This window comes from Plecotus auritus, assembly GCF_963455305.1.
Source record: "Plecotus auritus genome assembly, chromosome: 6".
NCBI lineage: Eukaryota > Metazoa > Chordata > Mammalia > Chiroptera > Vespertilionidae > Plecotus > Plecotus auritus.
The window spans coordinates 94779779-94851341 of record NC_137773.1 but is presented as its reverse complement, the minus strand read 5'-3'; the positions used below and the strand labels follow the sequence as shown (position 1 = coordinate 94851341).

The 71563-nt window shown below is 42.8% G+C and overlaps 3 protein-coding genes and 1 pseudogene across 6 annotated transcripts in view; 2 read left to right on the top strand and 2 right to left on the bottom strand.

Moving 5' to 3' along the window:
* The window catches only part of TEKTL1 (tektin like 1), a gene marked incomplete at both ends in the record, with an annotated part of 8233 nt that extends 7924 nt beyond the window's left edge, over positions 1-309 (bottom strand). The window contains one exon of the mRNA XM_080673014.1: positions 1-309. This exon is cut by the window's left edge and continues 261 nt beyond it. Coding sequence (XP_080529140.1) covers positions 1-309 — 309 coding nt within the window.
* Positions 310-7050: 6741 nt separating this feature from the next.
* Positions 7051-7722, top strand: LOC308251768 (transmembrane protein 70, mitochondrial-like; annotated as a pseudogene). The gene has a single exon. The product of its transcript is annotated as a transmembrane protein 70, mitochondrial-like (transcript).
* Positions 7723-18123: 10401 nt separating this feature from the next.
* On the top strand, positions 18124-38776 carry SLC1A6 (solute carrier family 1 member 6). Of its 3 annotated transcripts, none has more exons than XM_080673013.1 (10): positions 18124-18568; positions 25419-25655; positions 26923-27060; positions 28542-28746; positions 29514-29556; positions 30039-30382; positions 33168-33401; positions 34936-35130; positions 37652-37786; positions 38478-38776. In XM_080673013.1, exons 2-10 carry the CDS (start codon positions 25451-25453, stop codon positions 38671-38673), a joined length of 1695 nt encoding a protein of 564 aa, XP_080529139.1. In that variant the 5' UTR covers positions 18124-18568; positions 25419-25450; the 3' UTR covers positions 38674-38776. The 3 variants fall into 3 exon arrangements, with proteins under 3 accessions (XP_080529139.1, XP_080529137.1, XP_080529138.1); XM_080673011.1 differs by lacking the exon at positions 18124-18568 and adding an exon at positions 18801-19278; XM_080673012.1 differs by lacking the exon at positions 18124-18568 and adding an exon at positions 23607-23742.
* Positions 38777-38902: 126 nt separating this feature from the next.
* On the bottom strand, positions 38903-70895 carry LOC308251767 (uncharacterized protein; the record flags this gene model as incomplete). The annotated part of the gene is made up of 2 exons (XM_080675470.1): positions 38903-43717; positions 69946-70895. 2 exons carry the CDS (start codon positions 70893-70895, stop codon positions 42703-42705), a joined length of 1965 nt encoding a protein of 654 aa, XP_080531596.1. The 3' UTR covers positions 38903-42702.
* Between the last annotated feature and the right edge of the window lie 668 nt (positions 70896-71563).

Here is a 71563-nt window from a genome sequence, read left to right as displayed (position 1 = left end):
CGGCGGCTTCATCTTGCTCCTCCACAGCGTGACGCCCTCGCCCGGCGGCGGCTTCTCCAAGGTGCTCCCATCATGGAGCATCTCCACGCGGAAGCGCCAGGGCAGGATGTAGGCAGCCCGGCAGAGGTGGCGCGCCACGTGCGGGTCCCACACGCTGTCCTTGGGTTGCCACATAGTCACGGCCTCCTGCCCGCAGCGGTCGGTCAGCTGCTGTGCCTCCAACATCTTGGCCTGGGCCTCCTCGCGCCATTCCGGGGCCCCGACGCGCGTGCTCTGGCTTTGCTCAACCTGGGGTATCAGCACGGGCATGGCCCCTGCTTGGTGCCCTGCCTGGGCCGCGTCCTCCACGGGGAGAGGCAGGGACACTCAACTACACGCACTTCTCTCATGTCCTGAAGCGTGAGTGAAGCGGAGTCCTCATCACAATGACCTCGGTGACAGGAGAGCGCGGAGTTCCAGAGGTGGGGGAGGGGGAAGGCGACAGGGAGGCGCTAGCGGCTAGATGGAGCCTTTGGAGCTCTGCAGAGGTGGCTTGGAATCCGAGCTCCTTGAGAAGGAGGACCTCACTTTACCCACCTCTCCCTGTTACTTCTTACCCACCAGCAACACGGGCCTTTGTCCTGCTCTGAGGACACGCTAAGCTCTTCCTCCCTGCAAAGCGCTGGATTTGCTGTTCCCTCTGCGTGGCATACTCCTTCCCCTGTTCTTCCCATGGCTGGCTCATGTTCAATCTTCAGAACCCAGCTCAAACATCATCATCTTCAAAGGATCTTTCCTTAGCACTATATCTAAGCCTCACTCTCTCCCATTACGCAGGATTTTTAGTGCAAGAAACGGAAAAGGTGACCTCACCATCAGAATCACAGTAAAACATTCAAAGAAATACAGAGTCCTGTCTGAACTTCCTGTTTCCATGGAGGCAGAAAAACTGTTTCCCACCGAGACTCATATGGGGAATTCCTCCAACATGGGAAGCAGGCCAGAGTCTGGGGAAGAAAAAAGGGACAACTACTCTCTATTACTCCCCCCGATTCTCCACCTCCTTTCCTCTCAGCAGTAGCATCTTTACTTGGGCATTTGGTAGGCGCCTCAAATCATGGTCAGGATCCTAGAGCCAGACAACTCTGGTTCATATTATAATTCTGACATTTCCATCTGTGTGACCTTGGCAAAGTCACTTGACTTCTCTGTGTCCTTTGTTTCCTTACCCATTAACTAGGATAACAGGATCGTGGCATGGGTTAAATGAGTTAATAAGAGTGAAGTGCTTAAACAGTGGCTGACATTAGAGTAAGCACTCCGTAAGTGCTTCCTTTTCATTTTTATTCACTGAATGAATAGATGAATGAGCTTTTCTAATACCAGGAGATGCAGAGAGGGTTTCACAAAGAACCAGGGAGATAGCTTACTTGGGACAACATTAAGCACTCAGCCATCCATCTTTGCTTTATTCATTTAGTGCTTCCATTTTCCCAACTGGAGGATTTCACTGTCTTGGTCTGCGGCCTGGTGTATGGAGTATTTCTGTTGGGTAGTGTTGTGCCAAACGACCTTGTGTTCTTGTGTCAGATCTACATAAAGATGATTTTGGCTTCCACATAGGTCTGTGATGAAATTCATTATGTCTATGGGTGGAGGTGTAGTCTGTCCTAGTCTGGCTTTTAATTGGTTCAATGTATTCATGCCAACAAGCCCTAGTATATACCACCATTGTCTGAGCATTGAAATCAGTATATACCACTGCCCATTGCTCAGCCCACCAACTTCTCGCTTTCATCTTCCAACCCCAGTTTATATCAACTTCTAAAACTCTCCTCTGATTCCTAGTTTTGATGGTCCATTTTGGACATTTTTCTCTAGTTTGACACTAAGCCTGTGTTTGAGGACGAGGCAAACCACCTTCTGCTTTCAAAGCCTGCTGATCACAGCTTGGGTTGGCAGGATCTATAGACTGACGTTTGTGCCCCATCCCCCCAATTCATATGTTAAATTCTAATGCCCAATGTGAGGGTTTCAGGAGGTGGGGCCTTTGAGAGGTGATTAGGTCATGAGAGTGGAGACCTCATGAATGGGATTAGCACTCTTATAAAAGAGTCCTCAGAGAGCTCCCCTGCCCCTTCAGCCCTATGAAGACAGTGAGAAGACAGCTGTTTACACACCAGGAAGTGAGTGGGCCCTCACCAGACACTAAGTCTGCTGGCACCTTGATCTTGGACTTACCAGCTTCCAGATCTTTGAGAATTAAGTTTCTGTTGTTTCTAAGCTACCAGTCTGGGGCATTCTTTATAGCAGCCCAAACAGACTAAAACAGCAGGTACCTGGAAGGAACCATAGTAGGGCTGGGACTAACAGTCTCCAAGAGATTTAACTGCATGTGGCTGAAGAGAAATGATGCTTAAAAAATGCTACAGAAACATTTAGCTGGGAAAATTTTTCACTATTACAAAACTCAAATACCTCTCTTAAGCTAACAAATAAACCTGTTTTCACAGGTTTATGAAAGTAATGTATGCACTGAATCTATGCTGCCTAGCCTAGTTCCTGGCATAAACCCAGAAGAATATAATGAAGAAAAGAAAAATCACCTATAATTTCATCACCCAGAGATATCTATTCTGAACATGTTTTGATTTCACTCTAGCCATTTCCTGAAACTCCCCTTCCATATACAGGGGTGGGCAAAAGTAGGCTTACAGTTGTTTGTATAGAAAATAATACAACAATTAATAAATAATACAAGAACAAACTCTGTGTTTCACGTACTCACAACCATAAACCTACTTTTGCCCACCCCTGTGTGTGTGTGTGCACGTGTGTGTAGGTATTTATACACATCTCCCTCCTCCCAGTACACTAATGCTCAAATATGTCCAACTCAGACCAATGGGGAATAATATTTGTGAAATTAGCTCTCTGATTTTTATAATGAAGGTTGTTTTATAGAAATTCCTTTGTGTGGCCATCTTTGCTGGGACCACTTATTCTATGTTATGAGTATTACAAAATGGGGAGCGGAATTCTGTCCTTGGATTAAATAGAATGAAATTGCAGGATGTATGAGGAAGAAAAACCTTCTAAAACTTCTAGCTTTTCTTTCCTTTTTTTCCTTTGTTATTGCACGTTGATGCCCTTCATTCTGAAATCTTGGCAGGTAATTATCAGAGACCCCTTTTCCGGTTCCCTGATGTCTTCCCTTCTGGGGCACCAGCTCCTACTTTTAGTAGGTGCCCCCTTTCTCTTGAAGATAATCACATCAGTTAGTCTCTCATTCCAGGGGGATATGACCTAGAATCAGTTTTGTCTTTGAGAAATGAGGTCGCTTTCCTGGGGGAGGTGTCAGGAGAGAGTGGGAAGCCCCAGGCTGGGAGGGGAGATTCTTCCTGGCTTTTACCAGTCCCTCTTGCAAAGGTGGTGACCCTGCTAGTTGGTGAGGAATGAGGACCGGTCTGTATGGCTTTAGTCCCCATCAGTCCCCTAAAATGGTTCAGGCAAAAGTTAGTCATGTCCTCCTGCAATTCACAAATTCCATAGTTTCTTTTCTATTCCATTCAACTTGACCTGTAAGTAGAATTTGAAATTGTTTACTACCTGAAACGTGAATCTCCTCCCCTGTACTCTTTTTTAAAAAAAATATATTTTATTGATATTTTACAGAGAAGAAGGGAGAGGGATAGAGAGCTAGAAACATTGATCAGCTGCCTCCTGCACACCCCACACTGGGGATGTGCCCACATCCAAGGTACATGCCCTGGACCGGAATCGAACCCGGGACCCTTCAGTCCGCAGGCTGGCGCTCTATCCACTGAGCCAAACCAGTTTCAGCTCCTCACCTGTACTCTTTCACACTTTTCCCTTTTGCATCTGATCTTGATCCTTCACTGGCTGGTTGTCTGCCACCCACCCCCTCAAATATAGTGTTCTTCAGTCTTAAAGATGACTCCCAGGGGCCCCCATCTTCTGGTCTTCGTGCCCCGTGTCATCCCCTCCCTTTGCATGTAGGTTGGATCTAGTTCTAACCAATAGAATGTGACAAACATTAAAGGATATTCCTTCTAAGATTAGGTTATAAGAGATCATGGTTTCTACCTCACTCTTTCAGAAATGGAAAGACCACGTGGCAAAGAATTGAGGGAGCCTCTGGCCATCAGCCAGCAAGGACCTGAAGTCCTCAGTCCAATACCCTGTGAGAAATTGGAGCCTGCCAAAAACCACATGAGTGAGCTTTGAAGTATACCTTTTCCCAGTCCAGCCTTCAGATGAGATAACAGCCCCAGCTGATGCCTTGTCTGCAACTTGGTGAGAGATTCTGAGCCAGAGGACCCAGGTAGGCCATGACCAGATTCCTGACTCACAGGAACCCATAAAATAAATATTTGTTGTTTTACGCTGTTAAGTTTTGTGATAGTTTGTTATGCACCAATAGCTAACTAATGTATTAGGTTCCCATGTTCTAGTCACTTCTCATTCCTCACCCTTCCCCTGGAAAAGCTCATCCATATTGGTGGATTTAGATGTTACTTATTAGATTAGGGCAACTGTGGCTTTAAGACCAATGGGTAGGCAAGTGCCAAGTTTAGAACAGCATCCAAGTTCCTACCATAATCTGCAGAATATCGGTTCCTTACCACCTGGCTCCTGCCCACCTTTCCTTCCCCATATCCAAACACTCTGTCCTTAGATCATTAAGGATCAGCCATGCTGGTGCTCAGACTCACCAAGTTTATTTAATCTTATGGGCTTTGTGCTTGCTTTCCCCCTCTTCATATGTTCTGAATTTTCATATGGATCACCCCCTTTCATCCTTTAGGTTTTTGCTCAAATTTTATCTCCTAAAAAGCCCTTTTTTGAAATCTGATCTGAAGTATCACACACCATACCTTACTGTATCACTCCTTCTCCTCATAATACTCATCAGTTTGTGATTCTCTCACCTCCTTCTCTATATATTAGCCCTTTAATGGGACTCTTTTTTTATTGGCCTGCCACAGTGTTTTTTTTCTTTATTGATTAAGGTGTTACATATGTGTCTTTATCCCCTCATTGCCCCCCCCCCCACCCCCCGCTCATGCCTTCACCCTCCTGGTGTCAGTGTCCATTGGTTATGCTTATATGCATGCATACAAGTCCTTTGGTTGATCTCTCCCCCTTACCCCCACCCTCCTCTGCCTTCCCTCTGAGGTTTGACGGTCTGATTGATGCTTCTCTGCCTCTGGATCTGTTTTTGTTCATCAGTTTATGTTGTTCATTATATTCCACAAATGAGTGAGATCACGTGATATTTATCTTTCTCCAACTGACTTATTTCACTTAGCATAATGCTCTCCAGGTCCATCTATGCTATTGCAAATGGTAGGAGTTCCTTCCTTTTTACAGCAGTGTAGTATTCCATTGTGTAGACATATCACAGTTTTTTATTAATGGGACTCTTATCTCTCTTAGTCCTCACTGAATCTATGCTGCCAAGCCTAGTTCCTGGCATAAAGCAGGCCCTTCATACTTACTTTTTGAATGACTGAATGAGGTGGCTCTGTCATACTTGGACATAGTCCATGAGTGGACTAAGATTCTCTGCTGCTTCTGTCATGGACATTTGTGTTCTGGCTGCTCCATTTCCACGCACCCTTCTAATTTATGGGGGAACACAAATTAGGTGAAAGTCAGGATTGATGGAGGGCCTCACCCATTGTCATGAGTTGAATTGTGTCCTCTCAAAAAGATGCTGAAGTCCTGACTCCAGGTACCTGTGAATGTGTCCTTGTTTGGAAATAGGGTCTTTGCAGATGTAATTGGTTATTACACAAGGTTATACTGTAGTAGAGTGGAATCTTAATCCAGTGATTCTTGTTCTCATAAGAAGGCTACATGAAGACACAGAGACATACAGGGAAGATGGCCACATGAAGAAAGAGGCAGAGACTGGAGTGATGCAGGTGTAAGCTGAGGAACACCAAGGATTGCTGGCAACCACTAGGAACTGGGAGGGGCAAAGAAGGATCCTCCCCTAGAGCCTTTGGAGGGAGCACGACTCTGCCAACACCTTCACTTCAGACTTCTGGACTCCAGGTTTGTGAGAGAATAAATTCCTATTGTTTTAAGCCACCCAGTTTGTGGTAATTTGTTATGGAAGTCCTAGGAAACTAATATAATGACATCTGTCTCTTTAGTCGGAGGTCCCTTGCCTACCCCTGGCCTGTCTCTCTATGGGGCATTCCCAATCACCTGTGCACACTGAAAGCATCTCTTCAGTGAGCAAGGAGCAGAACCAGAGAGAGGCAGCTGTGTTCTCTCCTGGTGTTCTGAGCTCATCATCATTTTCTTCTTTTTTAAAATATACTAGTATATTTTTATTGATTTCAGAGAGATAAGGAGAGGGAGAGAGAGAGATAGAAACATTCATGGTGAGAGAGAATCATTGATTTGCTGCCTTCTGCATGTTCCCCCCATTACCCACTGGGGATTGAGTCTGCAATCCGTGCCTGTGCCCTGACTGGTAATTGAACCGGGTCCTCCTGGTTCATAGGTCAATGTTCAACCACTGAGCCACACTGACCTGGCTGAACTCATCTTCTGTTAGTTTTCCACCTTAATCTTAATGCTCCTGTCATCTCCTGCTGGACCCTCCTTTAAGTCAAACCCATCTGCCAGATTCCTGGAAACAGGGAGCCCATTGATATGGTCCACACAGATCCATCCATTACCTGGGGTGCAGAGCAGGTTGGAGATGGGTGAGGGGTGGACTTGGGGATCCACCAGAAAATCTCTTTCCTGCTGGCTGATTGAGTTATTGGACAAATGTTACTGAGCTCCTGCTCTGTGTCATCACTGGGCTTAGAACCAGGAGCCAAGAGTGATGAGAGACAAAGACCCTTCCCTTATGGAGCTTCTCGTCCCGTGGGGGAGATGGAAAATGAGAAACTAAACTAAGCCACCAAGTAGTCGGGTGAAGAGTAGGCCTTTATGGTTCCCAGCTGCCACTGCAGCCTGTCCATGGCCACTTGTCAGGTGCAGAATGCTGCTTCCGGGGTTGGCTGGCCCATCGGTAGCCCAATCATGGCTGAGTGGGAAGAGGGCAGCGCTGTGAAGGCCACCCTGCTCCGCAGCAGCTCCTTAGGGTGGACATTGGTGGGAGCACAGGGCTGCAGGGAGCCATACCACTTTTCTGGCATCCTGTGCCAACATATCTGTTGGGAAAGATGTGTTTGATGCTTACATACAGAGGCTGAAAAATCAGAATCTGGAAGGCTGATTTATACTGGGATTCTGGCCCAAACAACATCTGGTGTGAAATGTTTCTCTTATTCTGCAAGTGTGATCAGCCTTGCCTTTCTATCACACATTCTTTCACAGAATAATATCATCTGTGGAAGCCTGCCTTTGCAAATCTTATTTTATGGCATCATAGGACGCTTTCTAGTGACCACCCCAGCACTGCTTCTCTTTGTTACAGAAGGCTAGGTCACTGGTTGTGCCACAAGGCCAGAACAGACACTGATAAAGCCATTTCTTATAATGTTGTGCTTTCAGAGATGAGTACAGTGTTTCACCAGAATGACATGAAGATTACAAACACCACATTTTATGCTAAAGCAAAACCACTGTTAGCTAATCCAGGTCTCTTTCCAAACCCTGAAGACTATGACCATCTAATGGGCTATGACAAACCATTCACTTTTGATTATGGAAGAAACCAGTGAAAACAAACAGGTTAAAGATGAGAAATGAGTCTACTGTTTTGATGTTTGTGCTTGACTGTGATTTATGTTCCAATGTATAATAGTAATATTACTATTACCTTTGTTTCCTGTTAAAAAATAAAATAAAATAAACCACTGAGATCATGTCTGATAGAAGTAATTGCTTAAGGTGCAATAAATCGTCATCATTATCATCATCATCATCATCATCATCATCATCATCATCATCATCATCAAATAAATACCATCATAAGCAAGACAATAAACTGCCAAAATGACATGATTCTATTTTTTAAAAAATCATGGTAAAATATACATAGCATCAAACTTACCACCTTAACCATGTTAAGTGTACAGTTCAGTGGCATTAAGTACATTCACATTGTTGTGCAGCCTTCACCATCCATCTCCAGAACTTTTTCATCTTCCCAAACTGAAACTCTGCCCCATTAAACACTAACTCCCTATATTCCTTCCCCCTCCTCCAGTCCCTGGCCATTCCACTTTTTCTCTCTGAATCTGATTGCTCTAAGTGCCTCATATAAGTGGAATCACACAGTATTTGTCCTTTGGTATCTGGCTTATTTCCTTCACCCAGCATAATTGCCTCATGGTTTATCCATGCTGTAGCATATAGGCATGATTCTAATTTTGACAGGAAAAATATCCTTACCTAAAAGTAATACAACATGTTAGTGAACGTTATGAATGAGATTTGTTTGAATTTTTCAATTTCAGTTTACATTCAATATTATTCTGTATTAGTTTCAGATGTACAGTATAGTGATTAGGTGACAATCATGTACTTTATGGAGTGGTCCCCAACCCTCCCCCCCCATATTTCAAGTACCCATCCGGCCCCATACATAGTTATTACATTATTATTGACTAGATTTCCTATGCTGTAATTTACATCTCTGTAGCTGTTCTGTAAATACCAATTTCCACTTAATCCCTTCACCTGTTTCACCCAGCCCCCCAGCTCCCCTCCCCAACTGTCAGTCTGTTCTCTGTAATTATGAATCTGTTCCTATTATTTGTTTATTTATTTTGTTCTTTAGGTTTCACACATAAGTGAAATCATATGATATTTATCTTTCTCTGTCTGACATTTCATTTAGCATAATATCCTCTAGGTCTATCCATGCTGTCACAAAAGGTAAGATTTCATTCTTTTTTATGGCCAACTAATATTCCATTGCGTATATGTATCACAAATCTTTTATCCACTTGTCTGTTGATGGACACTTGGGTTGCTCCCATATCTTGGCTATTGTAAATAATGCTTGAATGAACATAGGGGTGCATATATTCTTTTGAATTAGTGTTTTAGGTTTCTTTATAAACACCCAGAAGTGGAATTGCTGGGTCATAAGGCAGTTCCATTTAAAAAATTTTGAGACACCCATGCACTGTTTTCCATAGTGGTTACACCAATCTGCATTGTCACCAACAGTGCATAAGGGTTCCCTTTTCTCCACATTCTTGCCAACACTTGTTGTTTGTTGATTTATTGATGATAGCCATTCTGACAGGTGTGAGGTAGAATCTCATTGTGCTTTTCATTTGCATTTCTCTGATAATTAGTAATGTTGAGCAACTTTTCATGTGTTTATTGGCCATCTGTATGTCCTCTTTGGAGAAGTGTCTATTCAGGTCTTCTGCCCACATTAAAAAAATATTTTTTATTGCTTTTTAGAGAGAGAAAGAGAAAGAGAGAGGGAGAGGGAGAGGGAGAGGGAGAGGAAGAGAGAGAAAGAGAAACATTCATGTGAGAAGATCAATTGGCTGCCTCCTATAGGCCCTCCCACTGGGAATCAAGCTGGCAACCCAGGCATGTACCCTGACCTGGAATTGAACCAGCAACCTTTGGTGCACAGGACGATGCCCAACCAACTGAGCCACACTGGCCAGGGCTCGTCTGTCCACTTTTTAACTGTGCTGTTTCTTTTTATTTTTCTTTTTAAAAATTCTTTATTGTTTAAAGTATTACAGATGTCTCTTACTGGGTTCTTTATCTGGTATTTAGTTGTATGAGTTCTTTATAAATTTTGGATGTTAACCCTTTATTAGCTATATCACTGGCTAATATGTTCTCCCATTCAGTAGGTTGTCTTTTTATTTTCTTGATGGTTTCCTTTGCTGTGCAAAAACTTTATAGTTCGATGTAGTCTCATTTGTTTATTTTTTCTTTTGTTTCCCTTGTCTGAGGAGATCCATCAGAAAAAATATTGCTATGAGAAATGTCCCAGATTTTACTGCCTATGTTTTCTTCTAGGATTTTTGTGGTTTTAAGTCGTACAAGTTTTTAATCCATTTTGAATTTATTCTTGTATATGGTGTAAGAAGGTGGCCTACTTTCTTTTTTTTTTGCATGTATCTCTCCAATTGACCCAACACCATTTTATTGAATAGACTATCTTTACCCCATTGTATATTCTTGACCATATACATGTGGGTTTATTTCTGGGCTCTCTATTCCATTCCATTGATCTATATGTGTTCTTATGCCAGTACCATGCTGTTTTGATTACCATATCCTTGTAGTATGTAGCTTGATATCATGTAGTGTGATACCTCCCATTTGTTCTTCTTTCTCAAGATTGCTGTTGCTATTCCGCGTCTTTTATGTTTCCATACAAATTTTTGGATTATTTGGTTCTAGTTCTGTGAAAAACACCATTGGTATTTTGATGGAAATTGTGTTGAATTATGGATTGTTTTGGGTAGTATGGACATTTTAATGATGTTAATTCTTCCTATCTATGAGCATTGTATATGTTTCATTAATTAGTGTCTCCTTCAATGTCTTATAATTTTCTGAGTAGAGGTGTTTTACCTCTTTGGTTAAATTTATTTCTAGATATTTTATTTTATATTTGATGAAGTTATCAATGGGGTTGTTTTCTTAGTTTCACTTTCTGATAGTTCATTATTGCTGTATAAAAATGATTTGTGTGACTTTTTTGTTTCCTTCTACACTTTATGCATTTTCCAAATTTTCTACAATAAGCAGGTGTTACCGTGATCATAAAAAAGTCTTTAAAATGTCTGTCCCCCGTTCCTTCTCGCTCTCTTCCTGCCGTGCTGCTGCTTTCTAGTGTTTCTCGCTCAGGCTCCCCAGCTCCTGCAGCTGCCACCAAGGACACACTGAGATCCTACACTGTGTTTCTCATCGCCTGTTTATTGGATTTTATTTCTTCTTAAGTTGTGATGGCTAATTTTCTTTGCAGTAGTCCCACTTTATCCATGGTTTTGTTTTCTGCAGTTTCAGTTACCCATGGCCAACTGTGGTCTGAAAATAGTAAATGGAAAATTCCAGAAATAAACAATTCACACGTTTTACATTGTGCACCATGCTGAGTAGCATGATGAAACCGAGCCACCCCACTGTGCCCCAGTGTGAATCATCCCTCTGTCTACCCTGTGTGCTGTATATACTCCCTGCCCATTAGTCACTTAGCAGCCATCTGGGTTATCAGATTGACTGTCATGGTATCGCACTGCTTGTGTTCAAGTACATTCATTTTATTTTTATTTTTTTAAGTACATTCACTTTACTTAATAATGGCCCCCAAACCACTCATATAGCTTTTATTACAGTACATTGTTATAATTGTTCTATTTTATTATTATTGTTAATCTCTTATTATGTCTAATTTATAAGTTAAACTTTATCACAGGTGTGTATGTATAGAAAAATAGTATACAAAGGACATCACTAGCAATCTGGGAATGTAACCTCCATAGGTAAGGGCGTGACTACTGTGTTTATTTTTCAAATTTATTTTTATCCTATATAATAAAAAGCTAATATGCAAATTGACCGAACAGTGGAACGACCAGTCGCAATGATGTGCACTGACCACCAGGGGGCAGATGCTCAATGCAGGAGCTACCCCTGGTGGTCAGTGCGCTCCCACAGGAGGAGTGCTGCTCAGCCAGAGGCCCTGAGCCTGGCTCACGGCTGCGAGCGCAGCGGCAGCGGTGGGAGCCTCTCCTGCCTCCGCCGCAGTGCTAAGGATGTCCCACTGCTGGCGTAGGAATGAGCTGGCAGTCAGACATTCTCCAAGGGCTCCCAGATTGCGAGAGGGCGCAGACCAGGCTGAGGCCCCCCCTCCCCAAGTGCACGAATTTTGTGCACCAGGCCTCTAGTTGAAATATAATTGACATACAACACTGTGTAAGTTTAAAGTGTACAATGTGTTAATTTGTTACATTTATACATTGCAATATGATTAAATGGTAATGTTAGTTAACACCTCTATCATATCACATAATTATCATCTTTTTTTTTTGTGATGGGGTCAGTTAAGATCTAGTCTTTTAGCAACTTTGAAGTGTATAACACAGTGTGTGGTTGTCTGTAATCACTATGCTGTGCATTAGACCTCCCTTTATCCGTGTCTGTTCATTTTTCTGCTGCTGCTTCTAAGTGCCCGTTTAGAGGGAAGACTCAGCAAGAAGAAGATTCAAACAGGAGAGTTGGTGAAGGTGTGGTGGTGGGATAAGGAAGCAGTATAGGATGGTGCAGTAACCTGGAGCGAGCAGCACCTGGGAGCTGTTACCGTCTCTGAGCAGGAGCAGGAGGAGGAGGGAGCAGTTACTGCCAGAATCTGAAGAGGGCCACCTGCCAGGACCTGTGGTCTACAGTCCAGGGGCACAGCCATCTGCGGTGAGAATGGAAGGAGGGGCCTGAGGGCAACATGCCCTGGCCTCACTCTCCTCCATCCTTCGGATCTCCTGCAAGTCTCTTCCTTTACCTGAACCCAGCCAGGACCAGAGAGTGAGGGAGCCTGTTGGTACAACCCACGAGGGTCAAAGTCCTAGGACACAGAAGCAGTGGAGAAAGGAGAGTGTCCCAGGAAGTCATGGGGAAGGTCTCCAGTGCTATTTCTCATTGAGACAGAGCATTGAGGGCAGGGCTATGCTTCCCTACTCAGAACAATGCTGGGCACAAAACAGATGCTCAGAAAAGTTAAATAAATAATCAGGGACTAGAAGGAGACTGATTTTTAAATTGTGAAGTACACATAACAAAAGTTACCATTGTAACTATTTCCCCAGCTTTATTGAGATATAGCTGACATATAACACTGTGTAAGATTAAGCATGTGATGATTTGTTACATTTATGTATTACAAATGATTACCATCATAGCCGTTATAACCACTTAAAAATCACACGTCAGTGGTATTAAGTACATTCATGATATTGTGCAATCAACATCTAGTTCTAGAACTTTTTCATCGCCCCAAGAGGAAACCCCACATCCATTAGCAGTCACTCTCCATTCCTTTCCCCCTTCAGCTCCTGACAACCACTCAGCTGTGTTCTGTCTTTATGGATTGACTTATCCTGAATATCTTATATCAGTCTAAACCCAGGCTGAATTTGGAGGGAAATGAATTCATCCCCCTCATCTTTACTCTCCTCTCCTTTTCTCCCCTGAAATTCTGCCTGTGGTTTCAGGCACTTCACTTGCATATCGGGCCACTCTGGTAATAAGGAGGGAGGTGGGGCTCAGAGGCGGGGGACCTGGCCTTTCTCTCCCTTCTCCTCTGCTCCCTTTGGGGCCCTGGGAACGATGGGGAACCTGACAGCTGATAATGAGACTCCCTCTCCCTTAATGACTCTGGGGGCTGCGGGGATGCCTCAGGCCAACTCTGCCCTAATTAATTAATAGGGAGCACTTCCCACAGAGGATTAGCCTCGATTCCTCCTGTCTCAGGCTCCTCTTGGCTAAGCCCCTGTTCAGGCCCCACCCCTCAGACAGGGCAGTCATCTGCGACAGGCTGGGGATGCTCCATCCTAATGCTGGGCCAGAGCTGGAGCCACTGGTCAGAGTGGACCTGAGGTAGGCTCAAGCTCTGGCTCAACAATGTGGGCTGTGAGCCCCTTTTACACCTGTAAATGTAGCCAGTAGCCTTTCCCTTACTGAGAGAATGAGACACTCCCAGAGCCAGGGTGAGGGGGAGAGTGGGCACTCGCTTTGGGTGTATCTGTAATTTCAAAAGAGTGAAATATGTCAGATTCTTTTTATCATTATTTATTTATTTATTTATTTACTTACTAGAGGCCCGGTGCACGACATTTGTGCACTGGGGTGGGGGTGGGGTGTCCTTTGGCCCAGCCTGTGCCCTTTTGCAGTTCCGGAGCCCTCAGGGGATGTCTGACTGCTGGTTTAGGCCTGCTCCCATAGGAACGGGCCTAAGCCGTCAGTCGGACATCCTTAGTGCTGCTGCGGAGGCGGGCCGCGGCACTCACCAGCCGTCAGCCCGGCTATGGCTGAGCAGCACTCTCCCTGTGGGAGCGCACTGACCACCAAAGGGCAGCTCCTGCATTGGGCGTCTGCCCCCTTGTGGTCAGTGCTCATCATAGCAACTGGTCATTCTGCTGTTTGGTCGATTTGCATATTACCCTTTTATTATATAGGATTTTTCTCTTTTAAAAAACTATTTTCAATAATAGTTCAGATTCTTTTTTTCTTCATGAGTCATTCTTTGGAGATATAGTTAGACTATCTTTTCTCCACTCAGAGGTAATAAAGATATTCTCCTAAAAAAGATAAATCATATTTCAATGTCAGTTGAACCCTCCCCCCAATAAAATTAATGCAAAAATCAGTGATGATCTTTAAAAACTACTTTAAAAAAATAGTAAAGTAGGTACAGAGTATGCAGTGCGTTGATAAAGCAGGCTCTGCTTAGTCCTGTTGTTTATCCTTGGGTTTGGGGTTGTTTCCAATTTTTTAACATAGTGAATAAAGGTATTATGTACATCTTTGAAAAAAAAATCAGTGGTGAGCTAAATATAAAAGTTTAAAGACAGAATCTGTGAGTGTTGAGCCAAGCCATATGGTAGACCGAAGCAAAAGAAAAATCAGGAATTCTGATCCTGTCCTTTTTTGGGAAATGTTGACATTTTGTTAATTGTGGATATTTTTCATTCATTTTGGATATTGAATAATGAAATGTGTTAATATTTGGGAGATCTTTGTAATTCAGTGAACTAATATTTTTCGAATGACTAGTGCATGATGTTTCAAAATCATGCATGGGTAAAGATGCACTCAATGGACTTTAATGTTAATTTAAAAAGTACAAAACTTCACTGATAATTCAGATTCCACTTTGCAACTATTCTTTAAGAAACTAAAACGTGCCGAAACCTGTTTGGCTCAGTGGATAGAGCGTCGGCCTGCGGACTGAAGGGTCCCGGGTTCGATTCCGGTCAAGGGCATGTACCTTGGTTGCGGGCACATCCCCAGTGGGAGGTGTGCAGGAGGCAGCTGATCGATGTTTCTCTCTCATCGATGTTTCTAGCTCTCTATCCCTCTCCCTTCCTCTCTGTAAAAAATCAATAAAATATATTAAAAAAAAAAAAAAGAAACTAAAACGTGTTGCGTTTTGGTGCAGTCTCAAAGAATAGTCACAATGACCTGAAAAACTGAGCAAAATACTCTTTCCTTTTTAAATTACCTGTTAGTGTGAGATTGAATTTTCTTCAAATACTTCAATCAAAACAACATATCCCCGAAGATTCAATGCACCAAATACATTTAATTTTCGTGATTCATGGTAATTTTGTTCTAGAAAGTTGTGCAAACACTGAATTAATGGATAAACTGTTGCTCCCAGGGAGATAGACTGGGTGAGGTTGCTGCGAGCCTCTGCTCACATTTTTGTCAATCAGTCATCAACCAATCAATATCTGACTGTTTTATGGGCGTTTCTGTTTAAAGACACCAATTTAATATAGTCCATGATAATACGTATCTATATGTAATTTACTGACATTGAATTCACAGCCAACTGCATTGTAACTCATGCCTGAATGAAGCTTACCTAATACATATTTTCCCCGTGGCACACATCACAGCCTTCTTATGCTAACAAACAGTAGACAGCACTTCAGCACTATGCCTGGGAGCTATTTTAAAATCTACAAAAATGAGAAAAAGGTGGCACCAACTAGACATGGGAAGGCCATCTTTCATAGTAAGACAGCTGGTCCAAGAGGCAGAGCATACATAGCCTTGTTCAACCGCAGCTGGGAACACACCTGCTGGCCAGTTCAAATTTTGCACTGCTCCGAGCAAGCTCGCTAATGACCACCAAAGTGCCACGAGCATTGATTTTAGGTTACAAATATGTTTACGCGAGTGGGTGGATTGCTACTATGGAGTGTACCCATAATCAAGATCAACTGTATGAACACCCACTTTCTTTTTATTAAGCAGGACATCAAAGCCACTTGCAAAAGTGTGAAACATTGCCCTTCTTCTCACTAATTTTTTCTTGTTTTAGAAAATGTTATTTTTCATAAAATATGCTTTTTATGTGAAAATGAATAAATACATATTTGAAAACCCTCAGCTTTAATTTCTAATACAGTAATTAATTGTTATAACTCATATAGATGCATATTCTTTGGAGTCCTCCAGTATCTTATTATTTTATTTACATTTTAAAATTAAATGTTGGCATATAATATTATATTAGTTTTAGGTGTACAACATAGTGATTCAACATTTGTAAACCTTATGATGTAATTGACCACCACAATAAGCCTCATAACCATCTATCACCATGCAAAGTTATTACATTATTGACTCTATTCCCTGTACTGTACATGATTGTTTTAATCAACACACACAATTTCTTAGAATAATTTTAGATTTACAAGAAAATTGAAAAGATAGTACAGGGAGTTCCCTTATCCTCTCCACCCAACAATTTCCATTATTATTATTATTATTTTATTTTTTAAAAATATTTTTTTATTGATTTCAGAGAGGACGGGAGAGGGAGAGAGAGAGAGAAACATCAATGATGAGGGAGAATCATGGATCAGCTGCCTCCTGCATGCCTCCCACTGGGGATTGGACCCACATTCCAGGCTTGTGCCCTGACTGGGAATTGAACTGTGACCTCCTGGTTCATAGGTTGACACTCAACCACTGAGCAACACTGGCTGGGCTATTGTTTTTAATCTTCACTCAACCATATGTTTTTTGATTTGAGAGAGAGAGACAGACAGAGAGAAAGAGAGGTGTGAGAGCAATATTGATTGGTTGCCTCTCATATGCACCCCGACCGGGGATGGAACCCACAACCTCTCCGTGTATGGGACCACTCTCTAACTAACTGAGCCACCCAGCCAGGGCTCCCTTATTATTAATATCGTCCATTAGTATGATACATTTGTTATACTTAATGAGTTAATATTGATATATTATTATTAAAATCCACACCCTATTGAGATTTTCTCAGTTTTCTCTTAACATCCTTTTTCTGTTCCAGGAGCCTCTGCAGAACCCCATCTTATATTAGTAGTCATCATGTCTCCTTAGTCTCCTATGACAGTTTTTCTGATTTTCTTAGTTCTTGTTAGCATTATTTCTTAAAGATTTTTATTGATTTCAGAAAGGAAGGGAAAGGGGGAGAAAGAAACATCAGTGATAAGAGAGAATCATTGATTGGCTGCCTCCTGCACGGCCCACACTGGGGATCGAGCCCACAAGCCCGGGGCATGTGCCCTGACTGGGATTTGAACCATGACCTCCTGGTTCATAGGTTGACACTCAACCACTGAGCCACACTAGCCGGGCCTGACTTCCTTTGTTTTTGATGACTTGACAGTTTTGAGAAGCACTGGTCAGATTTATTGTAGGATGCACCCTCCTGGAATTTATCTGACTCAAAAAAACAAAAAACCTAACCATAACTGGGGTTGTGCTTCGTGGGGTCCTCTATAACCGTGGTTGGCAAACTGCGGCTCGCGAGCCACATGCGGCTCTTTGGCCCCTTGAGTGTGGCTCTTCCACAAATCACTGCCTGGGCGAGTCTATTTTGAAGAAGTGGCGTTAGAAGAAGTTTAAGTTTAAAAAATTTGGCTCTCAAAAGAAATTTCAATCGTACTGTTGATATTTGGCTCTGTTGACTAATGAGTTTGCCGACAACTGCTCTATAACTTTTCAGAGTGTAAAGGGGTTCCGAGGCCCAATAGTTTGAGAACTGCTGCTATTATTTTGTGTAAAAGAGCAAGTGTGCCCTGTCTTCTTCCTTGCTCAGTCTCCAGCCTCTAGTATAGCCTGGCGCGCATGGAGGTACAAGAAATTCGTGGACAGAGTGACTTCCAGAGCCAGGAGCTCAGAGGCAGCTCCAGGCTCAGAGAAGGATGCAAAATCCCCCGTGCACAGTTCCTGACTGAGACGGAGGGAGTGAGAGCTTCAGGGAGGAGTTGCAGGAGAACCTGACATCTAGTGCAGGGGTTCAGCCTTAAGCCAGTATTGAAACCACTTGGGGAGCATTAAAATATGCCAAGCTTTAGCCTGAGCCCGGTGCCCAGAGACGCCGATGTGATTGGGCTGGGGTGCCACAGAGGGAATCAGAATTTTTAAAAGCTCCCCTGGTGATTCTCAAGTACTGCTAAGTTTGAGAACCACCTGGATAGCAGATTTGTCAAGGAGGAGAGTCCAGGCTGTATGCACAAATAATTGGAATGGAGGTGGCTGCTCTCTGGCTCTCTCTTGGGCAAGTTACTGAACCTCTCTGAGGCCCGTCCCCTTATCTGCAACTGAGGGTAGTGATATCTACCTCATAGGGGTGTGCAGTTCAGATACAAGTCAACGAGCCTGAAGGGCAGGAGGCTCAACTAACGGAGCCACAGGGGCCAGGGCAAACATGTATTGATTTTTAAACCACTCGTGTGGCTCTGTGCTCACCTTTTAAAAATGGCAATTAGTTTACAGAGAGGCGGGAGTTGTTGGCAGCGATGTCAGTACCCTTTGAGAAGAAAAGCAGGATCAGCGTGCTCGATAAATTACTGCTGAAGACAGCAAAGAATGATATTAATTACAATAGTAACAGGTATGCGCTTTAATTTCCTGTGGGGTCAGCAGAGTCTATCCGTTGTTTAGAGAAGGAGGCCAGGCTCAGAGAGGGAGAGGGGCTGGCCCAAGCACACCCAACGGCCAAGGCACACGGCCCCCAAGGGGAGCAGCGGGCCGAGGAGCCCACGCGCGGGAGCTGTGGTCACTGGGACTCCCGCACCCACGCTTTCCCGGGGCCTCCGCCCAGGATGCGGACGCGGGCCCACTCCAGGGGTGCCAGGAGCGAGTCTGGGCTCTCAGGGATGTTCCGGTCTCCGAGGGCTGGGGAGGCAGCAGGAGGCTGGGGCTCGGAGGCGCGGCTCTGCGCTGGGGGCGGGGGCAGGACGCGAGAGAGCCACCCACCCCGCCCACCTCAGGATCCCCCTCCTTCAGCGCGGTGCGCCCTTTCCTGCGCTGCTGCGGAGTCTGGGCTGGGCGCAGGGGAGGCGGGGGGCATCCCTGAGGGGATCCCTTCCCCTCCCCCGGCTGCCTGGCGCCCCGGCACCCACGTGAGCGCACGGCCGGCGCGGATCCCACCGGCTGCACAGCGCATCCTGGCTCGGCACCCGTGCCTCCGCCGTCTGGGTCCCCACACCAGCACCGCGCTGTCCCTGGCGGGTCCCCGCTGCCCGAGCCCGGCGCTTTGCGGGGCTCCGGCTCCTGCATCCGGGACGCAGCGTACAGGCCGAGGCGCCGCTCCAGACGCGGGTGAGTGCGGACACCACGACCCGCACCCAGGCGGGTTTGGACCACCCTGGGGTCAGGCGGGTGGGGCGCCATCTCTGGCCGCTCTTTCAGTTCCTCCCTGCCCTTTAGACCCGCTGCCGCCGCTCACCTCCCGGTAGTCCTGCTGAGTTTCCTACCGTTAGTTACCTAGCCGGGTCTCCCTGCCCCCTCCCTCGTCCCCATCCCGTTCCTCTACCTGTGGCCTCTGTCCCTCTACCTGTGGCCTCGGCTCCTGGGCAGGTTCCCGCTCTGTGTCTGATGCCTTGACCCTTTCCAGGGCTCCGTCCCTGGTCTATCAGAGGGTTTTCCTCCAACTCCACAGACTGGTTGTGGCCGAGACTGGTCACCGCTGCAGGGAGACTAGGTCCAAAGATGTGTGGGAGGTGGTGGTGATGTGAGTGTGTGTGTGTGTGTGTGTGTGTGTGTGTGTGTGTGTGTGTGTGTTTGGGACAATTTACGAGTGGGGCTGCCTTCCCAAAGGAAGAGGTGTATGTGTGGCTAAATGTTTAAACGTGGGAATGAATTGAATGTCTGAAGTTTTTCCGTCTTGTGTCCCAAGTTGTGTGAGTGTAGGGATTGTTTGACTGGCGCTGCGTGTCTAGAGTGTCATTTACAAAGGGGACTTGCCTAGGGCTGTGAAGGTGTGTGTGGGTTGCCTGCTTGAAGAGGAATGTGGGGTTGTGTGGTGGATGGTTTGCATGAATGTGGCGCGTGTGTGCGCATGTATCTGTGCGTGTAAATATTGTATGACGGATGCTGCATTGGGTGCAGTTGCATTTCTGAAGCTGTGCCTGGGGCTATATGTCTGAGCAGTTCTCCATGTGTGATTGTGTGTCTCTGTGTGAGGGCGTATGTGTCAGTTGCACACAAGAGGTGTTGTGTGGTTGTGTGTCAAGTGTGTGTGTGAGATGTGTGTGATTTCCTTCTTCTCTTTCCCCTCACTCCTCCGGTTAGGCTAGCAGAGGATTGAGATAAAAATGTATGGAAAGCCACCTTGCTGTGGCTACCATAGTTTGTTTCAGCTTTAGAACATAAGAGACTTTATTCTTTCCCCGTGGCTCTGAGGGCCACCAGCACATCTCATCGGAGCCTGGAGGTTGGGGGAACCACTGGGAGATGGATCCTTGAATCTCTGCAGACATGGGGGCACTAGAAGGGCCATTTCCCAAGCAGGAAGCCTAAGAAACAGGGGTGAGAGAATACCTAGGACCGGGAGACACTAGAAAAGAGAGAACTCAGGATGAGGGGAGAAGCCCCCAGGCGTCCAAGGGAGACTGAGAAAGGCCCAAGTGGAAGCCAAGGTCCTGGGAAAACCATTTCAAGTCAAGTATTGCCTGACAAGTGACGCGGACAGGACTGAGAAAAATGGAGAGGAAGACATTCTCCTGCTTCAGCATTTTTCTGTCCTCAATCACGAGTCTGTTGGGTCTCTGCTTTATATGAACCACAGTTGGCATCTATTTCATGCTCGCCAGGCGCTGTTCTAAGCATCACCTGAACTGGGCCATCTAAACCACATAGAAGGAGACTGGTTCCTACAAGGCGGAGCGGGCTTTGAAATAAGAGCTCAGGGATGCTCTTCTAATAGGCCAGCAAAGTTTCATGGACCCGTTGAGCAAAGTTTTTCATTAAAGGGCCAGAGAGACTGACTGTTTTGTAGCCCATATACTCTCCCTTCCAGTAACTCACCTCAGACATTATAGCACATAGGCAATACATAAGGAATGAGTGTGGCTGTGTTCCAATAAAACTTTATTTACAACAACAAGCAGGGGGCTGGATTTGGCCCTCAGACTACGGGTTTGCCCATGCCTGCTCTATGCCATACTATTTTTTTTTTTTTTTTGTAAAGAAGAGAAAGGAAAGAGACAAAACTAGCTCTGGTGTTGTTGTGACAAGTTTAGATCTCAGCTGAACAGTCCCTTGGGACCCATGGGCAGCTCGGAGCTACCACGGCTCAAAGACTGGAAACATACATCCTAGAGGAGAGGGAGAAATTACGCGTTTCCTGTGTTATGTGTGGTCCCATGTCTGGGATCTTTCACAGCAAGGTGAGAAGCAGCATCAATGGATCCATTTGGAGCAGGACCCAACTGGGGTTTGGCATTCGGGACCTGGAACTGAGATCTGGAAAGCTGAGGCAGATGAACCATCCCTCAGATGTAGGGAGAAGCAAAGGAGGGCAAGGAAGACAGTGAGCTCAGAAAAGTAGCTGCTCAGCCAATGGCAGGAAAAAAACAAGAAGTCCAGAGGCCTACCTGCTGGTGGAACTGAGACTTCCTACAGACTCCCAGCTCTGACCTGGATGTATTCAGGCAGTGGGAGTGGGGTGAGGAGACACATCCAAAGCTCTGATCCCTCAGAGACTAGCTGGGTGAGACCAAGTTCTTACCGGTGCAGCAATCCCAGGCAAACCAAATATGCAGAGTTCTGCAGTTTACTGCCTTCCTTTGGCTTAGAGAGTTTTTTTTTTTTTTTAAAATATTTTTATTGATTTCACAGAGGAAGGGAGAGGAAGAGATAGAAACATCAATGACGAGAGAGAATAATCGATCAGCTGCCTCCTGCATACCCCACACTGGAGATTGAGCCCACAACCCAGGCATGTGCCCTACCAGGGAATCAAACCGTGGCCTCCTGGTTCATAGGTGGATGCTCAGCCACTGAGCCATGCCTGCCAAGCTTGGAGAGTTTTTTTCTGACAGTGAGGTGAATCTGGTGTATCAGTCAGGAGACAAGCACACTGAAAAGAGTTTAAGATAAGGACTATTTACAAAGGTCTGAGCAGGGTTAAGGGAAACCAGTAAGGCTGGTGTAGCACTCAGGGACCAGGATGAGTGGAAATTCGCAGGGAGGGAGCAGGAGAAGGACCCAAGGAGAGTGGAGGCTGTAACAGAGGATGTAATTTTTAAAAATTGAAATATATTTGACAGATAACATTGAGAAAATTTAAGGTGTACAGCATGTTGTTTTGATACATTTATGTATAATACTGTGATTGCCATTATAGTGAGAGTTAGAACCTGTATTGCGTCAAGAGGTCCAAGAGCACCCATAGGGGAAAGGACAGTCTCTTCAACAAATGGTGTTGGAAAAACAGGATGAACAAAAGCAGAATGGCGAAACTGGACCCCTGTCTCACACCACTCACAAAAATTAACTCGAAATCGGTCAAAGACTTAAACATAAGACCTGAACCATAAAATTCCTAGGAGAGAACAGAGGCAAGAAGCTCCTTGATATTGGGCAATGATTTTTGGATATGACACCCAAAGTACTGGCAACAAAACAAATCAACAAGTGGGACTATATCAAACTTAAAAGCTTCTGAACAGCAGAAGAAAGAATTAACAAAGCAAATTAACTTTAATCTTGCAACAATCCTATCTAATAAAGAGGGAATATGCTAATTGACCCTTACACCATTGCAAAGATGGCGGTGCCCACAGCCAAGAAGGAGGGAATATGCTAATTGACTACCCCGACCTCAAAGATGCCAGCGCCCAGTCCCCTCAGCCCGCCGGGGCCCAGCCGTTCCACGTGCCTGCCTCCAGATTCCCCCAGTCCCCTCTGCCCCCCAGTCATCCAGGGCCAGCCCGAGGTGCAGGCAAGCCTCGGATGGTGGCTGCCTAGCCGCCCAGGGCTGCCCGAGGCTGTAGAACGGGAGAAAATTTTTTGCAAACCATATATTGGAAAATGGGTTCATATTCAAAATACATAAAGAACTCATACAACTCAATAACCAAAGAAACCTCCCAAGTCCAATTTAAAAAATGGGCAGAGGAACTGTATAGACATTTTTCCAAGGAAGACATCTAGATGCCAATAGGCAGAGAGGATTGTCTGATGGAAGCTGTGGCCTTAGGTAGAGGAACATAACCATTGCCAAACAGGGGCATGGCAGGGGCAACTGGGAGAACCAATGTTCCATCCCCTCCCCCCTCCACTCTCCTGTTGCCTTCCACTGGCCTGACCCAGAGGGGAGCCAGTGGGCAAGGGAGCCTGGGCAATGCCATCTCTAGTGGTCAGCCTTTTACCTGGGAGTGAATCTAGAGGAATAACAGAATTCCAGGACCCACTTTTTTTTTTTTTTTGCTGTAGATCAGTATAGGCAAGGCTGCCTATCCTTCAGGAACTGGAGGCCCAGTGCCCAGGGTCCATGAAACGTTTAGGAACCTACAGAAATGTTTTCACTTCTTTAAAAATCAGGAGAAAGAATTAAACTTCAAGTCAAAGAAAATACCCTAAATAATAAAAGCCTAGGTGGCATCACGCCCTTGTGCGACACTCTTGCGTGATGTCGTCACCAGATAGCCATCACAAGATTGCTGCCACAAGATGGCCATGCGCACAACGGAGGCAGGGCCTGGTGGCTGCTCGGCGCAGTGATGCCTGGGGGTCCTGCTGCTCTATGCGGCGCAGAGGAGGCCGGTCGCAGCGGAGGAGGTGGGTCACGGCAGGGGAGGGCAGTTATGGGTGATCAGGCTGGCAGGGGAGGGCAGTTGTGGGTGATCAGGCTGGAAGGGGAGGGCAGTTGTGGGTGATCAGGCTGGAAGGGGAGGGCAGTTGTGGGTGATCAGGTCATCAGGGGAGCAGTTAGGTATCAATCAGGCTGGCAGGGGAGTGGTTAGGGGGCGATCAGGCTGGAAGGCAGAAGTGGTTAGGGGCAATTAGGCAGGCAGGCAGGCAGGCAGGCGAGCGGTTAGGAGCCAGTGGTCCCGGATTGTGAGAGGGATGTCGGACATCCCCCAAGGGGTTCCAGATTGGAGAGGGTGCAGGCCGGGTTGAGGGACACCCCCCCACTCCATGCACGAATTTCATGCACCAGGCCTCTAGTTTTAATATATAATAATATGAGGTGAAATTCACATAACAGAAAACCAACCATTTCAAAGTGGCAGTCAGTGGCATTTGGTACATTCACAATGTTGTACAACCATCACCTCTACCTAGTTACAAGATTATATATTCATCTTTATATCCATGCAGTTGTGAAATACAATTTTATTATATTTTTTTTTTAATGGAGGAAGGAGTCCACAGAGGTAAAAGTTCCTCAGGCCCATGAAAGTCACAATTTCTATGCTGCCCTATACATGTAAGGCAAGCATGTCAAACTCGTGGCTCGTAGGCTGCAGGCCTCGTTTAAATAAAGTCCTGAGCCGGGAGTTTGATATGCTTGATGTAAGATGTTTAGTTGGTAAAAGGTTAGGAAGGTGTTTATTTTTATATGTATTTTATTTAATGTGTATTAAAACATAATTAGCTGAGATGGGGGCGGAGCGGGCTAGAAGAGGTCAATGGGGAAAAGGGGCACATATGTAAGACTTTCAACAATAAAGATGAAAAAAACATAATTAAAGACCCAATGTATCTAAAGTTTCCATTTGAGATACATTTATTTAGAACGTAAATAAGATTATATGGATATGGCCAAATTTAAAGAGCAGACACAAAAGTCTGAAGTAGGGAAAACAGTGAGATTCTGAACATCACATTTACCTTCAAAGGTGGATCCTAAAGGACCACCAGGGTCAAGGATTATAACCATTTCCTTCCCAAGAGACTCTTCTCCCTTCCTGTTGCTCACCCAGGCACTCAGGCAGAGCAGCTGCATTTATTAGGCACCTACTGTTTGCCAGGCACTTGCTGTCATTTATTTTGTTGTTGAAAGGCCATTTGTGAGCGTCTCCAGGCCAGACACAAAACCGTATTAAAATGGAGGGGGGCTAGCCCCAAGGAACCATGTTTAGGGCTCTGCATGCAGTGGCCTTGTTGGATTGGTTTATTAGATGGCACAGCCACCAATTGCTTGTGATGATCTTATGGAATAAGGACAGGGTTGGAGTCAGGGAATGGCAAAAGAACCTATTATATCGTGGTCTCCTTCCCTACCTCTTCCCAGAAAAGCAGGGAAGCAATTCTGAGACCTTCACTCTTTTCTGCCAAGTTGTGACCCTTGAACAACCCTAGGCAGGGTCCTCAGGTGTCCCAGCCTGGGCACATCCCAGCAGATGCCCCTCCCCTGCTGTCTGGATTCTCTTCGAGTTTCTCACCAGCTTCCTCCACCCTGCTACCCTCCTGTCTCTGCCCACATCCTACTCTGTCCTGTTCCTCACCAGGCCCAGGGCCCTCTGTTCCCTGGAGATAGACGATGAGCAGCCACGCCAACAGCCTGTTTCTGCGGGAGAGTGGCCAGCGGCTTGGCAGGATGGGCTGGCTGCAGCGGCTGCAGGAGAGCATGCAGCAGAGAGCACTGCGCACGCGCCTGCGCCTGCAGACCATGACCCGCGAGCACGTGCTGCGCTTCCTGCGCAGGAACGCCTTCATCCTGCTGACCATCAGCGCTGTGATCATAGGTGAGTGGGCTGGGAGGGTGGGGACTTCAGGGAAATTCCTTGCACTCATGTCTCTTCATTTCACCGACTCATTCTCACCTGCACACATTCACGTCTTGTCCTACCAGTGACTGTTCCTGTGTAGAACACACACACAGATAGTGCACACTTATGCAGAAACAGCTCTGTGCCCACACAATGTCATATGTATATGTATGTGTGCACACACATGTGCACACTATACAAACACACTTTCTGCATATGAATACACAAACATGAATACATTATTTTTATGCATGCACAGAAATTACATTTGCACACATACTGGAACTTGCATGCACATTCACACATGCACACACATTCCTCCACATGCACTTTGAGCTTAAATACACATACACTTCCATGTTTGAAAACTATATACATACTAGAGGACTGGTGCACGAATTCATGCACGGGTGGGGTCCCTCTGGGTGGCCTGCGGGGATCGGTTGAAAACCCACAGTCCAACGCCACCTGCAGCTCCCACCTGCCACTCCGCTCATCCTGGGCCCACTGTGCCTGCCGTGGGCTCCTGCCCAATCAGTCCCAATCGGGAAAAGCTTGCGCTGCCACAGCAGTGCTCACCAGCCATGAGCCCTGCATCTGGCGCCCTCCCAAGAGGAGTAGCCTGTGGGATCTGGCTGAAACCGGCTCTCCGACAACCCGCAAGAGGTCCCGGATTGTGAGAGGGTGCAGGCCAGGCTGAGGGACCCCACAGGTGCTTGATCCGGCCGGGGAGGGACCTTGGGAGAGCTCCAGGGTGTGTCGGGCCCATCTTGCTTAGTCCTGATCCATAGGCCGGACCCCAGCAGCAAGCTAACCTACCGGTCAGAGCATCTGCCCCCTGGTGGTCAGTGCACGTCATAGCGAGTGGTTGAGCAGCCTTAGCATATCATTAGCATATTACGCTTTGGTTGTTTGGTTGTTCTGCCTTTCGGTCTATTTGCATATTACCCTCTTATTATGTAGGAAAAGTCACACCTCTGTACACACGTGGGAAAAACATGTGCATGGGTCCACATATACAAGTATAGACACATGCACAAATGAGTGTATGCTGTCACATATGCATACATGTGTGCAGATCTTTACACACAAATTTACACAGTATCAACATGGTAACACAAATTTATTCATTGCTACAATGTACACACACACTGCTCTTTTTCTCTCACCTCCATCGACACACACCCTTCTTGGGATGGATGGCACCTGCTTGGGGCTGAGTGACCCAAACTCCACTCCTTAGGGGTCAGCCTGGCCTTTGGCCTACGCCCGTACCAGCTCACCTACCGCCAGATCAAGTACTTTTCTTTCCCTGGAGAACTTCTCATGAGGATGTTGCAAATGCTGGTGCTGCCGCTCATCGTCTCCAGCCTGGTCACAGGTGAGAGAGCCCAGGCCAGTGTTGGCCTCTAAGACCACCCCCCCCCCCCCCGCCAAGCTTAAACCTGGAGCCAAAGTGGTATAAAGCATGGGACCACCTCCCTAATTTAGGGCCTCAAACATGGAGTGTACACCTGGCCCAGAGTCCTTGGCCAAAGCCCAGATCCTGATCAGACCCAGGTTCTAGACCCCATCTTACCTATACCACTTATCTCAGTAAGTTTTCCACACTTTTCATTGGAGATAAAATACCAGCATGCCAGGAGCTTAGTATCATGCAGAGGTGAAAGGAAGGCTGTGGTGGGAGAGCCAGGGAAGGTAGGGGGGATATGGCATGGATGGTCAGGGAGTGTGACATGGATCAGGTGTTTGAGGTAGAGGTGACAGGATGGTGGGTGGGGGTGGGATGGACTATGCAGGGGTCAGCACATTTTTTCTGTAAAGGACCAAATAGTAAATATTTCTACCTTAGGGGCCATATGGCCTCCTTCATGACAACTCAATTTAGCCACTGTAGCACTAAAACAGATGCAGATTAATATGTGAATAAATGGGGGTGGTTGTGTTCCAATAAAACTTTATTTACAAAAACAGGGAGTGGGCCAAATTTGGCCCTTGGGTGGTTGCTTGCCAATCTCCAGATTTTGTGAAAGGCATGAAGACAAAGGCATGAAAAATGCTTTCTTGGGTTGGGTTTCCTGGAAGCAGAGCACAAGATGGGGATATTTGCACAGGTAATTTATTCAGGACTGCTCTCAAAGAAACCTGTGAGGAAGTGAGGGAAGAGGTTGAGGTGGAGAAAGAAACTAAGCAGAGATGTTCAGAATGCTGGACTCTGGAGGGAGCTCTGGAGCATGAGCCACACCACAGAATTGTTCCTCCCAACTCTGGTCCCATTGGAGTCAAAAGAACTGGATTTTTGAATCCTTGTACCAGACACTGACTGTAGGTCTGCCTTGGGCCTTTCTGAGCACAATTCTCAGGGAAGGGGGCAGCATGAACTGTTAGCAGCCAACACACTCAGCAGCTGAAGGATAGGGGTATCAGCCTGGTAAAGGGTGTCTAGATAGGGCATCAAAAGCATCTACTACAGATAGTGTACAGTGAGCTGGGTTGCAGGGAGCTGTCACTATGGGGTGGATAGTGGGATGGAGCGTGGAACAAAAGTGAGGTTATAGTGCACAATAAGGGTAAATGGTGGCTGGGATGGGGTTGAAAAGTTTAGCTTGGAGTAGAGGGAAGCTTAGTTAAGTGATGCTTGGGTAAAGGATGGGGAAGAAGATGTATATAGAAAATAGAATGGGGTTTGAAGAATGATGATATGGGTCAAAAATGATGGTGTGGGTGCTGGGTGGGTGTAGGAGGAAGAGATGCTTGGTGGAATGGTTGAGCTGGTGATATGGGAGAGAAGAGTGGCTGGATGGGAGAGTGGATGGTGGGGTGTGAATGGAGATGCTTGGGGCTGTACCACCTGTCCTCCAGGTATGGCATCCCTGGATAACAAGGCAACAGGGCGGATGGGAATGCGGGCAGCTGTGTACTACATGGTGACTACGGTCATTGCGGTCTTCATCGGCATCCTCATGGTCACCATCATCCATCCTGGGAAGGGCTCCAAGGAGGGTCTGCACCGTGAGGGCCGGATTGAGACCATCCCTACAGCTGATGCCTTCATGGATCTGGTCAGGTGACGTCCTTTCTAATTTTGATGGGAATTATGGCCCTATGAGCAACAATGTACACTCAAGCAGAAACAAAGGGGACAGGCTGACCCAGCCTGAAAGTGCAACATCCAAGTTGAGCCTAGTTTTATTGATGTCCATATTCTGGCTTGGAGCTTTGCACAAATTCTCTGAGAGCAGCTGACCCTTAGTTTAGGGAAGCTATATCTTGGAATAGGCTCAGGACAGATGATGTTTGCTGTTCCCAAGATCTGTTGGAGGGTGAATGATTCTCTTAGAACAGCAAGATTTTGCAGCCCAATTAAGGTTAGCCATAGTTCTACCCTAGCTGCAGACTTGGGGGGAGGTGGAGGAGTGCAGGAGCTGTCTGGTTTATTTTATTCTTTTTTGAGGCATCACTGGCACATGTATATGAATTGAAGTCCCTGTATATGATTAGGATCCTACTATAGGATTCAGAAAGACCTGAGATGGATTTGAGGTCCATCTGTATGCATTAGCAGCTATGTAGCTTTGGGTAACTTACATAAAATATTTTGTTCTGTGTGTGTGTGTAAAATGGGGACAGCAATAGCATTCGCTTTTAGGGATATTGTCGTGTTTAAATCAGAACATATAGGTAAGGCACTTAGCTTACTTAGCTTGGACTAGAGTAAGTGTTCAAATGTTGGCTGCCATTATTACTGTTGCCTTTGCTATTATTATTACTATTATCATCCTAGATGCCTTTATAACAGCTAATCTCTTCCCTTTATTTGATGTTTTTCTGCAGAAATATGTTTCCGCCCAACCTTGTGGAGGCCTGCTTTAAACAGGTCAGGGAAAAGTACAGTTTGATCAAGGAGGCTTGGAGGGTGGTGGGAGCTTGCTGCTGAGCGAACAGACCAGGGATCAGGGGTGGGAAGACAGGCCTGACAGAGCAATGGCCATTGGCATGATGTTCAAGGGAGGGTTAGAGAGAAGGATGTAGGCCAAGGGCTTCCTGGGGATGGTACTAGAGGAGGAACCAAGGCTTTTGACTGAAGACAGGCCCCCAAATTTGAGCATTGCCCAGAGAGCTTGTGAGAAATGCAGACTCTACTCATTCTTTGATGATCTGGTCATTCACTCTCTCATTCTTCTACTCATTCACTCATTCTTCTATGCATTGGTCAAATCATTCATTCATTCATCAGATCTATTGAATAAGGCTCTCCAGGCTGTGAGAATCAGGAATTGGTGTTTGAAAGACATTTCTTCAGGTGATTCTGATGCATCCATTGAATCGAATTTGACCCCAAATCTCTCCATATTTCAGTTCAAGACACAGTACAGCACGAGGTTGGTAACCAGGACCGTTGTGAGGACAGAGAATGGATCTGAGCAGAGCGCCTCCATGCCTCCTCCATCTTCAATGGAGAACGGAACCAGCCTCCTGGAAAATGTCACAAGAGCCTTGGGCACCCTGCAGGAGGTGCTGACCTTTGAGGAGATTGTGCCTGTGCCTGGCTCAGCCAATGGCATCAATGCCCTGGGTCTTGTGGTTTTCTCTGTGGCCTTTGGGCTGGTCATTGGTGGCATGAAACACAAGGGCCGAGTCCTGCGGGACTTCTTCGACAGCCTCAATGAGGCTATTATGAGGCTGGTGGGCATCATTATCTGGTGAGTGCTGGACTGTGACAGGGTGAGTGGTGATGGCACAGGGAAGGATGGAGCCAGGGATGGGAAGCCAGTCAGTGGGGCAGCTGCTGACAGGGTCATCATATGCATTGGTTAATTCACTCTCTCATTTACTCATTTGATCACTTATTTATTCACTCTTTTCTGCAATGATTTCTTCACTCATTTACTTCTGTATTCATCTGTGCATTGGTTATTCACTCATTCATATATTCATTAATTTATAAATTCATTAATGAACTCATTCATAATTAATTAATTTACTTACTTATTCAGTCATTTATTCATTTGGACCCACTTATTCATCTCTGCATTTATTCACTCTCTCAGATATTTCCTGCATTTATTCATCCATTTACTTAACACACTCATTTGTTCACTCTCCCTCTCATTCATGTCTCATTTACTAATTTTTTTACTCATTTATCCTCTCACTAATTATTCCTTAATTGATGCATGTATTCATTTATTCTTTAAATCCCTTCACACCTTCACCAATTTCTTCTCTCTCTCTCTTTTTTTAAAAAAATATTTTATTGATTTTTTACAGAGAGGAAGGGAGAGGGAGAGAGAGTTAGAAACATCAATGAGAGAGAAACATCTATCAGCTGCCTCCTGCACACGCCCTACCGGGGATGTGTCCACAACCACGGTACATGCCCTTGACCGGAATTGAACCCGGGACCCCTGAGTCCGCCGGCCAACACTCTATCCACTGAGCCAAACCGGTTAGGGCACCAATTTCTTCTCTTATTTAGCAGACATTTCCCAGGCTAACATTGTCTTGAATTCTGGAACAAAGATGCATTAGTCCTTATCCTCAAGGAGCTTACAAAGTCTTGGGAGAGACAGACACATACTAGATCAATATAATACAAGGTGGAAAGTTCTATAGTAACGGTACGTTAAAAAGTGTGAACACGGAGAAGGGAGCCAATGGAGGGATATGCAGTGAACTCTTTCTGGGAAGGTGAGGAGGGAGTAATGAAGAAGGTCACCTATTAGCTGGGCCTTGAGAGATGAGTAGGAATCCAACAGGACAGAAAGAGGGAAGAGGTACTTCAAGCAGAGGGAAGAGACCATGCAAAGCTGAAAAAACCTGAGTTGTATGGAGCATGATGAGGAGTTCAGGAAGTCAGGAGCATACTGTAACTTGGGAGTTGTGGTGAAAGATGTTAACAAGGCTCTCTGGTTCCAAATAAAGAAAGACTTAGTATATCATCCCAAATAATTTTAAAGTTTTGTAGGGGGTTAGAGGCCAATTTAAGAACTTGGAAAAGCAACTTAGGGGGAAGGAAAGGGGGCTTATCAAGGATAAGCAAGAAGTTTGATGAGTATTGAAGGCTCAACTGAATTGAGAACCATGAGTTTATAGTGGTGTCCTTGGCATGGTTGGGGGAAATATCCATATGTGCCAGGTGGCTGAGTACAGGAGGAGAGAAGTGATATGCAATTGATTCAGAGTTAGGAATTTTGCAGAGGATGAGATGGATGGATGAAGGTGAGAGAGTTGGGAAAGGAGTTTGCAGAGTAATCATAGAGATAGGTGTAGACTTGGAGATAAATCAACAACCATTGACCAGAGCTAACCCTGAGACCAGCTTGAGTTTGTCTGGAGAAGACCCTGCATCCTCATTCTCACGACTTAGCTTCAGTTTCATGATTTCTGACCCAAGTTATTGAACCAAATTCCCGAGAGTTCCTCACCTCCTCCAATTCATCCACCATGACAATGGCCAACCACAGACTTCAGTTTCTAAAGAGAGAGGAATAATAATTGAAACCCAGTGATGGGTGAATGATGGCATCACTGGCAGACACACACAAGACTAAGCGATGGGTTAGTGTGTGGGGAAAACAGGTGAGCCATTGAAGAACTCAATTCTGTCTCCTCTACTCTCCATTTCACTCACTGTCCCAGCCAGTTGGTCTTCTTTCTGTTTCTCCAGCACTCCCAACGCATGCTCATCTCAGGGTCTTTGCACTATGCCTGCAATGCTTCCCCCTCAGAGATACATGGTTCCTTCTCATGATTTAGGTCTCAGCTTAAATGTCACCTCTTCAGAGAAGCTCTTTCTGACCTCTCACATTTAAGCAGCCTCAGTCAATGACTATCTTTTGCAGTTATCACCACCTGAAGTTCTTTTAATTACATGTTTCTATGTGTACTACATAATTTCCTCATTTGAATGTAAGCACCATGAGGGCAGGGGCTATGTGACTGCAACATAGTAGGTGCTCAATAGGTATTTATGAACTGAATGAATAAACAGATGATTTGATGAGATAGGTTATTTGAAGTGTCTGTGGGAAATCCAGGTGAAATAGCTCAGGGCTAGTGAATGAGTGAGAATATGCACTTATAGGCAAGAGAATGGGGGCATGGAAGTGAGAGGTGTAGAACAAAGAGTTGGGGGCAGTGAATAGGGAAGTTAGAAGGCCAGAGCTAGGGATTGTCTGGGCAATGTTTCGAGAAAGAGTCCTGAAGAGAGTAATTTTGGGGAGGGGGACTTGAATGGGGGTGTGGATGAAGGAGAGACCTTATAAGATTGCATGCCATGGAGTTGTAGGAACTTTTCTGCTGTCTGGGATTGACCTGTAGGTGGCAGGAAGAGCAGGTAGGACATGTTTGTGGGTGGTGTTGAGTGCTGAATGCTGGGCACTGTCTTGCTCTAGGGTCTTATAGGGGCAAAGCCTTGGGGATGCCAGCTCTGGGCTTGTAGGAGAAGTTATGAGGGAGCCCTGACTGGTGTTTGGTTTGGCCCAGGTACGCACCTGTGGGCATCTTGTTCCTGATTGCTGGGAAGATCCTAGAGATGGAAGACATGGCCGTTCTGGGGGGTCAGCTGGGCATGTACACCCTGACTGTAATTGTGGGCTTGTTTCTCCATGCTGGTGGTGTCCTGCCTCTCATCTACTTCCTCATCACCCACCGGAACCCCTTCCCCTTCATCGGGGGCATGCTGCAGGCCCTTATCACTGCCATGGGCACGTCTTCCAGGTATGACCTTGTCTCTCAACACTGGTACACTTCCTAGGTTTATTTGTCTTTCATGGGCTCTTCTAGGGTACCAGCCCTCCCCTGCTGCAGAAATCTTCTGAGTTGTTCAGTAATGTCAGGGGTTCCTGAAGGTGGCTTATCTGGGCACTGTTTTTGTCCTGGGCTGACTCTCCTGACCCCTTTTCTCCTTTCCTGTGTCTCTATTTTATGTGGAGGAGAACCAGCTGCCACTTAAAAAAAAAAAAAAAAAAAAAAAAAATATATATATATATATATATATATATATATATATATATATATATATATATTGATTTCAGGGGAGGAGAGGGAGAGAGAGATAGAAACAACAATGATGAGAAGAGAATCATTGATTGGCTGCCTCCTGCACACCCCCTAGTGGGGATTGAGCCTGCAACCCCAGCATGTGCCCTTGACTGGAATCGAACCCAGGACCCTTCAGTTCACAGGCTGATGCTCTAGCCACTGAGCCAAACCAGCTAGGGCCAGGTGCCACTTTTGTGGTTAGGATGAGGGCTCCAACATGCCCCATGTTCCCAGTCATTTTCTAACTCAGAGAGTCTCACTCTCTTTGAGATGGTGCCTGGAAGCTCTCTTGGCTTCCTTCTCTTTTTTGGGGGGTTTCAGGTGGTTAATAAAGAGCTACCCTTTCCCTCATCCAAATTCAAAATAATTTGAGATGTATCACAAACACCAACCAGATGGGAGAAAAATATCATTTTTTTTTATTGCCCATAATGCTGATTGGTGAATGTGCCTTTTGATCTGTGGCCAAGTAGGACTGATGCCACTATACCCTAGAATTGAACTCACCTGGGCCCGAGCTAGGGCTTGTCTGGGCAATGTCTAGGGAAAGTGTTCTGAAGAGAGTAATTTTGGGAGGGGGGACTTGAATGGGGCTGGATGCCCAAAGGCCCTCTTTGTGTTCAGGTTTCTCACTGCATGACATAAAGCTGACCAGACGGAGCACATGTTTTGTGGACAGGCTGATTCCCAAATGAGATGCCTACTTTTCTGATAAAACACCAATCAGTTAAGTCACTCTTCCTCCTCTAGGGAGTGGTAGGGAGAGAGACTGAGAGGATTAGTGTAGCTGAGGTCACTCCCTGACCAAACACGGGGAGTGAGGAATGGTGGTCCTCTATAATACCACTCTCTTAGCCCTGAGAGGAGGAAAGTCAGAATACCATTAGTCCTCCCTTTCTGTGGGTGGATAGACAGAGTGAACTAGTGACATGAACTAGTGCAGTAATTATCCTTAAGCTATTGGCTTTAACTGGGACAAGGAACCTTTAGCCTGGAGGACACCATTGCTGTGTGCTCCCTGTGTTGTGAGGAGTCCCTCTTCCGCATGCAGTTATCAGCCTCTGAAATGTTAGACCCCTGCCATCTGCCCCTGGCTCTGGCTTCCACCTGGCCTTTCAATGTTCTCAAGGGGAACCCTCCTTTGGCCTATTGCTGCTCCAGCCCCGCACCGCCATTCCCTGCTCTCAGCTCCTGGGGCTCTCTCTCCCAGCTCTGCGACACTGCCCATTACCTTCCGCTGTCTGGAGGAGGGCCTGGGTGTGGACCGCCGCATCACCAGGTTCGTGCTGCCTGTGGGGGCCACTGTCAACATGGACGGCACTGCCCTCTATGAGGCTCTGGCAGCCATCTTCATTGCCCAAGTCAACAACTACGAGCTCAACCTGGGCCAGATCACAACTATCAGGTGAGATAGTCTTTGTGGGACCTGCCAGCAGTTGAGACCTAAGAAGTCATTAGCGTGGCTAGGGGAGGAGGCAGCTCAAGGTCAAGGGAGGCCTTGGGTGCTAGCAGGGAGATGTGGGTAGAGGCCAGTCACCCATGCCAGATGAAGTTCAAGGTAAGACTGCAATCCGAGGCTGTCAGGAGCTAGCCGGGTGTTTCAATCAGATCTCCTCTCACATGCTATTATGGGAGACCCTTTGTCCAGTATTTTCCAAATGGCCTGAGGTTCTTGTTATAAATATGGATTCCTGGGCCCCATCACCCAGAAGTTCTAACTTAATCATTATAAAAATAGCGCAAATGCTATCACCTCCTTCAGGTCTATGCTCCAATGTCACCTTTTCAGGGAAGAATTCCCTGAATACCCTATTTAAAATTGCATGTCTGGACTTTCTTATGCTGAACCATTTCTCCATGGCACAATCTGTTTTAGTAAATATTTTACTTATTCCTTTGCTTATTGCCCGCGTCCCCCACTAGATTGTAGCTCTGTCTGGGCAAGGCTTTTCTTCTATGGGAATTTCTACTAGTTACATAGCACATGGTAGATGCTCAATAAATATGGGTTGAACTAGTTAATTTATTGAAGGCTCTGTAAAGTGCTTTCATGCCCATTTGCTTGATTCCCACCATACCCCATTTGGTGAGTCAAATAATTGTTTTAGAGAGGAAGAAATGAAAATTGAGGCAGGTTAAGTTTCTTGCCCAAGGTCACCTAGTGGGAAGAGGTAGAGAGTCTGGTAAGTGCAGAGCATGGGGTGGGAGGAGGGATGGATGGGTGGGAGGAAACTGTGTTAGGAAGCAGAGGTATGTATATATGAGCAGTAGTTTCAGATTCTCTTGCTCACGGGTAGGATTTGAGTCACCAGACCTGCCTTCTTCTGTCCCACACATGCAGCAACTCAATGCTGCCTTCATGTGCACAGGAAGTACCTGGAGCTCATGGGGCTGGGGTTGTCTATTTCCTGTGGTTCCTATAACAGGTCTCATAAGTATTCACTATTAGGGAATAGCATCTTGTTCAATCAGTCAGCAAATGTTTATTGTAGTAGTACTGACTTGGTTCCAGGAGCTGGGAATATGGCTGTGAGCAACACATTCATGGTTCTGCACTGGGTCTTTCGAAATCAGATGGCACAGCTGACTCAGTGTCCTGGGAAGGTGCCATTGAGGATTTTTATCACGGCTTGGGCTCCTGGTAGTAAGGACTCTGCATGCCCTCCCAGCAAAGGCTGGGTAGAATGTGCTAGACACAGCTCTGCAAGGCTATTCTCTTATTCAGGGATTTTTTGGGGAAGATGACACTCAGTGTGACTCCTGTGCTGATAGAGGCCCAAGGGCCAGTTTCTTGGCTGGTTGGAGATCCTACTTTGGACCTGATCTGAGCTTAACCCAAAGAACTTCGAGTTGGCTTCTTGGATCAAGCTAGAATTAGCTCATCCCATTAAGACAGTGCTATGTGCCTCCCGAGGGTACCCGCATGCCAGGGCTGGTGTTTAGGGGAGATAGTCTCTCTTACTTAGAATAATGGTAATAATAGCTCTTCCTGAAGCCCCATTCATGAAGCACTGTGCTCTCTTACTGTTCACAATAATCTATAAGATGAGGAAATAGAGGCTCTGAGTTTATGTACAAGGTCATGTGGCTAATGAATGGAGTCTACTGGATCCCAAAGTCCATTCTTTGTTCACGAACCCAAGTGCTCAGTCACTGTCCTGATAGAGACATCATCTTGGCTCAGTGTCCTAAGTGGCTCCTTGTTCATAATTATAAAATTTGGGAAGGGTCTTTTAAGGCTACCAGATAGAGGGGTGTAACTTCAGGGCACTAAAGCCTTTCCTGGCAAGCTCAGTGGCTTTAGAATTCTTAGCACCCCATACCAGGCAATCCGAGTTGATGTAGGAGCTAAAATCTAGCTTACTCTTGGTCCAGTCAGACTTGTACCTGACATTGGGCCACTATCTTTTATTTTCCATGGGTTCTACCTTTTAGTTTTTCAAAACCATATATAATTATTTTTTACTTGCTCAGCATCATAGACAATTTCTTCTTTTGGTTCTAAACTTGGCCCCTCTTCCAGAGGTCCATTCCTGACAGTTGTACCAACCTACTTATTTCCAATATATGTGCATACAAGGAATTCAACCTCCTGGTTCATGGCTGCTGCCCGGGTGATTCTTCTGCCCTCTTCTAGTCCACAAGGCAGTTCATTTAAAAACCTACGCTTGCATCTACAATAGGAGTTGTCTAAATGTTCAAAAGTCCGTCTTAGATGGACTTCCAGCCAGATCCCAATGAAGGATGAGAAGACCTATCTGTACTGGCACTCCATGAATCACACTGGATTTGTCTTTAATTTGGGGGAGTTTGATTTAAAATGCTCTGGGGAACTCATTTTTTTCCTTCTGCATACTCTTTCTCACTATCTTTGTCATCTCTCCCTTTTCGTCTCCTGCTTCCCTGTGTTCTCTCTCCATTTGCAGTATCACTGCAACAGCGGCCAGTGTTGGGGCTGCTGGCATTCCCCAGGCGGGTCTGGTCACCATGGTCATTGTGCTCACATCAGTCGGCCTGCCCACTGAAGACATCACGCTGATCATAGCTGTGGACTGGTTCCTGTGAGTGTCCTTCAGACCCTGTTGCTATCTCTCCTCGAACCCCTGCTTTCCATTCAGGATCGCCCAACCTATGGGTCCTCATTCTATCAAGGACACAGAGTTCTAGAATTTTAGAGTGAAAGGGGGCCTTAGGGAATACTCCTAACTCTTGCCTGTGGATGCCAAAGTCCATAGAATTAACCTTGGGAAGTAGGGCAAAAAGGAGATAAGTGATGGAGGTTTTACCCATCAACCAGAAAGGCCCCTTTTTACCCGTTTTATGTAGAAGTCACAAAAGGTGATCTGTGGGACAGAGCTGAAATGCAAATATATTTTTTAAAAGTCTCAACTTTAAAAATAGGAGGTTTACATAAAATAAGTCTGGACTTCCTCATTCTGTATGCTGTTCAGCTCACAACTCCTAATTTTCTCTTTGAATGTTTACATCCTTTAAAAAATTTGTGTTGCTGAGATCAAATGTGAGCATATCAGAGCTGACCTTAATTACTCATTCCTCTCCATTCTCTTTCTGTTAGGAGGGGAACTGAGGACAGAGAGGGGAGGAGACCTGCTTGGTCTGGAATTGGATTGGAATGTGAACCCCCCAACTCTCAGACATAGGGAACCCCCTCTGCTGTATTATCTTACCTCTGGTGCTCTTCCAGCCTTAATGGAAGTTAATGGTTAATGTTCTCTCCTCTCCCTTCCCCAGGGATCGACTTCGCACAATGACCAATGTGCTGGGGGACGCCATTGGAGCAGCCGTCATTGAGCATTTGTCTCAGCGGGAGCTAGATCTGCAGGAAGCTGAGCTCACCCTCCCCAGCCTGGGGAAGCCCTACAAGTCACTCATGGCACAAGAGAAGGGGGCATCCAGGGGACGGGGTGGCAATGAGAGTGCCATGTGAGGGGTGTCTTGGGAAAGACCCACTGCCTGAATGACCCACACCCTGAACACATATTCTGTCTGACGTGTTTGGGGGAAACTAAGATAAAGGAGCAGGAATGAAAGGATGTCCACAGTCTTCATTTCTCTCTGAGCTTATACTGAGAACTTGAGGGAGAGTGGGCAAAGGTGGAAATTGGAAATGTTTTTCCTGGGGTTGTGGGTATAGGAAGCTTCAGGTTCAAAAGGTGAGGGGTCATCTCATGTTCCTTATTTTCTTAAGGAGCAGTGTAATTGAAGGAGGTAAAAGAAAACCACTATTTTTTATAATAAAACAATATCCATGGCCTCTGTGTTGGGAGGTCCTCAAGACCACTTTCAGGTTCCATGATTGGTTAAAAGGACTTACAAAACTTAGAAAAGCTTTGATGCTCACATTTCTGGTTTATTGCAGTGAAAGGACACAGATTAAAATCAGCAAAGGCAAGAAGCACATGGGGCAGGGTCCAGGGGACATCAGATGAGCTTCCAGTTGTCTCTTCTTAGTGGAATTGCATGGATGGCACTTTTTCTGCCACCAACAATGCATGGCAACACATAAAGTATTGCCAGCTAGGGAACCTCACCTGACCCTTGGTGTCCAGGGTTTTTATTAAGAGTTTGTTGTGTAGGTGTGAAGTGCCTGCTGACCTTAATTACTCATTCTTCAGTTCCCCCAGAGATCAAACTAATACAGCATTGCCCAGTGAACAAAAACAGGCATTTGCTGTATATTACACTGCCAGCATAGACTACTGGGCATAGCTCAAGACTACAAGCATACAAAGACACTTAAAAAATTAAAAAAAAATTTTTTTTGCCCTAGTCGGTTTGGGTCAGTGGAGAGAACGTCAGCCTGCAGACTGAAGGGTCTCAGGTTCGATTCTGGTCAAGGGCACGTACCTTGGTTGCAGGCTCCTCCCCAGCCCAGGCCCTGCTTGAGACAGGTGCAGGAGGCAACCAATCCATGAGTTTCTCACACATCACTATTTCTCTGTCTTTCCCTCTCTCTTCCACTTGTTCTAAAAATCAATGGAAAAATATCCTCATGTAAGGATTAAGATAAATAAATAAATAAACAAATAAAACATTTTCCTATGATTTAAAAATAATGTAATTGTTAAAAAATATTTTTACTGATTTCAGAGAGGAAGGGAGAGGGAGAGAGAGAGAAACATTAATGATGAGAGATAATCATGGATCAGCTGCCTTCTGTATGCCCTCTACTGGGATCAAGCCTGCAATCCAGACATGTGCCCTGACGAGAAATCAAACCATGACCTTCTGGTTCATAGGTCAATGCTCAATCACTGAGCCACACCAGCCAGGCCAAAGATACTTTTATCAGGCAAGATATCCCAAGGGCTCAAAGTTCACCTCTCAGGAACCAATGAAGATCCAATCTTTTATTTGGGATGTGCAGGCTTTGAGCACCCCTAGTCCTCTGACTTAACCTTTTATTTCATACACTCCACAGTTGAGAATAGAGAAAGCAGCTTCCAATGGGGATAAATAACCCCAACTCTTGATTCCTGAGAGCAATTGGCCTAGACACCCCACCCCCATGCTAGCGTCAGGGGGTTCTGTGTCTCCTAACTACACAAGGGTGGACATTGGCCTCTTAGCATTATTTTCCGCAGTCTAGTAAACCAGGTGGGACATTACCTGGGACCTTAATAAAGCTTTGGGGAAAACACATGTGAAGTAAATAGAGTAAAATGATTCTACCTATCAGGTAACGCAACTCCATGACCCTTTTGTCCAGGAAGCATGACATTAATTTTTTTTTTCTAAGTGAAATTAAGCTTCACTTGAGCACCTATCCTTTCCAAGGGATATTCAAGCACAGGTATGTTTTGGAATGCCCCCCATCCCAATCTTTAGGATCCTAAGATAACCATTGGACATAAACAATTGAGAGAATTTGGAAGAGAATTCTAGAATTCTTTAATCTATTTGTAGTTACCATGGAGACATTTATGGTCAGAGACGAGAAATAATTCATGCAAAGGCAAGAGCCTCTTCTGCTTATTGTTAACAAAAGTCCCCAATCTGAGGTGTGGAAAAGAGAGACTTTAGTTAGGTGAACAGTTTGCAAATAGGGGAAATGCAGCCTCTGGTGGAAATGGAAAGTGTCTGCTGAGGCAAAGGGGGTCTGCCTTTTACATAGAAAGTTCCCACTCTGGTTTCTGATTGGTCCATTTTTGGGTGAATGAGGAATCACATGGACACAGTTTGGTCCAAATAGCACTATCCTGATTGGTCAGCATCATGTGTTCTGATTGATCACCGTGGAGCTGCTCTGATTGGTCAGTATAGATGTAAATGAAGATGTAACTGTGTGGTTGCAAGATAAGACAGGTTTCAGCCCATGGATTGGAAGATGATATCAGGAACTCTCTTAAGGGCAGACTCAGATGGCAGGAACACAGTGCAGAAGGCTGGCAGCTCAGTCTGTGGTTTTCCCCTGAAATGCACAGTGCAGGGGAGGCCTCTGTCAGCAATGGCTGCTAGACTCTGGTTGCAAATTTGTGCCCAGTTAACCACAAGGAGACCTTCTTGGCTGATATAGTCCTTCTTGAGGTTTACCCTGTAAAACATCCTACTCCACATTTGACCCTGGGGAACTTTGCCTGGGATCCCAGGCTCAAAGCAGAAATTCAGCCTCTGGCCTCACACCACCCCATGGTCAGTGGTCTGTGTTTCCAGTGTGCTCCTTGTAGGAGCAGGGTATATTACTTCGCCAGGGCTGCATGACAAAGTACCACAGACTGGGAGGCTTAAATAACAGAAATGAATTTTCTTATACTTTTGGAGGTTGGAAGTCTGAGATCAAGTTGTCAGCAGGACTGGTTTCTGTTGAGGCTTCTCTCCTTAGCCGGTAGATGGCTCTCTTCTCCTTGCATGTTCATATGATCAATGGATTTTTACATATTGATTTCATATTCTGCAACTTGACTGAATTTCACATAACCTCAGAAATCATCTCTATAAATGAGTTTGCAGGGCACTGCTTCCAAACTAGGTACACATCGCATCACTTCTGAGGATACATTTTAAAAGCCGGAGACATTTTTTGAGAGCTCTATTTTGTCTTATTGGTTAGTTGACATTAATTCCAATTTAACTCTAATAACATTGACAAACTCTTATCAAAAGCAATGTCAGAGGAAAAAGGGTTATCATTTCCTCCTTCAATCTTTCAAGGAAAATAACCTTAAAAGTTGACAAATTTAAAAAAATGTAATCTTACATTTCACTTTGGAAATCTAGATGGTAGGCTGCATAGAGACATATGGGGACATGATAGGTGCATTAAAATGAGGCTTTCTTAACGAGTTACCTGGGAACCAAGGGAACCTAGACAGCACATCTGGAGGTTAATGCAGCTGCCCTAGGAGTGATCCTGGCTCAGCAGGCAGTGCCCTGGGAACAAGCCAAGCTCTGTCTCCACCTCCATAATCCTGAACCCCTATGACCAAAGCAGGGCACAGAGTCTCCATATAGGAGATTCAGTATGAGACCTAATATTTTTTTAAAAATCCAAACCATTACTTAAGATAACTGAGAAAACACCAGGCTTTATTCATATAAAGTTAAAATGACTAGTTGTAAAGTGAAAAAGAGAATCCAAGATATGACCTGAAGAAAAATGGTGAGAGAACAAAGAAGACCCAAGGAAAGTTTTGCTTTAAAACATATAAAATTAAGAAAATGGCCTGACCTGTGTGCTCAGCGGTTGAGCGTTGACCCAGGAACCAAGAGGTCGCTGGTTCAATTCCAGGTCAGGGCACAATGCCTGGATTTTGGGGTTGATCCCCAGTAGGGGGCGTACAGGAGGCAGCTGATGGATGCTTCTCTCTCATCCATGTTTTTATTTCTCTATCCCTCTCCCTTTCACTTTCTCTAAAAAATCAATTAAACATATTAAAAAAAAGAAAATGAAAAATATTAGATAAAAGAAGCCAGGATTTCTGGTCCTCAGTATTGTGTGCTCAGCTACTCACCGGAGTCATGTAACTGCGTTATCCCTGACAGTTACCACCCCGATAAGGAGTCCTCCCAGGGCCCTCTTCATGTCCCTGTTCCGAAGACTGTAGATGAAGGGGTTCAGCATGGGGGTGACCATGGTGTACATCACTGAGGCCACCAAACTTATCCTAGAGGATGAAGTGGCTGCAGAACTGAGGTAGACCCCCAGACCTGTGCCATAGAACAAGAAGACCACTGACAGGTGAGACCCACAGGTGGAGAAAGCTTTGTACTTGCCGCCAGCTGAGGAAATCCTCAGGATGGAGGACAGAATCTGAGCATAAGAAAAGAGGATTCCAGAGAGAGGGAAAACAGCTAGGACAATAGTCACAAAATATACCACCATGTTATTGACGAAGGTGTCAGAACAGGTGAGTTTCAGGACTTCAGGGAGATCACAAAAAAAGTGTGGGATTTCAATGTTTGTGCAGAAGGACAGCCTCAAGATGGTCAAGGTTTCAAGCAGGGAGCCCATGACACTGATGCACCAGGACCCCAGAGCCAGTAGTCCACAGAACCGAGGGCTCATGATGACGGTGTAGTGCAGGGGGTGACAGATGGCCACAAAGCGGTCATAGGCCATGATGGTTAGGAGTAAATTGTCCAAGCATCCAAACACAATGAAAAAAAAAATCTGGGTGATGCAGCCTTCATAGGTGATGACTCTGCTCTGTGTCTGGATGTTCTCCAGCATCTTTGGGACGGTGGTGGAGGTGAAACAGATGTCTATCAAGGACAGATTGGAGAGGAAGAAGTACATGGGTGTGTGGAGGTGGGAGTTGGAGCTGATGGCCAAAATGATGAGCAGGTTCCCGGTAAATGTGACCAAGTACATGAACAGAAACAGCCCAAAGAGGAGAGGCTGCAGGTCCGGCTTCTCTGAGAATCCCAGGAGGAGAAAGTTTCTGACTCTTGTTTCGTTTCCTCTTTCCATAGAGCTGCTGGGTTTGCCCAGAAGGAGGGAAAAAAAAACAAAACACACAAAAATAACACAACACAAATTTCACTTCAAATAAGGAATCCTTGGAATGATAGAAATATCTTTAATCCATACCCCAGGAAAATCATAGTCATTCATCTTAGGTAATGAATGGTTGGCTGTCTTTGCTGGCAAATTGTGGTTACTGTTGTTACCTGGGAAAATGTCTGTCTCTAGGTCCAGTGGTTCTCATGTTGCGGTCCCTGACCAGCATCACTTGGTAAGCTGTTAGGGATGCACATTTTGGGGCTCACCTGACCTATTGAATCAGATACTTGGGGTGTGGAGCCAGTGTCTGTGCTTTACCATGCCCTCTCAGGAACTCTGATGCTCGAAGTTGAGGACTACTTCTTGAGCAGTGGTTGCTTGTATCCCTAAGCAGTCATCCCATTCCCAGCATCTCTGGCACTTTTTGCTCAGTACTTGTAGGAAAGGGGATTTTCCTAACTCTAGGCAGACCTTCCAGTAACTAAGAGGTTCCTTTATTGTGCTGTGGTTTCTGTATATTAGATCTTCTGGACCTTGGGTTCTCCTTCTGCTAACAAAAATAATAACCCATGTTATTATTAATCATAGTCTACATTTCATGTATATTACTAGTGTTCCTAGATAAAATAAAAACTGAATTTCTAAATATAACCTCCTCATGCTTCTAAACATTCAGTTTGTTTTTCACATGAGTTCATCTTTTCTTTTTAGCTTTACTGAGGTATAAGATTTATAAAAATTTGTACCTATTTAATGTATACTATATATCTTGATAAGTTTAAACATATGCATACAACCATGATACCAACACTACAATCAAGGTAATAAATATAACCATCACCTTAAGAAATGTTCAAGTATTCTTTGTGTGTGTATGTGTGTGTGTGTGTGGTAAGAATACTTAGGATATAGCCTCTTGACACTTTAAAGTGCACAATACTGCACGATAGCAGATCTCTAGAACTTACCTTGCATAACAGAAGTTTTATATCCATTGAGCAACCCTTTCCCATTTCCCCTCCCCCTGGCCCCTGCTTCTATGTGTTTGTGACTATTTTAGAGATCCCATATCAGTGGAATAATGCAGTATTTATCCTTTGATGTCTGGCTTATTTCACTTAGCATGGTGTCCTCCAGGTTCATACATGGTATTGCAAATGGCAGGATTTCTACATAGTATTTTCATGCATTTTAGGCATAATGTCATTAAGAATAATGCTCCTCTACATTTTATCTCTGGTATTATTATTATGTTAGGAAAACTTTTAATTTTTCTGCATTTGTAAGGTGTCCTACTCATTTTCTGATTAATTTTAAGATTTAAGAAAATAAAAAAATTCAAATACAGTTTACATTCAATATTATTTTGTATTAGTTTCAGGTTTACAGCATAGTAGTGGTTAGACAATCCCATACTTTACAAAGCATTCTCCCTATTTCCCAAACCCACTTGGCACCATATATGATACAATATTATTACAATAATATTGACTATATTTCCCATGCTATACTTTAAAGATTTTTTCTAATATTTACCTACTTTCTCCAAATAATATTAATTTACAACACCTAATTATCTTTAAGTCTTATTGCATTGGTATGAAATTTGAGAACACTTTAAATTTATGGTAATAGTTGGAATTCTTATTCTTTCTTTCTTTCATGGGAATAATCCTAGCATTTTGTGATTTAATTTCATATTCACCATAATTTAGGATATATACTTTTAAAAAAATAAACTTTTTTTGGCTTTATGAATTGGTACTTTTATTTCTGTGATATAAATTCCCAAAGGTGAATTAGATCAGTCAAAGGGTTTATATATCTTTTATTTTAGTAGGTGCTATTAGATTACCTTCCAAAGAAGCTTAGCACTTCACATTTCTTTCATTAATGTAGGAAAATACCTGTATGAGTCTGAATGGACTCAGTTATGCTGCAGCGACTAACAGTCCAAAATTTCAGAGGCTAACACAATAAATGTTTATTTTTCATTCATGCAAAATCTCATGTAAGCACAAACAATTTTCCAAGCCAATTGTTCTTTATGAAGTAACCGAGGCTTCTTTGAATTTTGGGCGGTCATCTCACCAATCATCTGGAAGCTTCAATCGTGTGAAGTCTCATCCACAAGCATGACAGCAGGTGAAAAGGGGAGATAGACTAACTGCAATGACAATTAAGCACTTTGACACAGAATTCACACATATCCATATTGCCCATTGATTAGCCAGAACTCCTGACACTGCCACACCTAATTGCAAAGGGTCAAGGGAAAGCAATCTTGTGTGTCTAGCATCAACTTGCAATTTTTATCCCTGGATACCTTAAAGGGACTTTTAAAGGTACAAATAATTGTTTAGAGAGTAACTATTTAGAAAAAACAATGTTAAATCCTATCTTCATGTTCCCAAACAAATTTCAAATGTTAAGTGTGGAGCAAGAGACTATTAGAAGAAAATAGATACATATATAGGTAATATAAATTTAAACATGACTATATGTACTCTTTGAAAGTAGAAGTTCTCTCTGACTATAAAGACTTTGGTATAAATAAAAGGAAAAAAATCAATAATTGGGTCATAAATTGAAAAATTCTGAATGAGAAAATATGCCTTGCAGAAAATTAGAATGCAAAAATACCCTATTTGGTTGATAAATTTTAATATCTTTATAAAGCCTTTATCATAAATTATAAAAAGATTAATGTGTTAACTAGGAAAAAGGCATGCATTGTTAATGATTCATAAAATGAAACATAAGGGTGACCTAGCTGGTTTGTTCAGTGGTTAGAGAGTTGGCTTGCAGACTGAAGAGTCTCAGGTTAAGGGCATGTACCTCGGTTGCAGGCTCAGTGCCGAGCCCTGGGAGGCAACCAATCGATGTGTCTCTCTCACATTGGTGTTTCTCTCTCTCTGTCTCTCCCCCTCCCTTCCATTCTCTAAAAAAATCAATGGGAAAAATATCCCCGGGTGAGGATTAACAACAACAAAAAAAGGGTAATTAAATATTTGAGAAAATTTTTATTCTTACTCTAAATTTACAAGGGTGAAATTAAAGTAGACACCTTTTTCACTGAGGGAATTAAGAAGCCTTTTAAAAAAGAAAGAAAAATGCAAAATTCATCATGTGGAAAGAGAAATAATACTAAGACACTGCTATAAAAGGATACTTTGTCTACGTTCCTGGACTGGAGAAATCAAAACAACATACATATCTTTTATACTTAAACACATATTTGCACAACATCAAGAAAAACTGATCTAAAGCAAGATACACCAAAATAGGACCAGAATAATCTTTGAGTGGTAACATGAATCTTGATTTTTAAACTTACTTTCTTCTACTACTTCATTCAAAAGTACAAATGAACACACATGCAGTCTATCTTCAAGAAACAAACACTTAATAAAATGTGAAGATGTTAAGCAAACAAACCTAGGTATAGCAGAAAATTAAGGTAAAAGCAGAGTTAATGCATTAAAAAGACGAACAATTTTAGAACTGAAAAATAAAATGTATAGCTAATTCTTGACAAAAGCAAACAACTAGACAAAATTAGACAGGCATCTAATAAAAAAAGACAAAAAGAGAGGAAGAACAGAAATGCCTAAAATTAGGAATGAGAAAAATGAACACAGAGGTAAGGAAATGCTTAAATTCACTGGGTAAGTAATATTATGAATTTTTTTTTAAAAATATATTTTATTGATATTTTTACAGAGAGGAAGGGAGAGGGATAGAGAGCCAGAAACATCGATGAGAGAGAAACATCGATCAGCTGCCTCCTGCACACCCCCCACTGGGGATGTGCCCGCAACCAAGGTACATGCCCTTGACCGGAATCGAACCCGGGACCCTTCAGTCCGCAGGCCGACGCTCTATCCACTGAGCCAAACCGGTTTAGGCATGAATTTGTTTTTTAAGAAAATATGAGAGTCCAAAGTTGATTCAGGATGTAGGATAACAGATCAACAATACAGGAAGGAATTAAATACACATTAAAACTCACCACCTTACCACCAAAAATGCCTGATGGGATCTTCTGGCAGGAACAATAGAAGAATTCTCCTTTAAGTATTAAAGAAGAAAAGAAAGTCTGCCATCATTAATGGTTATTTATTAACTCTTGGGAAGTTTCAACCAATGCAATGCAAGGAGAAAAAGATATAAGAGTCCTAAGTATTGAAAAGGCAACTCTTCATTGTTTGAAGATGATGCATGGGCTGGAGATAATGAATTGGCAGCTGAAAACCTCTTTTAGCTGTGTATAGTTTTAGTAAGGCAGTTACCACAAAACGAATATGTAAACCAGTAGCCACTTATTTTTATATTTATTTATATTTATTTTTAAATAATCACTCAAGGATATTTTTTTGTTGTTGATGAGAGAGAGAGAGAGAGAGAGAGAGAGAGAGAGAGAGAGAGAGAGAGAGAGAAACATCAATCAGTTGCCTCTCAGACATGCCCCGACCAGGGGATCGAACTGCAACCTAGGTATGTGGCCTGATGGAGAATTGAACCTTTTGCTGTATGGGTCAAAGATCCAGCCAACTGAGCCACGTGGCCAGGGCACCAGTAGCCATTTTAAAGTGGCATTCAGTGACATAAAGTATTTTCAGAATGTTTTGCAACCATTGTTTCCATCTAGTTCCAAAACATTTCATCATTATGGGAACTCACTGCACTGTCTTTGTAAGTTTTCTATAAATCTAAAATTATTCAAAAATAAAAATTAACAAAAAGTTGGTACAAGGGAAAAAAAAAAACCCAGCAGTGTTTACATGTCTAGGAAAATCTCTTAGAAAATAGATTACAATTATTTCACATATTAACAAAAATTTAAATGTCTTGTAACAGGGACTGGAAACTTGCAAATACACAAAAATGAGAGTGATAAATTTACTAAATTAGCTAAAGTTTCTTGAGGCTCTCCATGTGTTGAGCACTTGTGCTATATTTTATATGCCTTGGCTTATTTTATCATCATCACTATTTTTTTTTATTTAACAATGAATATTTGCTTATGCTAATACAATGGTGACGATTAAAATGTATAGGTGTTCACTAGGTGACAGACACAAAAATCTTCCCATTGTTTATCTTTTTAAATTTAGTTCTCATATTATCCTTATGAAGAGGATACTATCAGTATTCTCATTTTACAAATGTGGAAACTAAGACACAGAAACATTAGTTAACTTGAGATCACAAGAGGCATGAATAAACTTATAAGTCCTCGCTAGGCAGAATTCCAGAGAATGTTTGAATGAATGAGTGAGTAAATGACTGAATACAATTTTATAGATAGAAGAATATGGGTGAATTTTTGATAGAGGAACTTGTAGTGGCTCCTGAATAAATGGCTAAGATGGTTGGGTATGAAACTCTTGACAGATGTTGGGGGCAGAGAGAAAGTCAATTTCCTTTAGGAAGGTCAGAGATCCTTAGAATTGAGCCCCAGAAGAGGGAGAAAAGGAAGTTGAGAGAAAGAGAAATGGAAAGAGACACAGGAATTGTATTGTATAGAATGTTTTAAGTAAATGGATTCTCACTATTGTGCTATCCCCATTGATACTATCAAAGTTCATCCTTTGAGAGCTCTGCCTGCCTCCATACCTGTTTGCCACAGCAGATATCTGATGGTATTGCCGAACCACTAGTTTTCCTTGGTCCTTCCTTCCCTAGGTGATGGATATTTAACCCAGCTCCAAGGAAGGGCAGGGAGGGGGCATCAGGCATCTGTGCTCTGAAAGGCACAGTTGGACTCCCTCCTTCCTGGAATAGTTGATCTACAGGTGAGAGAAGTAAGGGACATAGGTACTGTTTCTGGGGCTTTAGGGATTGAATTCTCACAAATCTTCATTAAAATAACTGTTCCATGGTTACTCTATTCTCTGAGCAATTTGGTTCCCATGAGTGAAGGAACAAAAATAAAACAGAACTTTTTTTCTTCTAGTTTTGTACCCTTGGGGTCATTTTAGAGGCCAGCTACATTTATCTCATCCCCTTATTACTGGAGTGGGTTTGCCTCAGGCTGGCCTCTACTGTGTGGGTCCTTGACTTCCTGTAGGAAAGATTTCACAACATGAGTCCAGGTGGACTTGAGAGTATGTTCATTAACGCTGGGGACAGTGAAACAAAGGAAGAAACAAGGGTAGAAGAAGCAACAGGGGAGAGCCTAGGTGGTGCATGATTTTTTTTTTTTTTTTGAGATTATCTTAGGCTGTTTTATTTTTGTTTTATTTTTGAAATTAAATTTTATTGGGGTGACATTAGTCAACATGAACATATAAGTTTCATGTGTGGATTACTAAGTTACAAAATCTGTATATAGGACCATGTGTCCACCACCCAAAGTCAAATATTTTCCTGTCACCTCATATTAGGACCCCTTTCTTCCCCCACCCCCTCCCTCTGGCAACCACCACACTGCTGTTTGTGTTCATAAGTTTCAGTTTTATATTCCACATATGAGTGAAATCATATAGTTCTTAGCTTTTTCTGTCTGACTTATTCACCTAGCACCGTGGTCGGCAAACTCATTAGTCAACAGAGCCAAATATCAACAGTACAATGATTGAAATTTCTTTTGAGAGCCAAATTTTTTAAACTTAAACTTCTTCTAATGCCACTTCTTCAAAATAGACTCGCCCAGGCCATGGTATTTTGTGGAAGAGCCACACTCAAGGGGTCAAAGAGCCGCATGTGGCTCGCGAGCCGTGGTTTGCCGACCACTGACCTAGTATAGTTTTCTCAAGGCCCATCCATGTTGATGTAAATGACGCTATTTCATCCTTTCTTATGGCCGTGTAGTACTCCATTGTGTATATACCACATCTTCTTTATCCAGGCCTCTATTGCAGGGTACTTTGGTTGTTTCCATGTCTTGGCCACTGTGAATAATGCTGTAATGAACATAGGGGTGCATATATCTTTGCATATAAACGATTTTGAGTTTTTCGGGTGCATGCCCAGGAGGGGTTTGTTGGGTCATATGGTAGCTCTATTATTAATTTTTTAGGAATTGCCAGACCGCTTTCCATAGTGGTTGTACCAGTCTACATTCCCACCAGCAATGAATGAGGGTTCCCTTTTTCCCACAACCTCTCCAACACTTGTTGTTGCTTGTCTTGTTGATAATGGCCACTCTAACTGGTGTAAGGTGATGTCTCATTGTAGTTTTAATTTGCATTTCCTTAATTGCCAGTGAGGTTGAATATCTATTCATATACTAGTGTCTATTGGCTGTTTGTATGTCTTCTTGGGAAAGGTGTATTTTCAGGTCCTCTGCCCACTTTTTGATTGGATTGTTTATTTGTTTGGTGTTGAGTTTTATGAGTCCTTTATACATTTTGGAAATTAAACCTTTGTCAGAGCTACTGTTTGCAAATATTATTTCCCATCTGGTTGGCTGCCTGTTTGTTTTGTTGTCCGTTTCTTTTGCTGTGTAGAAGCTCTTCAGTTTGATATAATCCCATTCATTTATTTTTGCCTTTACCTCCCTAGCCTTTGGGGTCAAATCCATAAAATGTTCTCTACCACCCAGGTCCATAAGTTTGGTTCTATATTTTTCTCTATGTGACTCATAGTTTTGGGTCTTAGCCTTTGATCCATTTTGAATTAATTTTTGTACATGGGGACAGACTGCAATCCAGTTTCATCTGTTTGCATGTGGCTTTCCAGTTTTCCCAGCACCATTTATTGAAGAGACTCTTTACTCCAATATGCATTTCTGGTTCCTTTGTCAAAAATTATCTGTCCATATATGTGTGGTTTTATAGCTGGGCTCTCTATTCTGTTCCATTGATCTGTGTAACTGTTTCTCTGCCAATACCATGCTGTTTTGAGTATTGTTGCTGCTCTGCAGTATATTTTGAAATCAGGTAGCGTGATACCTCCAACCTTGTTATTTATTTTTTCATGATTGCTTTGGCTATTCTGGGTCTTTTGTGCTTCCATACATATCTAATGATTTCTCATTCTATTTCTTTAAAAAATGACATTGGGATTTTGATGGGGATTGCATTAAATCTGTATATTGCTTTGGGTAAAATGGCCATTTTAACTATGTTGATTATTCCAATTCATGAATAAGGGATATTTTTCCATTTCTTTGTGTCTTTTTCAATCTCTTTTAATAATGTTTTGTAATTTTCAGTATGTAGGCATCTCACATTCTTTGTTAAGTTTATTCCTAGGTATTTTATTCTTTTGGTTGCTATTGCAAAAGGAATTGTTTTCTCCATTTCTTTTTCTGAAGGTTTGTTGCTAGTATACAGGAAGGCAATGGATTTTTGTACATTGATTTTGTATCCCTGCAAGTTGACTGTATTTGTTTATTGTTTCCAGTAATTTTTTTGGTAGAGTCTTTAGGGTTTTCTATATACAGCATCATGTCATCCACAAAAAGTGACAGTTTGACTTCTTCTTTCGCTATTTGGATGACTTTTATTTCTTTCTCTTGCCTTATTGCTCTGGCTAGAACTTCCAGTACTATGTTGAATAAGAGTGGTGAGAGTGGACATCCTTGTCTTTTTCCTGATCTTAGGGGAAAAGCTTTCAGTTTTTCACCATTGAGTATAATATTGGCTGAGGGTTTATCATATATGGCCTTTATTACGTTGAGGTACTTTTCTTCTATTCCTATTTTATTGAGCATTTTAATCATAAATTGATGCTGTATCCTATCAAATGCTTTTTTTCTGCATCTATTGACGAGATCATATGATTTTTATCCTTTCTTTTGTTAATGTGGTGTATTATGTTGATTGATTTATGGATGTTGAACCATCCTTGTTCCCCTGGAATGAATCCCACTTGATCGTGATGTATTATTTTTTGGATGTACTGTTGTATTCGATTAGTTAGTATTTTGTTTAGGATTTTTGTGTCTATATTCATCAGGGATATTGGTATGTAGTTTTCTTTTTTTGTGTGTTATCTTTGCCAGGTTTTGGTATCAGGGTTATGTTGGCTTCATAGAATGTGATAGGAAGTATTGCCTCTTATTCAATTTTTTGAAAGAGTTTGAAAAGAATAGGCTTTAATTCTTCCTTGTACGTTTGGTAGAATTCACTGGTGAAACCATCTGGTCCTGGACTTTTGTTTTTTGGGAGGTTTTTGATGGTTGTTTCAATTTCCTCACTGCTGATGGGTCTATTTAGATTTTCCAGTTCTTCATAATTTAGTCTACGAAGGTTATATATTTCTAGGAATTTATCAGTTTCTTCTAGGTTATTGAATTTGGTGGCATAAATGCTTTCATAATATTCTAGCATGATCCTTTGTATATCTGTGATGTCTGTGGTGATTTCTCCTCTCTCATTTCTGATTTTGTTTATATGGGTCTTCCCCCTTTTTTCCTTAGTGAGTCTAGCTAGGGGTTTGTCAATTTTATTAATCTTTTCAAAGAACCAGCTCTTTGTTTTATTGATTTTTTTTGTATAGTCTTTTTGTTCTCTATTTCATTTAATTCTGCTCTTTTTATTATTTCCTTTCTTATGCTAATTTTGGGTTGATTTTGTTCTTCTTTCTCTAGTCTTTTAAGGTGTGATATTAGGTTGTTTACTTGGAACTTCTCTTGTTTTTTGAGATAGGCCTGTAGTGATATAAACTTCCCTCTTATTACAGCTTTCGCTGCATCCCAGAGGTTTTGATATGTTGTGTTATCATTCTCATTTGTCTCTATGTTTCTTTTGATCTCATCTTTTATTTCTTCTTTGACCCAGTCATTTTTGAGTAGTATGCTGTTTAATCTCCATGTATTTGTAGGTCTTTTGTTAACCTCCTTTTTGCTGTTGCTTTCTAATCTCAAGGCATCGTGGTCAGAAAATATGCTTGGAATAATTTCAATCTTTTTGAATTTGTTGATGCTTGTTCTGTGACCCAACATATGGTCTATCCTTGAGAATGTTCCATGTGCACTGGAGAAGAATGCATAATCTGATGTTCTGGGATAAAATGTTCTGTAAATGTCGATTATATCTATTTGGTCTAGTGTTTCATTTAAGGCCTATATTTCTTTATTGATTTTTTATTTGGTTGATCTGTCTAGAGCTGTCAATGGATTATTAAGGCCTCCAACTATAATTGTGTTTTGATCTGATTGTCCCTTTAGTTCTGTGAGTAGCTGTTTAATATATTTTGGTGCTCCCTGGTTGGGTGCATAAATATTAAGAAGTGTTATGTTTTCTTGATGTAGTGTCCCTTTTATCATTGTAAAGTGTCCATCTTTGTCTCTTGTTACCTTGAGATTTATTTTATCAGATATAATTATGGCTACACCTGCTTTTTTATAGATGTTATTTGCTTAGAGAATAGTTTTTCACCCTTTTAATTTGAATCCACCTTTGTCTCTGCTGTCTAGATGAGTCTCTTGTAGGCAGCATATAGTTGGGTTTTGTTTTTTGACCCACTCTGCTACTCTGTGCCTCTTTACTGGTGAATTTAGACCATGTATATTTAGGGTAATTATTGATGTATGAGGGTTTCCTATAGCCATTTTATCTTTTGTTTTCTGGTATCTCTGTGCCTCCATTGGTTCTTTTTCTTTGTGCTTCTATCTGTTGTTTTTGTTTGGTGGTATTCCATACATGTTTCCCCTGTTTCCTTTTTTTTTTAAAGCTATATGTCTTGTTTGGGGATTTTTGTGTGTGATTGCCATTAGTTCCATAAAAAGTGAAGTGCATATATACCATAGTTTTTTCCCTTTTGAGTGCATCTAATCTTCATCTTCCTTTGCCTATTCAGAGCTGTCCCTCTTCCCCTTATATGTTTTTGTTCTCACAAATTATCCCTATTTATGCTACGAGTTTTTTGGCAATCCTACCGATAGTGTTATGACCCTATGTTCTTTGTTTCAGGTAGAATAACTTCCTTAAGTATTTCCTGCAATGAAGATTTTCTAGTGATAAAATACCTCAGCTTCTGTATGTCTGGGAATGTTGTTATTTCTCCTTTATATTTAAAGGATAATTTTGCTGGGTATTACATGCATGGCTGGTAAGTTCTCTCTTTCAGACATTTGAATATTTGGTTCCACTCTCTTCTGGCTTGTAGAGTTTCTGCTGAGAAGTCAGGTGAAATTCTGATGGGTTTTCCTTTGTAGGTCACTTCCTTCTTTTCCCTGGATGCTTTGAAGATTTTTTTCCTTTGTCACTAATTTTTGACAGCTTTATTACCAAGTACCTTGGAAAGGACCTCTTTGGATTGAGGTAACTAGGTGTTCTGTTTGTTTCTTGGATTTGAGGATCTAGTTCTTTCCATAGATTTGGGAAGTTCTCATCGACTATTTGTTTTAATACACTCTCCATCCCATATTCTCTCTCTTCCTCCTTTGCTATGCCTATGATTCTGATGTTATTTTTTTTTTATGTAATCAAAGAGGTCTCATAGGGCCATTACATACTTCTTTATTCTCAGGTCTCGCTCTTCTCCCCTCTGCATCATTTCTTGATTCCTATCTTCAATATCACAAATTCTTTCCTCTAACTGGTTGGTTCTATTTTCTATGCTCATCAGATCACTCTTAATTTCTTTAATTGCCTGCTTCATTTCCAGGATTTCTACTTGATTTTTTTTTAAAATTTCAATTTCTTTGGAGAAATACTCATTTTGTTCATTGATTTGTTTTCTGAGTGCCCTGAATTGCCTTTCAGCATTTTCTCGCATCTCATTGAATATTTTCAGAACTGCAACCATGAAATCTCTGTCATTCAACTTGCATAATGCCATGTGTTCCAGTCTGTTTTCTGGGGATTTTTCTTTTTTTTTTCTGGTCATCCTTGTTGTGATTGTTCACGCATTCACTGTTCTTTGTTTTTCCATTTATCTCTGAGGCAGTCTTTCTACTCTGTTCCAGTAGATGGCGCTGAATTGCAAGATTTTTAGCCTCTGTGGCCTCACAGTTTTGAGCCTCTGGGGCGTCCATAGGGCTGTACCACCTTTGTTGCTTGGGGGTGAGGTTTGTTTTTCCCTGACAGTAATGGCTACTCCTGACCTCTTTAGGTCCAGCCCAAGCACCCCTCCTGGGGTTCAGTCACAGAGGGAAATTGTGTTTCTACTGCAACAGCACTTGGCCTACAGATAATACACTCCTGGTGCCAACTCCAAGGGTGATGGGAAGCGAAATTTGGGAGTCTAATCAGTGGCAGGGCTCTGCGATTTCCTTCCTTTGCAGAGCAGCTCTGTAGGGCGGGTGTCTGCTGACTCGCAGCTCACGCATGCAACTTAGACCCCATTCACAACACTCCCTCAGCTTCAGACACTCACTGCTTGCGTGCATGACCACACAATGCCGCTACTCCAGTGGCAACTCCAACAGCTAGCCACTTGCCGGGTTAGCTCTCCGTTCGGGTTAGCTCTCCGTTCGTCCCAACCAGCTGAGGGAAGTGCCCGTAATTGCCGCTGCCACTTTCCAGCCGCGCAGACACGCTGCTGCGCTGTAGCCGTGTTTGGCACCCCTCCCTTCTCGTCTCTCCGCTTATTCCAAGGAGCCCACCTTAGTTGTTCCATTGTGCAGGTCTCTCAGGCGTGCATTTGTGTTGAGCAGGGACTTCTTTATTGAATTGTAGGTGGTTATTTTGTTGAGATGTTAGGGGGAGAGGATAGATGCGCCCTTACACCGCCATTCCTCTGACGAGGCTGTTTTCTTGGCTCTCTAGAAATGTTACAGGAAAGAAGTGAGCCTAGTGGGGCTGCTTTAGCTCACTGAGAGGTCAGAGATAAAGGGGGCCTTGGAGACAGGATCAGGGGTGGAGCTACCACTGCCCATGTCCCCCTGGTTGCAAGTCGAGTGGGGACACTTAGAAATAAAAAGTTCATGCCTGGGAAGGGGCATGGGTGCTCTAGGGCAAGCTCACATTGAGTCTTTGTCCCGAGGGCTTTTTATCCTTTTTTCCCCTGCAGGCAAGAATCTTAGGGGAGGATTTAGTAGAATATTCATCAGCTTTCCAGGTGCATTTTTAATATCCTGATGCATCAAAATGAGTGTAGAGGGGAGTTTTGGTTTAATCTTTGGTCTGATTTACTGTTTTACTTTTATTTTGGGTCTGTCTGGCTTTAATGGAGTTTTTGTTATTTGTTCCCCTGACTTCATTTGTCCTTGGGTTTAGCTGGCACAAATGGCTTTAATTGGGTATTTGTACTCTATTTTCATAGGCCAGCTAAGCTATGTTCTTTACAGTAGCTAAGATTTGGAAACAGCCTAAGTGCCCATCAGTAGATGAATGGATAAAAAAGCTGTGGGACATTTACACAATGGAATACTATGCAGCTGTAAAAAAGAGGGATCCCTTACCCTTCAGGACAGCATGGATGGTCCTGGAGACTATTATGCTAAGTGAAATAAGCCAATCTGAGAAAGACAAATATCACATCATCTTACATATTTGTGGAATCTAATGAACAAAATGAGTTGACCAACAAAATAAGGCCCGAAGCATGAAGGCATGGAACAGACTGACATACCTCGATGTGGGGATGGGAGGACAAGAAGAGATGAACCAAAGAACTTACATACTTACATGCATAGTCCATGGACACAGGCAATAGAGTGATGAAGACCTGGGTGGGGGTGGGGGGTAGAGGCTGGGAGGAAGGGGGTAAAGGGGGTGGGGAAATGGGAGACAACTGTAATCTATTAACAATAAGAGTATATATTAAAAGTAAAAAATTAGAAAAAAAGAATTAAAAAAATAAATATAAGGGTTTTTTAAAAAAGTCTCTTCTTCAGCTAGTCTTCAGTTGCTATTTGAGAGTAAATGTTCCCAATATAGTTATATTTCCAGTTTGGATCTGTGAGGAGGTGCAATAAAGATCCACCTACCTCACTGCCGCGACCTTCGCGGCGGGGTTCAGGATCTGAAGGAGGGGCCAATGCACAAATGAAAATACTGTACAAGAAATATGAATTTAGGAGGCATTGGGGGCCAGGTGGAGATCTCTTTCTTGAAGAGGTAGACCGACCTCTTGCCTGGTTCGTTTTTTATTTACTTAAATACACATTTTCCCTTTAGCAATGCATACAGGCAGATCAAAGGTAAGGTTTGGTAAACAGCATAACAATTATCAGGGTAGGAAATTGCCTTGAGCCATTGAGCCCACAGCAGGGTAATATTATGCTGATTTTCAGCCCTGCTGAATATCAAATTCCATTGGTATTCCAATGTTTCTTTTTGCATTAATATGCTAACTGCTGTTTGCTTTAGCCTCCGGCACCCCACTACTATCTTGAACACCCTTGGACCTGGAGGTTATTATGTTAAGTGAAATCAGCCAATCAGAGAAAGACAAATACCATGTGATCTCACTTATATGTGGAATATCATGAACAAAATAAACTTAAGAACAAAATAGAAATATCGACATGGATACGTGGTAAGACAGATAGCTGTCAGAGGAGAGGGGAGTGGGGGGACTGGAAGAAAGAAGATGAAGGGATTAGCCAAAAACATATATGCATAACACATAGACACATACAACAGTGTGGTGATAGCCAGAAAGAAAGGGGGGTGGAGGCTAGGGGGAGGTGGGCAAAGGGGGGGGAAATGGAAATGGAAGAGACTTTGTTTGTGATGATGGGCTCACAATGTAGTGTGCAGATGATGTTTTTTTGAGTTGTACACTTGAAGCCTGTATGGTTTTGCAAACCAACATCACCCCAATAAATTCAATTAAAAAATATAATGGGGGTTTCATTTTTTAATTTTTTTGAGGAAATTCCATACTGTTTTCCACAGTGGCTGCACCAGTCTGCATTCCCACCAGCAGTGCACGAGGGTTCCTTTTTCTCCACATCCTCGCCAACACTTGTCGTTTGTTGATTTGTTGATGATAGCCATTCTGACAGGTGTGAGATGGTACCTCATTGTCATTTTGATTTTCTTTTTTTTTTTTTCAAATTTTTATTAAGGTATTATATGTGTACATATCTTACCATTGTCCCCCACCCCCAACCCACTCCCATACATGCCCTCACCCCCCAATGTTTTGCATCCGTTGGTTACTCTTATATGCATGCATACAAGTCCTTCAGTTGATCTCTTATTTCCCCCACCTCTCCCTAACCTTACCACTGTAACTTGACAGTCTGTTTGATGCTTTACTGCCTCTGTAACTATCTTTTTGTTCATCAGTTTATAATGTTTTTCATTATCCCCAAATGAGTGGGATCATGTGGTATTTTTCTTTCATTGACTGGCTTATTTCACTTAGCATAATGTTCTCTAATTCCATCCAAGTGCCTACAAATGGTAGTAATTCCTTCTTTTTTACGGCAGCATAGTATTCCATTGTGTAGATGTACCATAGTTTTCTGATCCAGTCATCTGCTGATGGGCACCTAGGCTGTTTCCAAATCTTAGCTATTGTAAATTGTGCTGCTATGAACATAGGGGTGCATATATCCTTTCTGATTGGTGTTTCTGGTTTCTTAGGATATATTCCTAGGAGTGGGATTACTGGGTCAAATGGGAGTTCCATTTTCAGTTTTTTGAGGAAACTCCATACTGTTCTCCACAGTGGCTGCACCAGTCTGCATTCCCACCAGCAGTGCACGAGGGTTCCTTTTTCTCCACATCCTCGCCAACACTTGTCGTTTGTTGATTTGTTGATGATAGCCATTCTGACAGGTGTGAGATGGTATCGCATTGTTGTTTTGATTTGCATCTCTCGGATAATTAGTGACTTTGAGCATGTTTTCATGTGTCTCTTGGCCTTACTTCTGTCTTCTTTCGAAAAGATTCTATTTAGGTCCGTTGCCCATTTTTTTATTGGATCATTTATCTTCCTTTTATTAAGTTGTATAAGCTGCCTGTAGATGTTGGAAATTAAACCTTTATCAGTGATACCATTTGCAAATATGTTCTCCCATACAGTGGGGTTTCTTGTTGTTTTGTTGATGGTTTCTTTTGCTGTGCAAAAGCTTTTTATTTTGATGTAGTCCATTTGTTTATTTTCTGTTTGGCTTCCATTGCCCTAGGGGCAGTATCACTGAAAAAGTTCTTTTGGCATATGTCTGAGATTTTGCTGCCTGTGGATTCCTCTAGTATTTTTATGGTTTCCCGTCTTATATTTAAGTCCTGTACCCATTTTGAGTTTATTTTTGTGTATGGTGTAAGTTGGTGATCTAGTTTCATTTTTTTGCATGTATCTGTCCAATTTTCCGAACACCATTTATTAAAGAGACTGTCTTGACTCCATTGTATGCTCATGCCTCCTTTGTCAAATATTAAATGCGCATATTGGTTTGGGTCGATATCTGGATTCTCTATTCTGTTCCATTGATCTATATGTCTGTTCTTGTGCCAGTACCAGGCTGTTTTGATGACAGTGGCTTTGTAATACAGCTTGAAATCTGGTATTGAGATCCCTCCTACTTTATTCGTCTTTCTCAGGATTGCTGTGGCTATTCGGGGTCTTTTTTTATTCCAGATAAATTTTTGGAGAGTTCTTTCTAGGTCTGTGAAATACGCCGTTGGTGTTTTAATGGGGAGTGCATTGAATCTATAGATTGCTTTGGGTAGTATGGACATTTTAATGATGTTGATTCTACCAATCCATGAACATGGTATGTTCTTCCATCTGTTTACATCTTCCTCTATCTCTTTTTTCAGTGTCCTGTAGTTTTCCACATATAGGTCTTTTACCTCCTTGGTTAGGTTTATTCCTAAGTATCTTAATTGCTTTTTAAGTCTCTCTTTCTGTAAGTTCATTGTTGGTGTATAGAAATGCCATAGATTTCTTGGTGTTAATTTTGTATCCTGCTACATTGCCGAATTCATTTATTAAGTCTGTTAGTTTTTTGATAGAGTCTTTGGAGTTTTTTATGTACAATATCATGTCATCTGCAAATAAGGACAGCTTTACTTATTCTTTTCCAATTTGGATGCCTTTTATTTCTTCTTCTTGTCTAATTGCAGTGGCTAATACTTCCAGTACTATGTCAAACAGGAGTGGTGAGAGTGGGCATCCCTGTCTTGTTCCTGTTCTTAGGGGAAATGGTTTTAGTTTTTGCCCATTGAGTATGATGTTAGCTGTGGGTTTATCATATATAGCTTTTATTATGTTGAGGTATGATCCTTCTATTCCCAACTTGTTGAGAGTTTTTATCAAGAAAGGGTGTTGGATTTTATCAAATGCTTTTTCTGCATCAATTGATATGACTATGTGATTTTTATCTCTCAATTTGTTTATGTGATGTATCACATTTATTGATTTGCGGATATTGAACCATCCTTGCATTCCTGGGATAAACCCTACTTGGTCATGGTGTATGATCTTTCTGATGTACTGCTGGATCCTATTTGCTAGAATTTTGTTGAGGATTTTGGCATCTACATTCATGAGGGATATTGGCCTGTAATTCTCCTTCATTGTGTTGTCTTTATCTGGTTTTGGTATTAGGGTGATGCTGGCTTCATAGAAGGAGCTTGGAAGTGTTCCTTTCTCTTGAATTTTTTGGAATAGTCTGAGGAGGATAGGTTTGAGTTCTTCCTTGAATGTTTGGTAGAACTCTCCTGTGAAGCCGTCTGGCCCCGGGCTTTTGTTTGCCAGAAGCTCTTTGATGACTGCTTCAATTTCTTCCATAGTTACTGGCATGTTGAGCTGTTTAGATTCTTCCTGATTGAGTTTTGGAAGGTTATATTTTTCTAGGAATATGTCCATTTCCTCCAGGTTGTCCAGTTTGTTGGAATAGAGTTGTTCGTAGTATTTTTTAACAATCCTTTGTATTTCGGCGGGATCTGTTGTTATTTCACCTCTTTCATTTCTGATCTTGTTTATTTGGGTCCTCTCTCTTTGCTTCTTGGTGAGCCTGGCTAGAGGTTCATCAATCTTGTTTATCCTTTCAAAGAACCAGCTCTTGGTTTTGTTGATCTTTTGTATTGTTTCTTTGGTCTCTATGTCGTTTATCTGTGCTCTGATCTTTATTATTTCCTTCCTTCTGCTTACACTGGGCTTTTCTTGTTGCTCTTTTTCTAACTCTTTGAGTTGTTGGGTTAGGTAATTTATTACCCCTGTTTCTTGTTTTTTTGCAGTAGGCTTGTAGAGCTATGAACTTCCCTCTCAAGACTGCTTTCGCTGTGTCCCATAGATTTTGGATTGTTGTGTTTTCATTGTCATTTGTTGTCATGATGTTTTTTATTTCTTCTTTGATCTCTCTGGTAACCCAGTCATGGTTTAATAGCATGCTGTTAAGTCTCCATGTGTTTGATTTCTTTGGGTTGTTTTTATTGTAGTTGATTTCCAGTTTTATGCCACTGTGGTCTGAGAAGATGCTTGATATGATTTCTATCTTCTTGAATTTGAAGAGACTTTGCCTATGTCCCAACATATGGTCTATCTTTGAAAATGACCCATGTGCACTTGAGAAGAATGTATATTCTGTGGCTTTGGGGTGAAATGTTCTGAAGATGTCAATTAATTCCATCTGGTCTAGTGAGTCATTTAGGATTGATGTTTCTTTGCTGATGTTTTGTTTAGAGGATTTGTCCAATGGTGATAGTGGGGTATTAAAGTCTCCTACTATGATTGTATTGCTGTCAATCTCTCCCTTGATATCCTCCAGGAGTTTTTTTATGTATTTGGGTGCTCCTGTATTGGGTGCATATATGTTTACTAGAGTTATTTCTTCTTGTTGGATTGCTCCCTTTAGTATTATGAAATGGCCTTCCTTATCTCTTGTTATGTCCTTCAGTTTGAGATCTAATTTGTCAGAAATAAGTATTGCTACCCCAGCTTTTTTTTCAGTTCCATTTGCCTGGAAAACCTTTTTTCATCCCTTCACCCTCAGTCTGTGTGCGTCTTTTTTTCTGAGGTGGGTTTCTTGTAGACAGCAGATATATGGGTCGTGTTTTCTTATCCAATCCGTTACCCTATGTCTTTTGATTTGGGCATTTAATCCATTTACATTTAAAGTTATTATTGATAGGTACTTATTTGTCGCCATCCTATTCTTTACCACTGTGTTCCTTCTTCGCTTCCTATTTCTTTTTTTTTTTAAAGTAGACCCTTTAGCATTTCTTGCATTGCTGGTTTGGTGGTAATAAATTCCCTTAGTCCTTTTTTGTCTGTGAAGCTCCTGATTTCACCTTCAATTTTGATTGATAGCCTTGCTGGGTACAGTATTCTTGGATTCAGACCCTTCCTGTGCATGACTTTGTATATTTCATTCCATTCCCTTCTGGCCTGATGAGTTTCTGTTGAGAAATCAGTTGCTAGTCTGATGGGAGTTCCTTTGTATGTAACTTTCTGTCTCTCTCTTGACGCTTTTAAGATTCTTACTTTGTCGTTGGTGTTTGCCAATTTAATTATAATGTGCCTTGGCGTCGGTCTTTTGGGGTTCATTTTGCTTGGGACTCTGTGAGCTTCTTGGATTTGTGTGGGTTTTTTCTTCTCTATATCAGGGAAATTTTCTGTCATTATTTCTTCAAAGAGGTTTTCTATTCCTTGCTCAGCTTCCTTTCCTTCTGGAACCCCAATTATGCGGATGTTGTTTTGTTTCGTATTGTCCCAAAGTTCCCTTAGGCTCTCCTCCTGCCTTTTAATTTTTTTTCTAGAAGTTGCTCTACTTGGGTATTTTTTCCCATCTTGTCTTCTAGCTCACTGATGCGGTCCTCTGCTTCTTCTAGTCTACTCTTGATGCTTTCTATCGAGTTCTTTACAGCAGCGATGTCATTTTTCATTTCTTCTTGGTTCTTCTTCATTTCCTCTTGGTTCTTGCTCATATTGTCGAATTTGTCTTCCATTCTTTTCAGCCACCTTATGACCATTTCTCTGAATTCTTTTTCTGGAAGGTTGCTTGCCTCCATTTCGTTTACTTCCTTTTCTGGTGATGCCTGCTTTTCTTTCATATGCGGGCTGTGTCTTTGTCTCCCCATGGTCTCTCTTCTCTGGGTGTCTGGTTATGTAGTTCTCTCTCTCCTGCGTTGATTTAAAGGCACAAAATACAGCACTACCAGGTACAACACAGAAGGCACTTGAACAGAAATGTATTCACGATATTAATAACCTCCAATAAAGGTGACCACCAGAGAAAGGCAAATTAGGGGATAGGAGAGAAAGAAGAAGAGGAAAAAGAAAGAAAGAAGAAGAAAAAAAATAAAAAAAGGAGTGTCAAAATGAAATTGTGAAAAGGGAAAAAAAGAAGATAAAAAAAAATAAGAGAGACAAGAAAGAGACTAAGAGAGAAAGGGAAACAGACTATATATATTGGGGATAAAACTCCAATAGAGCCATCACTTATCCCAGCAAATGCCCGCAACAAGTACCTGGGGATTAATACAAACTACAACACCAACTAATATTGAGTGAGGCAAGGGAAGACAGTAGCACTAAACAAACAAAAAAAATAAACAAAAGAAGAATAAGCAAAACAATCAACCAAAAAAGCATAAAAATTCGATATAATCTACATTCAAGCGAACAACAACAAAAGGACAGAGAGAAAAACAATTTTTTGGATAGTTAAGACAGCGAAGAGAGGTGTGTATGGACTTGGAGCAGGGGATTGGAGATTAGATATATAAGTAGGGTGAAATTTTAATGGGGGTAAACAGAAAGAATAGGGAAAATCTAAAGCAGGAAAGGGGTAAGATAAACAGGACCCCGAAAAGGGAAAAGTGAGGAAGAGAGTGATGGCATAAAGGTAGAGTTGAGATAGAGTAAAATGATGCTAAAGGAAAGATAAAAATAGAATGTAGAACATTAATCCCAAAACAAAATGAAGAGAAAATAAAATGACACTTAAAAAAAAAAAGATAAAATAGCAGTAGTAATAATACGGATTGAAAATAAAAATGTAATAATTAAAAAGGTAAAATCAAGTGAGGAAAAAAGAAAAAAAATTAGTTTCTTGAGTAAAAGATGCAAAAAATGAAAATAAAAAAATAAAAAATAAAAATAAAATGTGGAGTAGTGAAGGTCATTCACTTCCTCTGTTGTTCTGTTTGGCGCGCCTGTTTCTCAATCCGGACAGTATTGCAATTCCCTGCATTCCACTGCTCTTCAGTCATGTAAGCCAGTCCTGATTTTAAGCAGGTGGTGTGTCTTAATTCGTATTCCTTTATTTTTGATTACACAAGAGTCAATTTGTGATTCAGCCCCTGGGTGGCAGTGTTTCTGGATTGACTTCCGGGTTTATCTATGGCCTCTCTAGGCAGTGTTAGAGCCTTCTTTCCCTGTGGCACTCACTACCGGTTTGTGGGAGTGGGCTGCCTCAGAGCTGGCTCTCCGATGGTCACTCCCTGCTCCGATCCCCAGGTTCCAGAAAAACAACTTTCCCCTGCAGTCTCCCAGGGTGTCCCCAACTGGGTGATCCTATGTATTGGGCTTAGTAATCAGAAGCAAGAATTTCAAGAGGAAAAAGCCCAAGTGTGCGCACTCCGTGGCTGCGCGAAAGACTAGCACACCCCTGAAATTCTTAGGGTGTCCCTGCACGTCAGATCAAAATGGGTTGCTTTTTAGAGAGCCCTTCTGTTAGCAGCTCTGAGGACCCCCTTCCACATTCACAGATCACGCCAGCCCCAACAGCCACGGATTTTTCTAGGCACAGACTTCCCTGGTCCTCCAGCTCCCGCAAAACGCGCGTTCCTCTCTCGCGCCGCCGGGACCAGAGACCTCACCTTATCCTAGGCGAAATCTGACCTTTCCGTGGTGGAGTGTAGAGCTCCTCTGAACCCGTGTGTTTGCACCAATTGGGGAGCGTTGTTCTGGGGCTCGCAGCTGTTCCGTGGGTGCCGCAGTTGTGGATTCTCAGGCTTCCGATAAGCTCCACTTTCTGGTTCCAGATGGCGCAGACTCCATGTCCAAGCCCGCAGCTCCGGGAGGGGACCCAGCCGCAGTGGGAGCTGCCAGGTCAGGGGAACCCCGTCTAGCAGTCTCCCACCTTCTTCTGGAGTTCAGCTGTCCCCCAACCAGCCAACAAACACTCCTAGTGCGACCCTCAGCTGTTCTTTCTTTCTGCTCTGGGACAAGGCTCGGAACACGTCTGTCTATTCCGCCGCCATTATTCCTTCTCTGTCATTTTGATTTTCGTCTCTTGGATGATTAGTGGCTTTGAACATGTTTTCATATGTCTCTTAGGCTTCTGTATGTCTTCTTTTGAAAGGGGTCTATTCAGGTCCTTTGCCCATTTTTTTTGATTGGATTGTTTCTCTTCCTTTTGTTAAGTTGTATGAGTTCCCTATAAATTTTGGAGATTAAACCCTTGTCGATATACTAGTAACATTGGCAAATATGTTCTCCCATGCAGTGGGCTCTCTTGTTGTTTTGTTGTTGAATCCAGAGACATAGAAGTATTGAACAGACCATTCAACCTCATAGGGAAGGAGTGGGTGAGGGGTGGAGGGAGAGGGGTGGGGGGTGGTGAAAGATCAACCAAAGGACTTGTATGCATGCATATAAGCATAACCCATGGACACAGACAGTAGGGGGGTGAGGACAGGTGCTGGGGAGGTTGGGGAGGGGGGAATGACTGGAGAGAGGTCAATGGGGGAAAAAGAAGACATATGTAATACTTTAAACAATAAAGAATTAAATTAGGGGAGAAACCAAGATGGCAGCATAGGTAAACACCTAAACTGCTGCCTCTCACAACAATTTCAAAACTGCAACTAAAAGACAAAACGGACATCATCCAGAACCACAGGAAGGCTGGCTGAGTGGAAATTCTACAACAAGAAAGAAAGAGAAAAGCACATTGAGACTCAGAGGAGCTGCAGGAGGCAGAGGTACTGAGATGCGTGCGCGTAGAGGACTGGCAACTGAGTACGCGGCTGGCTTTCTCAAGCAGGAGGGAGACAAAAGCTCCTGACTGCACTGAACTCCAGTTCTTGGTGAGACTCTGGGACCCAGACTCATTCGGGGAGAAACTGGACTGTCTGGCAGCGGGAGGAACTTGAGGGCAGCTTTCTCTCAGAGGTGCTTGCATCAATTACCATGGGACACTGAGACACAGGGGCCTATTAGGGCAGGGCTGACGGGAAACCAATGCTGTCTGCTCCACCCTGAGACTCCACCCCATCCAAGCTGAGCACAGAGGCTTTTGCAAGTCTTGTCTCATAAGGGTGTCTCCAGCAGAGAAGTTCTCCCAGCATAGACACAGCTGATTCTCACAGCCAATTGGCCTGGAGGTCAATTCCTCCCAGTGATATCAACAACAATCAAGGCTTAACAACAACAAGACTGTGCACACAGCCCACAAAGGGTGCACCAAGAGTGTCCACCTTAGGTAACTGGGGAGGCTGAGCCACTGGGCCCTATAGGACACCTAGCACACAAAGCTACTCTATCAACTCAGGGAAGCAGCCAAATGCAGAAACAAAGAAACAGATCACAAATGAAAGAAATGGAGAAAAGCAAACGACTGGATATAGAGTTCAAAACCACAGTTATAAGGTTTTTTAAGAATTTCCTAGAAAAGGCCGATAAATTTAGCAAGACCCTCGAGGATATGAAAAAGGACCAACTAGAAATTAAGCATACACTGACTGAAATAAAAAATATTATACAGAGATCTAACAGCAGACTAGAGGATTGCAAGAATCAAGTCAAAGATTTGAAATATAAAGAAGCAAAAAACACTCAACTGGAAAAGCAAAAAGAAAAAAGAATCCAAAAATATGAAGATAGTGTAAGGAGCCTCTGGGACAACTTCAAGAGTAGCAACATCAGAATTATGGGGGTGCCAGAAGAAGAGAGAGAGATCAAGATACTGAAAACCTATTTGAAGAAATAATGACTGAAAACCTCCCCCACCTGGTGAAAGAAATAGACTTACAAGTCCAGAAAGCACAGAGAACCCCAAACAAAAGGAATCCAAAGAGGACCACACCAAGACACATCATAATTAAAATGCCAAGAGCAAAAGACAAAGAGAGAATATTAAAAGCAGCAAGAGAAAAACAGTTAGTTACCTACAAAGGAGCACCCATACGACTGCCAGCTGATTTCTCAACAGAAACTATGCAGGCCAGATGGGAGTGGCAAGAAATTTTCAAAGTGATGAATAGCAAGAACCTACAACCAAGATTACTCTACCCACAAAGCTATCATTCAGAATTGAAGGTCAGATGAAGAGCTTCACAGATAAAAAGCTAAAGGAGTTCATCACCAACAAACCAGTATTATATGAAATGCTGAAAGGTATTCTTTAAGAAGAGGAAGAAGAAGAAAAAGGTAAAGATAAAAATTATGAACAACAAATACCTATCTATCAACAAGTGAATCTAAAAATCAAGTGAATAAAAAAATCTGATGAACAGAATAAACTGGTGAATATAATAGAATCAGGAGCATAGAAAGGGAGTGGACTGACAATTCTCGGGGGGAAAGGGGTGTGGGGGGTGCGGGAAGAGACTGGATAAAAATCGTACACCTATGAATGAGGACAGTGGCGGGGGGTTAAGGGCAGAGGGTGGGGTGGGAACCAGGTGGAGGGGAGCTATGGGGGAAAAAAGAGGAACAATTGTAATAATCTGAACAATAAAGATTTATTAAATTAAAAAAAGAATTAAATTAAAAAAATAATGGGGGATATAATATGACTGACTGACAGAACTGACCACACAAAATTTATAAAATTCACACATTCCCCCAATACATCTACACATATATAAAATAATACACGGTCAAGCACTAAAAAACTTTGACAGAAACTCCAATTTTGTTTGAAAGTATGGAATTCAAAACCACAAAAAGTATGGAATTCAAAACCACAAGAAACCAGCTCTCAATCTATAAACTGTGTAAAGAGCTTGCACAATTTACAGTGAAGTAAAAGGCTTATAATCCTAAATATAAACATTTGCACCAGGAATAAAATAATTGCAAAGTAAAATTATTTAGTATTCTCTTATAGACTTACTAAATATATTTTTATGTGAATAGTTAATGAGAGATGATACTATGAAATGTTTCTCTCAGGAATGGATGTGGCAAGGTTTTAGCTACTGCCATAGAGCTGAATCTTTTTAATGAATACAAAACAGCTACTACATAAGCACTCATGTTGCCCCCACCCATGAAGTTCCCCTTTTATTTTTAACTAGAGGCCAGATGCACAAAATTCCTACAAGAGTAGGCCCTTGAGGCCTCCGCTGCTTTGCGGCCCCATACCCCGCCCACTAGTTGTTCTGGAAGGTCATTCCAGAAGGTCATTCTGCCGTCCAGTCTAATTAGTATATTAGCTCTTTATTATATAGGATTTGATTTAATTATTTTTTTTAGAACTTGAAATATATGCAATTTTATTTTTAATGAGAAGCAATTTCAATATGAGCAAAGGGAGAAAGTTCACATTAGACAATGGATATATTGAGGGAGCAAAGTTTATTTGGAATCACATATAGAATTTTTTTGATTTTTACACAAGAATTAACATATTATAAAATTGCCCTTGTATAAAACCCTGAGTAACCTAGATAACTGACCATAGGGTTGACTCTGCTTTTCCTTCCCTGGCCCCAATTCCAACTCCTATGTTTTAAATAAAAAGCAAACCCACAAAACCCTACCATCCTGCCTTTGGCCTCCAATGAAGGCAGAGCCCTTTAGTCAAAGTCTATTTTCTCTCTCTCTGTCTCTCTCTTTCACACACACACACACACACACACACACACACACACACACACACACTTTCCTGTATAGCTTTTGGGCTTGCAGGACCTATGAGTAATAAAACTTACATTTTCATAGCTCCATGATGGTTATTTCAATTATAATAAGTGTCAAAAGGGTCCATCTAGTCACAACATTGACTGGGGTCTGAGGAACAAGTAGTAGGACCCAGGCCAGTGCCCAGGCATTCCTATCCTATTGCATCACTATCAACAGACTGAGACTTATAGGGAACAATCATAAAGTCTACAGTATCAAGAAGATCAGTTAAGGTACCAATGTACAAAGAATGAGGGACACATGGTGAATACAAGAACAAATTACTTACAATGATATAGTATGTCATTTGAGAAGAAATTATTGTTAAGACATCAATGTTGCCAATGAAGTAAAGGAAAATTTCCAAATATTTCTGATCACAGTTGGAAAAAAGGACAAAGGGAAAAACTGTGTACATAATAGACAAAGCAGAAAGCTTAATAAAATGGAACCTGAAATTGTATAGAGAAGTTAAAACAAAGATAGGAAACTCAAGGACAGAAATAAAAGGAGCGAGTCTGAAAAACGACCATCTGATTAAAGAATCACAATTTCTGATTTTGAGCCTTGGAGCCTCAAAATCAAGGTCACTTTTTCTACCTCAGGATGATTATCCCCTTTGTACCTGCCATCCCAAAAAATCTTTTCAGGGCCCTCTTTATGTCTTTGTTCCTGAGACTGTAGATGAAGGGGTTCAGCATGGGTGTGACCACAGTGTACATCACTGAGGCTGCTGCACTTGAGTGAGAGCTGTGGGTAGCAGCAGAGCTGAGGTACTCACCTAAGATTGTACCATAAAATAAGGAGACAACCGAGAGGTGAGATGCACAGGTAGAAAATGCCTTATACTTCCCCTGAGCTGATGGGATTGCACAAATGGAGGACACTATCTTAGAGTAAGAGTAAATGATACCAGCGAGGGGACCACCACCCAGTAGCACAGTTAGAAAATACATCACCATGTTATTAAGGAAGGTGTCGGAACAGGCAAGTTGGACCACCTGTTTAAGTTCACAGAAAAAGTGGGGGATTTCCAAGTCCATACAGAAGGACAGCTGCAATACCATTATGCTTTGTAACAAGGAATTCAGGGCACTCATGATCCAGGTCACCAGAACCAGCAGTCCACAGAGCCGGGGGTTCATGATGACTGTGTAGTGCAAAGGGTGGCAGATGGCTACAAAGCGGTCATAGGCCATTATGGTCAAGAGGATGTCATCCAACATTGCAAAGAGTATGAAAAAATGCATCTGGGTGATGCAACCTTTATAGGTTATGATTTTGCTCTGTTTCAGGATGTTCACCAGCATCTTTGGGACGGTGGTGGAGGTGAAACAGATGTCTACCAAGGATAGGTTGGAGAGGAAGAAGTACATGGGTGTGTGGAGGTGGGAGTCTGAGCTGACAGCCAGGATGATGAGCATGTTTCCCAACACAGTGATCAGGTACATGGAGAGGAAAAACCCAAATATGAGGGGCTGTAATTCTGGTCCTTCTGAAAATCCCAGAAGAAGAAATTCTGAAATTGGGGTATCATTGCCTCGTCCCATGTGGTGTAGGTGACTAGTAGGAAAAAAAAATAGCATGATTAGTTTTTACATAAATGGGCATTATTAATATAGTTAAAATGCTACAATTATATTTTGCAGTGAAGTAATATATACTTTTTGTATGTATCATGGCCTATAAGACACAACCCAGCCCATGACAACTCTGATTTGGACTTTCTGTCCTCCTCAGACCTTTTCCCCAAGGTGGTCATGGATTACATAGTGTTTTTATTTTGTTTTCAAATCTTTATTGTTGAGAGTATTATAGATGTCCCCCTTTCTCCCACTATTATACCCCTCCACCCAGTTCCCACCCCACCCCAGTCCTTCACCACCCTACCGCTTGTGTCCATAGGTAATGTATATATGCAAATAACTTCTTTGGTTAATCTCTTCCTGCGCCCCCTCCCCGCTTCCCTCTGAGATTGGTCAGTCTGTTCCATGTTTCCATGCCTCTGGTTGTATTTTATTCATCAGTTGATTTTATTCATTAGATTCCTTGTTCATCTGTCTTGATTTTTAGATTCCATTGATGATAGATATGTTTTTATTGCCATTTTATTGTTCATATTTTTTATCTTTTTCTTTTTCAACGTTTCTGTTGAGAAATCAGTTGACAGTTGTATGGGCACTCCCTCATAGGTAACTAACTGCTTTTCTCTTTTTGG

Excerpts from the sequence above, each read along its gene's own strand:
- SLC1A6 (XM_080673013.1), top strand. The coding sequence starts at position 25,451 with ATGAGCAGCCACGCCAACAGCCTGTTTCTGCGGGAGAGTGGCCAGCGG. Across the intron at positions 27,061-28,541 it reads CGTCTCCAGCCTGGTCACAG|GTATGGCATCCCTGGATAAC; the intron begins GTGAGAGAGCCC and ends CCTGTCCTCCAG. Across the intron at positions 33,402-34,935 it reads GCCATGGGCACGTCTTCCAG|CTCTGCGACACTGCCCATTA; the intron begins GTATGACCTTGT and ends TCTCTCTCCCAG.